At 38.6% G+C, this 72,089-nt stretch overlaps 2 protein-coding genes across 5 annotated transcripts; both read right to left on the bottom strand.

Moving 5' to 3' along the window:
• Positions 1 to 13,308: 13,308 nt before the first annotated feature.
• LOC103296596 (cysteine-rich secretory protein 2) lies at positions 13,309 to 26,157 on the bottom strand. Of its 3 annotated transcripts, XR_003613047.2 has the most exons (11): positions 26,056 to 26,157; positions 25,115 to 25,218; positions 22,650 to 22,686; positions 21,644 to 21,714; positions 20,362 to 20,478; positions 19,134 to 19,221; positions 18,303 to 18,448; positions 17,789 to 17,886; positions 15,698 to 15,786; positions 13,760 to 13,955; positions 13,309 to 13,667 (listed from the first exon to the last, which is right to left on the bottom strand). XR_003613047.2 is itself a non-coding variant. In XM_028127904.2 (10 exons), exons 4-10 carry the CDS (start codon positions 21,710 to 21,712, stop codon positions 13,828 to 13,830), a joined length of 711 nt encoding a protein of 236 aa, XP_027983705.1. In that variant the 5' UTR covers positions 21,713 to 21,714; positions 22,650 to 22,686; positions 25,115 to 25,218; positions 26,056 to 26,157; the 3' UTR covers positions 13,309 to 13,827. The 3 variants fall into 3 exon arrangements, 2 of the variants coding, with proteins under 2 accessions (XP_027983705.1, XP_027983703.1); XM_028127904.2 differs by having other exon boundaries at positions 13,309 to 13,955; positions 19,158 to 19,221; XM_028127902.2 differs by having other exon boundaries at positions 13,309 to 13,955.
• Positions 26,158 to 34,816: 8,659 nt separating this feature from the next.
• On the bottom strand, positions 34,817 to 55,257 carry LOC103296595 (cysteine-rich secretory protein 3-like). 2 transcript variants are annotated; one of them, XM_028127901.2, is made up of 8 exons: positions 55,199 to 55,257; positions 45,438 to 45,508; positions 42,189 to 42,305; positions 40,303 to 40,390; positions 38,468 to 38,616; positions 37,945 to 38,042; positions 36,928 to 37,016; positions 34,817 to 34,978 (listed from the first exon to the last, which is right to left on the bottom strand). In XM_028127901.2, exons 2-8 carry the CDS (start codon positions 45,504 to 45,506, stop codon positions 34,851 to 34,853), a joined length of 738 nt encoding a protein of 245 aa, XP_027983702.1. In that variant the 5' UTR covers positions 45,507 to 45,508; positions 55,199 to 55,257; the 3' UTR covers positions 34,817 to 34,850. The 2 variants fall into 2 exon arrangements, with proteins under 2 accessions (XP_027983702.1, XP_054577894.1); XM_054721919.1 differs by having other exon boundaries at positions 55,173 to 55,239.
• Positions 55,258 to 72,089: the final 16,832 nt, after the last annotated feature.

Below are 72,089 nucleotides of genomic sequence, written 5' to 3' on the forward strand. Positions count from 1 at the left end.
CTCTGCCAGGAGTCCTTCCATGCCCCTTGATCCCTGGCTGGGCCCACCCACGTCTTGGGGGCACTGCAGAACCTCTGTCTCTCTGCAGATGAAGCAGATCCCTGCCCTAGGTCTCTGCAAAGCTATGAATCTGTGGCCAGAGGCCTGGTCTGGGTCTCAGCAACCACATGCCTGCAATGTTCCCAGGGACCCTAGGAGAAGCTGGGCAAGTCCGGCCACGCCCCCGCCCCGGGTGGTGATCTCAGCCTGGATCACCCCGGGAGCGCCTGGCTGGGCCCGGCCATGCCCCCCCGGGTGGCGATCGCCGCCTGGGTCACCCCGGGAGCACCTGGCTAGGCCCTGGCCACGCCCCCCGGGTGGCCATCAGCGCCTGGGACCCCCGGAACTAAGAGGATTGGGCACCGCCATCTTGGTCTTCTCAACGGCCGGATAGGCCACCCAGAGTCCCGCCCCCAGCCTCTCGCAGGCCCAATCATGGGCATAGCGGAGGTGCGGTCAATTTTCATGTTTCTCTATTATAAGGTAGGACTAGAGGCCTGGCTGGGCCCCCTCCATGGGGACCCATCTGGCAGGGCCAGTGGGGGGAGGGGCCATGGGAGGCTGGCAGGCCAGCCCTGCCCCTGATCAGGGTGAGAGGGCCAATCGATCCAGAGGAGGGCTGATCAGGAGTGTGTCCGGCCTGCCAACCACCTGGGCCCCCTCTTCCCGGGCAGCCCCACCCCCAATCGGCCCCCCACCCTGATTAGGGGTGGGGCCAGCCTTTCAACCACCCACAGCCCCTCCCCCTGGCTGGCCCCACCCCAGATAGCCCCACCCCCAATAGGGGGCGGGGCTGGCCGGCCAACTGTCCTCAGCCTCTCCCTCCAGCCAGCCCACCCCAATTGTCCCAATCGGGATGGGCCAGCTGGAACCCACCCATGCACAAATCTGTGCACCAGGCCTCTAGTTTTTAGTAAGATTATAGCATAACCTACAGATAAAGCCTATACATGGAGGAGGACAAATTCAGAGGGCTGCAGAGAAATGAATCTGGTAATTTGAGAACACTGAAAACCTTGGGCTCCAGTGGTCTGCTTACTTTGTCTTTTTAGTCTTATAACTTAAAAAAAGCCCTTGTGTTATTTAAGTCATTTTAGATTGATTTAAAACATTTTTTTTTTTACAATAAGAGTACTAAGTGATATAGTTCTATAGTTAATTAAGGATATACGTAAAAGCAGATACTTTGAAATTGTACACTCTGATGAATAATATAAAGAATCAAAATGTATAGGCTTTTTACTATATTTCATGCGTTCTTATTAAATGCAAGTTATGTTCTACATACTGGTGACATTGGTGCCATAAAGAAGAAAGTAAAACATCACATTCTTCCTTTCAAAGATGAAGCAGAATGGCTTGGGGTACTACAGTAAAAGGAAATGCTACTTAATCTTACAATGCTGTCTTCTGGGGACCCCCTGAGCTATGGGAAGGGAAAAAGGTTGGGTTTAGAGTTTATAGCCAATTATGAAGGGTCAAAATATTTCAAATTAAATGCTTTCATTTATTAAAAAAAAAAAAGAATCTGTCAGAAGGCTTTTAAGCAGAAGGGAAACACATAGTATGTTCTAGGAAGTACACATTGGTAGCAGTGTATATGATGATCTGATGAGATAAGTAAGGATATTCATAATTAATAGTTCAAGGAATGGAGTTTAATGATGTTCACGGATGGCTCTCAAAACCTGACAACTTGAATTTTTTTCTTTGTTGTTTCAAGAATTTATAATAATCTATAGTTTTCAGGTACTTTTCCTTTAATCATTCTTTATTGAAGTTTCCTATACAGAACAATACATGAGAAAATAATACTCATGTAATCTGAGAATAGTAACAATACCTATATGTGTATAATGTTTTACTGTCATGAAATGTTCAGCAATATCATGCTGTGATATCACAAGACTGAAATAACTGGGCAAGAATTTTTATTTTGAAGCTTAGAAAAACAGCACAGAAAGTTAAGTAATTCTATCCTGTGTGAGTTCAGAGAATGGGAGCAGGTGAAGACCATTATTCTCTAGAGATTCGTGGCTTTTCATTTCTCCACATGGCTTAAAAGTAGGCACACTGGGCTAGCACCTATTTTATTCCACTAAGGGAGATGGAAATTAATTTAATTTCCCAGCTACTTCCATATCACCTAGACTCAATGACCCGGAAGTCTGCCAGAATCAAAGCCCTTTTGTCTGCTTTTTCTTTTTTCTTTCTTCCTTTCTTTTCTGTTTTTTTTTTTTTCCCAAATGAGTTGGCTTTACCCCTTTAGTCACTTTCTTCTTGACTTTGAGTTTATTTGTTCATGTTGTCAGCTATAGTTCAACCTAACTCTCAACTCCAAGCACCCAAACTCATAACTAACTTCAAGTTGCAAGTAAAAAATTGGACTGAATTTGGTTACCTGGTAATAATAGTGATCTCTAGTAATTTAGAAAATAATATAATACCTGCTTACAGTCAGGATTTTCCAATGCAACTAATAAGCACATGTGGGAAATAGTAGATCCTTATTAGACATTCAATATATTTGATTGAATGAAAGACTATCTTTTGCTTACCAGAGATATGCATAATGGTGCTGGATACCCAGTGGATATCCCATTAGAAATAGGACTTGATATATATCAGTGCCCTAAGTTGCCTTTTAATTTTTATGTTCTTATTCTATCAAATATATTGTGGTATGCTTCTTTACACTAAATTTTTAAAAAAATATATATTTTATTGATTTCTTACAGAGAGGAAGGGAGAGGGATAGAGAGTTAGGAACATCGATGAGAGAAAAACATCGATCAGCTGCCTCCTGCACACCTCCTACTGGGGATGTGCCCACAACCAAGGTACATGCCCTTGACCGGAATCGAACCCGGGACCCTTCAGACCGCAGGCCAATGCTCTATCCACTGAGCAACACCGGTTAGGGCAATTTTTTAGATATTTTCTCTTTCAATTTTACATGCTCAAAACCACCAATACATAAACTTATTTTGCAATAATAAACATCGTACTAAAAAGAGAGAGTGAGAACTTTGGAGTCAACTCTCATGATTCCTTTAGCTACGTTTCTTCCTTGTATTTATTATGTTTCAAAGGGAAGTTGGCTCTTATTTCTTCCTCCCACGGAAATAGAGGTGATGTTCCATGTCTACCAAAGACATGGAGATGACAACGATTCTCTTCTTTAGTTTTAATAAGTTAAAGAGCAGGTGTGTTCTTTCACATACAATTGCAGCAGGAAATACCTTAAGAATTTCTTTGACAATGTCTTTCTTTGCCAAAGGATTCTTTGTTATAGACATACTCTTTGGAATAAATTGGCTTTTTGAAGTGTCTATGTCAGCTCATAAAATATAGTCCTATGCAATTATTCAGTTATTCTTCCATTTAATTACTTTTTTTCTCATGTGTCCATTCATTAAATTACTACTCAGTAGCTAATGTCCAGCAGAGCACTGGGTTGTGGGATACTGAACAGAGTTCTAGCTAAACACACACCAAATTTAATAATGAATAAAGATATACTTTAGGAAATGACACACACAAAAAAAAGCCAGCAGACAATCATTTAATAAGGAAATAGGCAAGGATTGTTATGGCAGATAGATAAGAAATGATGATATTCAAGAATGAGTATAGTTTTAGTGGAACAAGTACAAAAACTGAAGTCTGGGAGCTTGGGTTTAGAATCAGTTACACTTGTAACTTCCATTAATTATGTCAGTAACCTCCCCTTTTGAGGTTCCAGTGTTCTTGTCTCTAAGAAGAGTGCAGGCTATATGACCTTTCAAGGTCTTTTTAAGCTTTCTTTTTTCATACTTGAAGGATGAGTATATAACAAAAATCCATCCAGAATTTTAAAACAAAAACAATAACATCCGAAATAAGGACACTAGATGAGGTGATTCAAAACAATTCAACACAACAAATATGTCCTGAAGATCAAATATTGATCTACAGGGCGTTAAGTGCCTTAGGGGACACAAGCAAAATGTCATCCACAACTCCAAAGCGTTTATCTAGCCAGTTGGGTTGACAAGGCACACACAACCTGCATGAGCAGTGCTGTCCCAGGTTCAGCAGAGGCCACATTACAAGAAACGTCCATTTAAGGATAGACTTTGCTTTTCTAGAGGGATACACCTCATCTGAACCTCTAGGGAATAAAAATTTCCTCCTGGTTCCATCTTTTCCAGAAAAAAATATCCTGATAGCTCTATTGCTCATTTTTTTAAAAACTGAGAAGTAGAAGAAAAACAAAGTTGCTTGTTTTGGCTTACTGTATCATATTATAACTAGTTCCCTCTACCCCCCTCCCAGCCCCTTCTCTTTCTTTGTATGACTGGGACATTTGTAATTGAGAAGGGGCAAACATGATAGCATCAAGATTTAAAGTGAAGGAGGTAAGGCCCAGCTGGCATGGCTCAGTGGTTGAGTGTTGACTTATGAACCAGGAGGTCATGGTTCGATTCCAATCAGGGTATATGCCCAGGTTGCGGCCTCGATCCTTAGTAGGGGGTATGCAGGAGGCAGCCAATCAATGATTCTCTCTCATCATTGATGTTTCTATCTCTCTCTCCCTCTCCTTTTCTCTCTGAAATCAGTAAAAACATATTTTAAAAAGTGAGACTCTCCAGCCTGACTCTCCAGACTCTCCCTGTCATGTGTTTCACCATTAGAGCCAGCCCTTTCCCACATGCTCTGATCACCACAATTTTAACAGCAAGTGTCACCACCTTTCCCACTGAATCCCTTCTACCAAGGGGTGTTACTTATAAAGAGAGACAAGTGGCCACTCGATATTTCATAGTGCCCAAACCATAAGAAGGTCTCTGACTCCCAGAAGAGATCATTGGGTGAGAGGCAGCCATGCTCATGGATGTGGGTTGCTACAGACTTGGTGTGGGATGTCCTGATAGATGATATGGTTTTAATACACCTCACCTCTTTATTACCGTCCTTTGGACACCAGTTCAAATACCCTGTCAAAGTTTGACATCAGAAAAGAATAGAATGTTCTGGTTGTCTTCTCCACAATGCACAGTAGCATGAACATTTTCCTATAAATGCCCCCTAGGCTTGTGTCAACACCTTGGTAGTGCTGTCATACGGCTGTCATGCGACATTTGTAATTAATGAAAAGCTCTAGGTCTTTTTCAAACAAGATACTCATGTGCCAAGTATTGCTCAACCTCTTCTTCCACAGTTGAATTTTGAACCTAAAGTCTCTCTTAGTTACTGTGACTAAGTAACTAAGAGAGACTTCAGTTACTCTTAATCCAGCTTTCCAATGCTTGCTACACTTGATTCTGTCACTTAAAATCTTAGCCATCTGTCCAAGTTTAGCATGATTATGTTCCCCTTTAAGGGCTCCTCCTTTGCAAGGACAGGGTAATTCGAAGGCCAAGCATGCAGTAAAAATGTTGGTTTTTTGCACAAAAAAGGAGAGCAAAGGGAAAAAATTTTGAGAGCCATTTCATTCCAGTCATGATGGGGCTAATGAAAGAGCCTTGCCTTATGGGAAATACTGTCCTATAATGACCACACTGGAGTCTGCCAAAGGCAATGTCTTCCCTCCCTAGTCCACACCATGGGACAGTCGGCCTGGACTTGAGAGCATAGCGGGGAGACCTGTTAAAACACACATTTCTGGGTCTCCACCCAGTTTCTGATTCTATGTTGATGCTACTACCAGTTGAGAGATGACTCTTTAAGGGCCACTGCCTTATACTGACCTACCCTGTGTAATTACACAGTCTTTCCTTCAGTTTCCACTTCATAAATTGCTGTTACATTCTAATCTTATCTCTAGCAGGAGTAGATCTAGGTTACCCTGCCTGGAATTTTGAGGTTCCCAAACATTTCACTTGTAGTTGATGATATCACTTGGTTTAACTAAGAACTGAAATTTTAATTACAAATTCCTGAGAGGTTGCTCATTGCTGACCCAATGGACTGCTTAATTGCCTGCTTCCACAGAAGTCACTGGAAGCACTGATTAATAACATCAAGGTCAGAATCTTGTGTGGAACAAATCCAGTACAGAGGACAGTAGATTGGTATTTTGTCTTGTTTTTCACCTGTTTCAAGTACCCCTTATATTTGAAAATAGTCCCCATGGTTTAATATGAATTTAATAAAATTCTGCTGAATGTTTAGATGAACTATGGGCACATACACACGTAGTTTTATAAAATGGGATTAATTTTCATTTATATTAATACACTAGCAAAAAGAGAAACAAATTTAGCTTAGCACAATTTTTAAAAAAGTGCCCGTCTACATATTACTCTGTTTTACATATGAGTCATGGTTCAAGAATGATAAAAAGTAAAAGAAACATATTTTAAATTACACATATATCCCAAAGATTAATATCAAACTTTCACGGTATTTTTGGCTCTTCCATTTGCCACGTGTCAGTCACCGCACATTGCTCTCCTTCCTCATCATTTTTCAGGTGAACTGATACTTATTCCATGATGACTTGAAAAGGTTTTCAATATTTCCCAAGCATGTCGATGATTTGTGACTGTTTCCTCACAGAGTAATTATTCTTTTCCTCTTTCAGCTAATTGTGCCAGACTGTAGAATTTAAAGATTTATCTCCTTGCCGAAACCGGTTTGGCTCAGTGGATAGAGCGTCGGCCTGCGGACTGAAAGGTTCCAGGTTCGATTCCGGTCAAGGGCATGTACCTTGGTTGCAGGCACATCCCCAGTAGGGGGTGTGCAAGAGGCAGCTGATCGATGTTTCTCTATCATCGATGTTTCTAACTCTCTATCCCTCTCTCTTCCTCTCTGTAAAAAATCAATAAAAATAAAAAAAAAGATTTATCTCCTTGACAGAAAAAAATTAAAATAGGAGACAGTAGCTTTTGCCATTTTTGGAGGATCTTGCATTCACAAGCTTCAGCAAACTCTTGAGATTTAGCGAAATGCTCCACTCACTCTGAGAATCTAATGTAGTGTCAGGATTTTAAGAGTCATCTGCATAGTGAAACTCAACTGCCACTCCATACTTTCACTTATAATATGCCCCCAACTGAACCCTGATTTTCTTACCGAACCTGTGCCTCCATACCATATCATGGCAATCTATTTTGACTTTTGTCTTTTCTTAACTTGTTCTTTTTTCCCTCCTTCTCATCCTCCTTTTATGCATCTGTTATTGTTTTTAAATTAAGGCATAACTTGCATACAATATAGTGCATAACATCAAGGGTCTATAGACAAATTAATTTCCCAATATGTATGTAGCTCTGCATCCATCACTCTGGAAGGCTTTCTCATGCCCTCACACAACCAGTGCTCTTTAGGATTCAATCTATTTCTTGTCACCATTTTTTTTATAATTACAGACCAAATTTTTATGATAGTAGCAATGGAAGTCAACAGAATTGAGTCACTATCTTATTTTATGAAGTTAAAAGGAAGCATTTTATGCCTGACTACCATGAACTACAAGTCTAAAAGTCACAAAGTCAAAAATATACACATTTTCATAAATACAGAACAAGTAATCTACCTCAGAACTTAATGTAAAGAACACTTTTCTTTTCCAATGAAATAGTGTGAATACATTTTCAGTCCAAACTATCAAATAAGTTCAGTCTAGATAAAAAAAAAAATCCAACATTGTGCAGGCTTAAAAATATTAGGCTTTTGCCAGGCTCTGTCTGGGTTGAGTCCATGCTCTGACATTTGCTGGCTGTTTATATCTGGACAAGGAGCTTAACTCTCCTATCCCCGCTTACTCACCTGTAAGATGCCAGACAAAGAACTATTGTGAAGGCAAAGGGCAAAAATGAATATAAAAAATTCAGCATACCATCTGGAATGTAATATGTTTCTTCCCCCCCCCCCATTTTTTTTATTAAGGTATTATATGTGTACATATCTTACCATTGCCCCCCCACCCCACTCCCATACATGCCCTCACCCCCCAGTGTTTTGCGTCCATTGGTTATGCTTATATGCATGCATACAAGTCCTTCGGTTGATCTCTTATCTCCCCCATCTCTCTCTAACTTTCCCACTGTAATTTGACAGTCTGATGCTTTACTGCCTCTGTATCTATCTTTTTATTCATCAGTTTATAATGTTCTTTATTATCCACAAATGAGTGAGATCATGTGGTATTTTTCTTTCATTGACTGGCTTATTTCACTTAGCATAATGTTCTCCAATTCCATCCAGGTTGCTGCAAATGGTAAGAATTCCTTCTTTTTTATGGCAGCATAGTATTCCATTGTGTAGATGTACCATAGTTTTCTGATCCAGTCATCTGCTGATGGGCACCTAGGCTGTTTCCAAATCTTAGCTATTGTAAATTGTGCTGCTATGAACATAGGGGTGCATATATCCTTTCTGATGGGTGTTTCTAGTTTCTTAGGATATATTCCTAGGAGTGGGATTACTGGGTCAAATGGGAGTTTCATTTTTAGTTTTTTGAGGAAACTCCATACGGTTCTCCACAGTGGCTGCACCAGTCTGCATTCCTACCAGCAGTGCACAAGGGTTCCTTTTTCTCCGCATCCTCGCCAATACTTGTCGTTTTTTGATTTGTTGATGATAGCCATTCTGACAGGTGTGAGATGGCACCTCATTGTTGTTTTGATTTGCATCTCTTGGATAATAAGTGACTTTGAGCCTGTTTTCATGTGTCTCTTGGCTTTCCTTCTGTCTTCTTTCAAAAAGATTCTATTTAGGTCCGTTGTCCATTTTTTTATTGGATCATTTATCTTCCTTTTATTAATTTGTATAAGTTGCCTGTAGATGTTGGAGATTAAACCTTTATCAGTGATAATATTTGCAAATATGTTCTCCCATACAGTGGGGTTTCTTGTTGTTTTGTTGATGGTTTCTTTTGCTGTGAAAAAAGCTTTTTATTTTGATGTAGTCACATTTATTTATTTTCTCTTTAGCTTCCATTGCCCTAGGAGCAGTATCAGTGAAGAAGCTCTTTTGGCATATGTCTGAGATTTCGCTGCCTGTGGATTTCTCTAGTATTTTTATGGTTTCCCATCTTATGTTTAAGTCCTGTATCCATTTGTAATATGTTTCTAATTAACTTTGGTAGCAATAAGTGGAGACAGGCAAGTGCATTAAAAGGTATTGAGCATCATTAGAATCTATTACTCTTAAATATATTACAAGCATTATTTCACATAATCAAAAAAGAGAAAAATCATCTCAATTTGAAATAGATATCTGATGACATTTTAAAATTCTATATACAAATCAAGAGTGTCTTTTATAATTATACTAGAGTTCTGGTGCATGAAATTCATGCATGGGGGGAGGGGTGTCCCTCAGCCCAGCCTGTACCCTCTCCAATCTGGGACCCCTTGAGGGATGTCTGACTGCCCATTTAGACCTGATCCTATGGGCAGTCGGATATCCTTCTCACAATCCAGGACTGCTGGATCCCAACTGCCCTCCCCTGCAGGCCTGGTCCCTCCCAACTGCTCTCCCCTGCAGGCCTGGTCCCTTCCAACTGCCCTCCTCTGCTGGCCATCTTGTGGAGACCATCTTGTGTCCACATGGGGCAGTCATCTTTGACCACATAGGGGCAGCCATCTTGTGTATTGGAGTGATGGTCAATTTGCATATTACTCTTTTATTAGATAAGATAGAGGCCTGGTGCATGGGTGGGGGCTGGATGGTTTGCACTGAAGGGTGTCCCAGATCAGGGTGGGGGTGTCCCTTGGGGCATGGGGCAGCCTGGGCGAGGGGCCTGTGGTGGTTTGCAGGCTGGCCATGGCCCCCGGCAACCTAAGTGGAGGCCAGGGTCAGCTGGAAGCAGGTATCTGCAATTTATTTATCTTCTATATTTGAAACTTTGTAGCCTTGAGGGAGGCCAGGGATGGCCAAGGCAGGTGGGAAGGTTGGCTTCCTCCATCGCTGGGGGCAACCCAAGCCTCTTGCTTGCTCCAGCTCCGTGGCTGCCGCCATCTTAGTTGGGTTAATTTGCATACTCACTCTGATTGGCTGGTGGGCATAGCGGAGTGATGGTCAATTTGCATGGTTCTCTTTTATTAGATAGGATTTCTCAACATTAGGAGTTTTGGTTTTATAATAGTTCCCATAAAATGTTTGTGTGTGTGTGTATGTGCATGTGCATGCGCTCATGCATGTGTATGACAGGTAAAGGTAGTGCTCCCCTCTATTTGCTCTTGAAAGAGCCATAAACTGTAAAGTTTTCACCCAATCATTGCTGGGTACTCATAGGGCCCTAGAAATTTTCTCATGTTTAGTAACAAATATTGTCACCTTCCCCATAACATCTGCTCTTTTCCTACCCTTCTACTCAGCCTCTTTGATGGATCTGGGCTGCTAAGGACTCATACCTGGCAATATTCAGTGAGCGTGTTGCCAGTAACTCCAGACCTCAAAACTGAGTTTGTTTGCTGGATGCCATGGAAGCCTCCAGTGGCCACTCATCAATTATCACCATCTTTGCTGCTGGCTGCCAGTGCTAGAGGGATAAGGATGAAGGCTTCATTAAGCCAGCATGAACTTGTCCTTTCTGGAACTTCCTTTCATTTTAAGCCATGATGTGTTCCATTTAAAAGTGGTGAGCCAGCATTTCTCTCTTTGGTGTTACATTTTATATCAATTTATGAATAATTTTTACCATCCTGAAGAATGGTGCATGTCCCTCATGGCTGGGAAACCTTATGTTCTTATCTCCTTTGTTAAAAAAGTATTCATTCTTGAGGGCAGGGATTCCTTCTGCTTAGTTCCCTAATAGCCGCATCTATTTCTATATGTTGAAAACCATAGATTCATAGCAATATATCCAATTCTAATACAACAACACAGGGTTTATTTCCACCTTCCTCTCTTCCATATGCGTAAACTCTTTCTCCAACAGTGAGAAACCTGGTTTCCATTATTTATATGTATTTGTTCAATCATAGCATACATAGTAGTTTCAGAACTACTAACCCATGTGTCTAAGGTTAAAAACAAACAAACAAGAAAGTCTTTTTCATTAGAGTTGAACACTTGTTTACATAAATATAGAAGACATACAGTTCAAAATGGCATTTGAACATTATTTGAATTGGTTCTGTGGTGTTTTTTCCCCATCCTTTATGGTGATTATTTTATGTATTTAAAGTATAGTTTAATTTGTTTTTGTGTTTATTCCATTTTTGGATTTTTCTTCCCACCTTTGTTGGTTATATTTTATTTTAAGGCGTATGTAAGCATTAACATAATTTATAAGTTAACTCTATACAAAAAGTAAGTCAGAGAAGAGTCACTCCCTCCAACCAATTTTTCCTACCCCTTTGACACCCTCCACTCTGCCCACCCCATTCTCACCCACCCACTGTATACAACCAATTTCCTTAGTTTCTAGTGCACTCTTCCTATATTGCAAAAATGTGAAAGTACAAGTGTATTTTTGCATTTACCCTTTTTTAACACAAAAAGTAGAATACTATCAAAAACATTTTTGCACTTTGCTATTTTTTATTTAACAACTAGAGGTCCGGTGCACGAAATTTGTGCATGGGTAGGGTCCCTAGGCCTGGCCAGCGATCAGGGACAATCTGTGGGGCAACCAGCAGGGCGATCGGGGTCCCCTGCTGGCACTGAGCTTGGCTGGCCTGGTGCTGCCCACTCGCCAGCCTGGCCCCCTGCCACCACTGCTGGCCACCTCCCTCGGTGCCACCCCTGACTGCCCCACCACTGCTACCAGTCACCTCCCTCTGCGGGGAGACCAGCAGAGCAATCGGAGGACCCCCGCATTGGCTGGCCTGGGGCCTGTGGGCTGGGAGCAGCTCCTGCATTGTCTGCCCCCTGGTGGTCATTGTGCATCATAGCAACCCATTGTTCCACTGGTCATTCTGCTGTTCAGTCAATATGCATATTAGGTTTTTTTTATGTAGGCTATATCGTGGAAATCACTCCAGATAAGTTCATAAAGATTCTTGTTCTTCATAAAAGATGTATAGCACTACAATATGTTGAATAAACCATAGTTTATTCAACCAACTTTTTGTGTGTAGGCTATAGACTTTTTCAATATTTTGCAATTACAAATACTATTTCAATAAATAATGTTGAAATATGAATCGCCATATGGTTGAAGAACAATATAAAATTTCTAGAAGTGGTTTGAAGATGAACCCTAGAAAGATGGCTGAGTTAAAGAGTAAATGCACATGTAGTTTTGGTACACATTGCCAAATACTCCTCCATAAAAACTGTAGCAGAATGTGTATTTTTTTTTTTTTTTTTTTTTTTACAATTTAAGAGGTGAAGTGCTATGTCAGTGAGGTTTAAATTTCCATTTCTTTTTATGAATGGAATAAAAAATTATTTTATGTTTAGTGACCATTTTAATTTATTTTTGATAATTATTTGTTCATGTTCTTTGCCCATTTATCATATTTCTTACACACACACATACTTTTTTTTGGGAGAGGTGATAGCTTCTTAATAGCTTTTTCTATATAGATAATGGGTGGTTTAAACTTTCTATCTCTAATAGAGTCAATTTTTGTACTTTTATTTTCCTAGCAAATTATTTATCTAGGTTTCCAAATATATTTGTATAGAGGTTTTAATAGTTACCTCCCTGCCACATCTCTTTCTCTTTATTTCTTACATTTTAATAGCTCTTTTTCCCTTGTCATCTTAATTTTTTTGTTTTATCTTTCTTTCTGTATTAAGCCACCTAGTCATTTGTCTATTTTATTAATTCTAAAACACATAATTTTGATTTATTAATTATATATTTTGATTTTCTATTATCGATTTCATTAATTTCCAGTTATGACTATCATTTTCTTCTTCACTTTAGATTTATTCTACTGTTCTTTTTCTAGATTTTTAAATTGAGGACTTATTTTAATTTTTTTAGGAAAAATGTTTGAGGCAATCATTTTTCTTTTTATCACTACCTGTAAAAGATAGAGTGACTTGACTGTTGTTTTATCAATCTTAAATTACAATGTAGGCAAAGACTTATCAATGATAAATCTCTCTAAAATACCTATTACTATTGTTTTTCTTCTGGGGAAGAGGATATATTTGTATATATTGTCAGATGGTACCCTCTTTTTACAAATGTATCAACTAAATAAATAGGATTATCAAAATGTCAAAAAGTAAAAAGAAAGAACAACAGATTTTTTGTTGTTAAAGTTTAATTTCATAGGCAAATATTTTGGAAATTTTGTTCGATATAATCATTTAACTGGGCTGAGTCTAGTTGGAGTAATTATGAATCTTATAAAATATTGCACAAGAATCATGTCTATGTGGTTGCTTAGATATGTTCTTTATTCTAAAAGCTGACTACTTATTTTTTTAAAGGACACCATAAGACAAAGGTAGATCCAATCTTTGAATTCATTCTTTATACATGTAAAAAATCATGTGCTAGGAATTACAATGATGGTACAGGTGTTTTTTTCTCCAAGTTGTTTCATGAAACATGTGATTCTTCATTTTAGTCCAAAATTCTAGTGACCTAAATCCTGTGGTTACAACTTTAAACATCCTCAACTTGATTTAATTCGTTCACTTTAAAGTACCAAATGTATCTCAAAGTCCAAAGTTGGCATCATTTTGCTTTTGTAAATCGATGCATGAGAGAGAATTCTGTGAAGATCCTAGAGAAAAAGATGCATTACTGTTTGGAATCAAATTTGTAACTAACAGGCTTACAATTTTCCCTCTGGGATGTGTCAATTAAATGATGCACCTTTCTCCACCAGGTCTAAGTAATGCAGCCCTTTTCTACTTAATCTTGTGCATTGCACGTTGAGCATTTCAGAAAATTTTGTCTTGACATAGACAAGTAGCCTTGCACTTTTCCTTGAGCAATTCATGCGCACAGCCTGCTGTTGTCTTCAAGGAACCACAGTTACTAAGGAGATCTTCATACTCACAACTATTGGCTGTAACAAAAACAGATTAGTTACATGTTATCATTTTCCTTAGTAGCAGCAAAACAATTCATACTTTCATAATGCATAGGTGTAGAGGGAGCCTGGCTGGGCAGTTCAGTTGGTTAGAGAGACATCCCAATACACAAAGGTTGCAGGTTTGATCCCGGAATCAACCAATGAATGCATAAATAAGTGGAACAACAAAGCAAAGTCTCTCTCTCTATCTCTACCTCTCAGTTGAATGCTTATGCTAATAGGATAATTCCAAGCTCTTTAGCAAATAGCATTCAGCAGTGGTATAAATATTCAACTTTTTTCTTCTGTAGTTGATTTATAGCTTTGATATCATCAATATTCTGAATTAAAGCTTTATAAAAAGAAGGCTAACTGAAGGTGAATGAATTTGAAAGGTAAAAATATCAGTGAATGGGTCAATTCTATTGTTCATAATTTTAATGAAAGTATCCCAACTATGAAAGGCCAACAGCTTTTTTTACTTCTATTTATGAGAACTTTGAAATGATATATATGAAATTTATTTTATTCTCTCCTTTTGCAACAGCATGAACCAATTTTGTATACAGATTGAATTTTTGTCATTAAAAAATACACAAAACTACTATCAAATTATAGGCTAAGTGATCATTTGTCAAGTCAAACATTATGATTCCAATTATACTATAAAAATATGATAATCAGCATAATGAACATATTATCACAAAAGAAATTTAATATTTGGTTTGCCTGTCTAGATTGAGCCATAATGTTCATCTCACATCTGTAGATTTATCATTTTCATATTTTCAAAACACCACCTTTTGTGTAATGATACTCTGATGAAATGAACTAGTTACCAGAAACTTGTATAGTTAATATTAATGAGCTTTGCATAGTCACAAAGCCATTGATGGTAGATGTTTCATTATGTTAGAAATCATAATACTCTTTTCATTACAAAACATATCTTCCTATCTAATAAAAGGATAATATGCAAATTGACCATCACTCCAACACACAAGATGGCCGCCCCCATGTGGACACGAGATGGCCACCACAAGAAGGCCAGCAGGGGAGGGAAGTTGTGGGCGATCAGGCCAGCAGGAGAGGGCAGTTGGGAGGGACCAGGCCTGCAGGGGAGGGTAGTTGGGGGTGACCCAGGCCTGCAGAGGAGGGCTGTTGGGGGGGACTCAGGCCTGCAGGGGGGGGGCAGTTGTGAGCAATCAGGCCAGCAGGGGAGGGCAGTTGGGGGCAACCAGGATGGCAGGGGAGGGCAATTATGGGTGACCATGCTGGCAAGGGAGGGCAGTTAGGGGTGACCAGGCCGACAGGGGAGCAGTTAGGTGTTGATCAGGTTGGCAGGGGAGTGGTTACGGGGTGATCAGGCTGGCAGGCAGAAGCTGTTAGGGGCAATCAGGCAGGTGAGCAGTTGGGAGCCAGCAGTCTTGGATTGTGAGACAGATGTCCAACTGCAGTTGGACATCCCTCGAGGGGTCCCAGATTGGAGAGGGTGCACACTGGGCTGAGGGACATATACACACCTGCCCCCGTGCATGAATTTCATACACCAGGCCTCTAGTGTAAGTTATAAAAGTGTATAAAATGTTTCCTTAAACACATTCTGTTGAGGAATCTTTCTGTATTTTGCATCAAGATAGTATTTAAATTGGTAACTTTAGGAGAGTTCTTAATCCATAAAAAGAAAAAAAAGATATCAACTATTATAACAGCAGGTAAAATCACTTCAAACTTACTGCATAGTCCATTGTTACAGTCACTGGGGCAACTGGCACAGGGTGTTCCTTGTTGGTAAGGGGTATTCTTTTTACTCACATTATTGCCACTGAAATTTAAAAAACATAATGTCAAATAGTTTTCACTTTGCTATTTCGTTTCTACTCCAGGGATAACATTAGTCACCAAATATACATAGTTATTAAATATATTTAGATATGTTACCAAGAGTGAAAAATTACAATTCCCAGTGTGTAATTCAGATGGCCTCCAAATTAATACCTCAAACATTGACCCATCTCCTTCACTGTAATTCTGTAGGTTGAACAACTAAATTGGGATAACTACAGTCTAAATTTTTCAGAGTATATTTCAACACTCTCTTCATCTCCCACAAGACGTTGGTTAGATTGGTAAGGCAGTGCACCCCAATGTGCTGGCTAGGGTTAGAACATACCTCCCAGACAGACAGGAGAAACTCTTGGGGCTAGGGAGTTGTAGTATGAAAGAAAATACTCAATGCTACCAATATCATTTATATTTGGAAGATGATAAAATACCACAATTTCTCTGATATGTACTAGGGACAGATACTTCTAGGCAGGAACAATGATATATATATTTTAAAATATATTTTATTGATTTTTCACAGAGAGGAAGAGAGAGGGACAGAGAGCTAGAAACATCGATGAGAGAGAAACATCGACCAGCTGCCTCCTGCACACCCCCTGCTGGGGATGTGCCCGCAACCAAGGTACATGCCCCTGACCGGAATCGAACCTGGGACCCTTGAGTCCGCAGGCCGACGCTCTATCCACTGAGCCAAACCGGTCTAGGCAGGAACAATGATATTTAAATAGTTAGTGGTGTGTGTGTGTGTGGGTGTGTGTGTGTGTGTGTGTGTGTGTGAAGGGTATTGGGGGGATTCTCTCATCTCTGCTCCCCTCCATTATTCACTCCACCCCTCACTTCAGATGCCTGGCTCCAGATGCCTCCCCTCTCACAGCCGGGCAGTGAGTTTGAGTGCATTCTGCTAGGACTTTTCACTTCTTTCTAGTGGCAAATGACTATGCAGACCACACTTCTCAAATGGGAGATCAATAGCCCCAGGTTATCTACAATCTCAAAATAAATCCTGTGGGAGATTTAGTTTGGGAGGGGGGGGTCCCCCCTGTCTCTAGTCATAAGGAATTTAAGCTAAGAGATATGTTGAGATTAGATCTTTGATATGTCCATAGTATTTATTGTGGATGACTTCGAACATATTGTTGGATGAAACAACAAGTTTCCAGCTATAAATCAAGACAGTATGGGGTGGTTCATTATTGAGTTGTTTTTGTGTGTGAAAACTGCTGAGGCCAGGCTGGTGTGGCTCAGGGGTTGAATATCAACCTATGAAGTAGGAGGTCACAGTTTGTTTTCCAGTCAGGGCACATGCCAGAAGAGGGTGTGCAGGAGGCAGCCGATCAATGATTTTCTCTCATCATTGATTTTTCCATCTCTCTCTCCCTCTCCCTTGCTCTCTGAAATCATAAAAAAATATATTTGAAAAAAAAAAAACTGCTGAGAAACAAAGACTTAAGATGTTAACTTTTTCTGGACTCCGAAATATATTAAAGATCTCTTGAAAAACCTCTGAAACACAAGAGAAGGAATCATTTTTAATGGTAAAAATGTAAGTGGTTTGTAGATAAACAGGAGCAGAAACATTTTTGCAGAAAAGGCAGAAATCACAATCTTGGATCCCAAATTTGCCACTGCACTACCACCCCTTGCTTAATTATCAAGCATCATTAGGGCATGAAAGTAGAACTGATGACAGCTAATCAAGAGACATGCACACTCCACAAGCTCAGGGAATAATCTTGAGCACTTGGGAAAGGCAATTGAGAAAGAAGACATTGTTTTACAGTTGAGAAAAGAGAGCTTCACATTTATACTTGGTCTGAGAACTTGGTCTCTTATCTCACCTTAAAAAGCATTTCCAAAGATTTATTACTTTCCTTTACTGAAACACATGTTTTTATTCTGATTTGTCTAATATATGCAAATTTAAAAATATCAAATTGCAGATGGAAGTATTGACATTAATCTCTAAAGTGTATACTCACGCAGGACAATAGTGGCAAACATAGTAGTATTTTAGACTATCTTGATTGGGACAATAAGCAACTCCACATCCAACACGGTAAGATGAGTACCAAACAAGCTACAAATACATAAGGGAATATATAAAGAATATGTGAGAAAGGGAAAATATTAAAGGACAAATACCAAATAAAAACTTGGAAAAATGTTACTACTATAGCTTGCAGCCATGTATTTTATGGAAATATTTACATTATTGAAACAAAATCACACACTTTTAAAATATTAATTTTTTTATGTACATTCACTACACTATTCATTTGTAATGCTGGAAAAATACAGAGTGCACTTTCCAACCAAGAGTTTTGCAAGCCATCAAAATAAAATGACAGCTGCCGGTGAAGTACCAGTCCAATGGTACTGTATTGTACCTATTCGGGCTCTTTCCCCAAATTAAACACTCGAATGGGTCATAATTTGAAGAAGCTTTCTGTATTAGAGCATTTGTGGTAGAAGTATTTTCATTGTTCCCTTTACCTGGGTATAATGTCCAACCACTGCATTGGGAGACTTTGGTCCTACACCATAAACAAAATCGTGACTCTCATCATACCAATTTTGGACTGCATTTGACCACTCAGTAGGGTCACTTGACATATAAAGATTCTCACCACATTTCGTACCTATAAAGGAACAGAATATGAGGAAAGCAATAAAGCTGCAATGGTAAAAGAAATCAACTATTTGAACACCAGGATCCTTGATATGTCTTCTGTGTTTTTTGAATCGACTATATGGTTCCATGCATTATAGTTACACAGTCCATACAAAATACTTGACTATTATAAAATTTTTTTTAATGAATCAACATAATCAAAATATCATTCTAATTTAAAAAGGTTTCATATTTGTAAAGAAAAAAATTAGGTAAAATTCCACATAATTCAATATATTTTGTGAACACAAAATAAATAATTTCAGAATACCAAATGGCTATACAATATCACAAAAGGTCAGTGGATTAGAAATCAGAAAGCCTGGTTAGCTTTCCGATATATGTCACTACATCAGGTTGTGTTCTTGGGTAAGTCATTCCTTCCACGTCCTACTTTACTCATGAGTAGGGTGGGAGGAACAAATTAGATACTGCTTGAGAAATTATTTGCATAACAAACAATCAATAAACACAAAATGGCATTTATCATAACTATCTCTCCATATACAGATACTGTGATTCCAAAAAGCCAAGTGTAAGTAACATTTATTCATAGTCTTAATGTACTACACCAGAAGGATCCATTCTATTTTATTTGTCCACTGTTATTTTATTTCTTCTTTTATTCAACAAATATTTACTAATTTACATACTGGTTTGTCGTTCCTCTGGCTTACTGTGTTCTAAAGTGCACTTGTTTGCCCACTTCTGGGCATTTGCTGTTGCTTCTCTGTTCCATTCCTAATTATTATAAGGAAAAAATATATACACTTAAAAGTTCAACTCAAACAAAACGTTCGCATTGTAATCTGATTGATAAAATTAATTTGCACTACTTCAAAACTTCTGTAGATGTATTACCTATTTGTCATTGTTCTTAAAATATCTCTGGTGTGTCTTTATCTGCCACAATGCCATTTCCCACAAAAACAGTCCATAGGTGATGTATCTAACAAGAGAAATGACTATTTATGATCGCACAGCAGCCACACCTGGGATTTTTAGTGATGATTCTATTCTAAATACTGATCCCATGTGAAGTATTATAATTATACTAGAGGCCTGGTGCACGAAATTCATGCATGGGGTGAGGGAAGGGGCAACCCTCAACCCGGCCTGCACCCTCTTGCAATCTGAGACTCTTTGGGGGATATCTGACTGCCAGTTTAGTCCTAATCCCATAGCAGGATGGGGTCTAAACTGGCAGTCAGACATCCCTCTCGCAATCCAGGACCACTGGTTCCTAACCACTCTGCCTGCCTGCCTCATTGCCCCTAACCACTTTCCTGCCTGCCTGATTGCCCCTAACCCCTCTGCCTGATTGCCTGCCTGATCGCCCTAACCACCTCTGCCTCGGCCCCCACTGCCGCGGCTGCATCTGGAAGGACATCTGGAATAACGTTCAGAAGGTCGTTTGGCTGTCCGGTCGAATTAGCATATTGCGCTTTTATTATTATAGATTTCGATAGTAATAAGCTGGTCTAGATTATTCCCAATTCAATTTGTAGCACACTGTTTTAATATAGGAGATATTTAGCTTTCAGGGACTGCACCCTGGAAAGGATGCTATTTACCCTCAATGGCACTGATTCTGAAAGAAAGGGGTTTATTTTAGACTAAAAAAGAGAGTGAAGAAAAAAATGTAACAGCTTCACATTTGATGCCTGATGGTCTGGTTTCTAATTCTGTCTTCCCAAATTTATAGCCCTGTAAACTTGATGAGTTGTTTAACCATTATAAAGTAAAACTAAGGATTTCTTCATATAACATAACTCAAATGAAATAGCAAAACAGAGGCAGAATGTTGTAAGCCACAAAGTTCTTCAAAGATGCCAACTATCAGCTTGTTCCCACCACTTTCCTTATATTACTGCTTCTTACCATCTTTAGCATGTTGCTGGCAGGTGGAGAGACTGATTTCCTTAATTCATTGTGTTTATTTACAATCTCTTTTTGAATATTCATTTGAGTGGTTAACAAAGCAGAAAAGGCTGGATCCTAAAGGGAAATGAAATCAGGGTTTTTAAAACATTTTTGAAAAATCTTTAACATATAAGAGTAAATAAGTTAATTCAAGGAAGCAAGGACCACTTTAAAAATTGTCCAGTTAAGCCAATATTAGTTGCCAAGCATTGCCAATGAATCTCAGCCAAAACTTTGACAGATAGAAGTAACTTGAAGAAGTAACTTGAAGATTTGAGGATGGAAGTGTAATTCATAACATGACAAAATTTTAAAAACTGTTTAAGGCCACAAATGCCCATTTCTAGTTCTAGGAAATTCTTAATATGACATATGAGTGATAATATTTTATAACCACAAAAGTGCACAATAGGAACCCTAAGATATATTCATTTACATTTGATCGGGCTGCAGCAAAGGGATAAAGGGGAGGTCAAGGTTCATCCTAGACTTTGAGGGAACTTTGACCTGGTATGGTATCTGTATTTAGAGACAGAATGTATTTAGAATGTATTAGGGAAAGAATATTTAGGCTCAGTTGAAATGCATTCAAAATTCTATGTAACTCATTCTACCTATTGTGGTTAGATTTTATGGAATCACTCAAAAGACAATTTTGCAATATTAAACAAATCTCCAAGGTAATTTGGAGGAAGCAAAGTCATCCAGTTAACGGACTATTGCTGATTCTTTTCCTTTATTAACAGAAATATAATTAAGGTATTAAATCAGTCACCAATACTTATTGGTTTATCTTTGTGTGTGGGTGTGTGGGGGTCTAAGTCTGAAGGGAGAGTAGGGTGTGTGAATTGTTCCATAAAGTTTACGTGATTTAATGACCTAAATTTATGATTATCTAAAATACTATTTCAATGTGTATTCAATATAAAAACTATTGATGCAATATTTTCCTCTGCTTTTATACTAAATCTTTTAAATCTGGAATGTGTTTTACACTTACAGTACAGCTTATTTTAGACAAGCCATATTTCAAGTGTTCAGTAGCCACATGTGACTAGCAGTTACTGTACTGCACAGTGCAGCCTTGGACTTCATCTAGGTAATTGTGCTAAGTGCTCTGAGCAACCAGTGAATATTTTGTGATGGGCCAGACACCCCCGCCCTTCCCACTCTCAAAGTGCCTTGCCATCCCACAAAGTTGTCTAGATAGGGCTGGAAGGATTTTTCATTGTAATATTACCTTACTTTCTGCAGGAAAAGATGGAAGCAGGACAGCAGCCAGAAACACCACCACTGAGAGTAAAGCCATTGCTGGGAAGTAAGTCAAAATAAAACAAAGTAGTTCTGCATTGAAACTAGTAGTACATGAACAAGAGGGGAAAATCAATGTAGTGAACATGGTTATCTCATAACCACTGTGACTCCCAAATTCGTAATATAACAAGAGAAGACTGCCATATGGTGCCAGTAGAATAATAGTGGAACTAACATTGTCTCTGCTAGGGACAATCTATGTATATAAAAGCCTAAGCGACTGTTATGACCAAACCACAGGAATGACCGGTTGACCAGTTTCTATGATGTACTCTGACCACCAGGGGGCAGATGCTCAACGCAGGAGCTGTCCACTGGTGGTCAGTGTGTTCCCACAGCCAACCTCCTGCAGCCTCTCCCCCAGCTGGCCAACTTCCTTCAGCCCCTCCCTCTGGCCAGACACCCTCCCGCCACCCCTCCCCCTGGACCGCCAGCCCTCACCCCCCTAATTGGTCCCTATTGGGGGTGCCTGGCAGACCAACCTCCCTGGGTACTTCTCCCCAGATACTCCTCCTCATAGGCCTCAATCGCCAGCCAGGCTGAGGGACCCCACCCATGCACAAATTTGTGCACCAAGCCTCTAGTAAAATGTAAATTGATGAACATGACTGATGCTCTTAAAGTATATATAACATATATATAAATTGTCACATTTTTACCTTTTTCTATTAAAGATAGTTCTAGTTCAATTGTTTCAAAGTCATAAACATGGGAATTATTTATAGCTTCTATTTTAGAATGAAATATAAAGAATTCATTTAAGTTTCAATTTGATATAGTGAGTAAATTTTACTTGATTCTGTCAATAATAAAAATTTAAACATAAAGTTTTAAAAACCATGGATTGATTAAATATATAATTTTATCATAGGCAAAATAAAAACGATTAACAAATAACACGTTCACATTACAATTCATGAATCATCACTTACTGTTGGTCCTCAGAGCAGGATGCAGTATCTGCTTTACCTGGTGGAAGAAGGGAGGTGAAGAGAAGGTCAGAGCACCATATATATTTCACCTACTTCTGTTTCAGCAAATTCTGGTTGTTCCAGTAAATCTAAGTCAATAAATTTTTGAAACAGAATGTTTTATACCAATAGCTTAAAATTTCGTTGCCAGTTGTCTGACATTGTTTTTTGACAATGATGCTCATGTAGCTTTTATCTGAGTAAAGCATGCCCTTCTTCCCTAACCAGCCTTCTCTTGGGCACCCTAAAATTTGGATGCTGCCATTTTGGCCTAGTATCATTATAATAACCACTCAAGACAAGTTAACTCTTTGCACTTGCTTGCTTTTTTCTTGATTCCTTTATTCTAATGCTAACCGTGTCGAGTTATACTCGACATCCGAGTGCAAAAGGTTAATCACTTCAAAGGTAACTTGAATCCTACTTTGTGGCTGAACTGGTGTGGCTCAGCTTTCTGTGACATTGACTTCCTAGTTAACTTTCTATACCTTATTGGTTGCGAACGTAGTTTTTAAAAACACCAGTGCTGGGAAACCCTCTTGGAAATTCAGTTTTCTCTTCTGTAAAATGTGGATTATCTTATCATCTGTTTTCTTTGAAAACTAAAAGGCATAAAATACCTAATATAATGCCTGGCATAGAATACTCAACAAATGGAAATTATTAATATTTTCATTATTATCCTTTATACTGTGTGGTAGTTTTCTGAGCTCCTAAGAACTTCCGTAAATGCATGTTGATTGATTAAACTGCTAATTTTAAAAGTCTTTCTAATACCTGTATTTATATTTTTTGCATGTATGGGGAATTTTATAGTTTGCATAAATAAAAATATAAAAATGTAAGGCACAGTGTATAACTATAAATATTACAACTGGCCACTGTTGGACAAGTAAAGAAAGTAAAATTCAAGAAACATAAAACCTTCATAAGTCATTATCTTCTTTCTACTACAATCAGAAAAGTTTCTAGTTTTCTAGGGAGAAGATTCAGATCACCTTTAGATATGTATGCCTTCACTGGGTAGCCAAATACCTGAATTGAAGGTACTATCTCAAATGAAGTTAAACACAAATTAGAGGGGAAGAGTCAGATTAGAATGTTTTAGAGCTACTGGCAAACTATAACTTACTGTGACATTAATTACATAATCTGCTGATTAATCCTTTAAGCACTAAATTAATGTAGATTATACATCCATGACTAAAAAGATTACCATCACATGCCATACCTGAGCCACCACACCATGAATCCATTAACCAAAGATTCCTAATGAAGAAGTATCTTTCATAAGTTCTTCAAATTTCAGTGAAAATACTGCACTTAGTGGCTAGATGTTCACATTCATTGGTTACAGAGTTCCATAATAGGTCCACTGTGTCTATGTTGTAAGTTTCTTTGTATTTTATATAGATACATTTAAGATTGAAAGGTTAAGGCTATTTACATGGTTATTCACAATCATTCATTTCTAAAAGCTCTTTAAGTTTGTGAATAGGCTTTTAAGAGCAGCATTATCTGAAATAGGCCACGCATTCTTCCTTACCCACATTTGGTTATTAATCGAAGTCATACAGATCTCTCTTAAGGTTCTGAACACATATTTAGGGATATTTTCAAAATGAGTTTCATACTCTACTTTTGTAAGTTGGCTAATAACACAGTGGGTAGAGAGATGGCCAGCACAGGCCAGGTAGACTGTCCACTCTACTCTTGTTACTTTGAAGTGGTGAGTGACAAGTACTTTGATTGTGCCGCCATTGCACCTTGTACAATATTTAACAGTGAGCCCCCGAAGGGTTAAGTCTTCTGTCCCCCAATCCCACCCTCCTCCCTGCAACTACGTGGTCCATAGGAGGCACTCAGGGCTGAATGAGTGACATAACCAGGATGCCAGGTGGGTAATCACTGGGTATTACCACTTGAAAACACATACATTAATAAATTCATTCAGTAACTAGTTTTTTTTAACATTATGTTCAAAGTTAGGTATTTAATTTGAATAATTACTAAAAAGAGAATACAAGATTAAGTAACCTGCCCTAAAAAAGTGGAAACCCATGTTAATATTTGGTATTAAAAACTCAATCACCTTTCCATAAAATAGTTATTTGCAAAGGAAGAAAATTCAAAGTGCTTTTATCTTGCTCCTTCTATTACATACTCAGTGAACTATCCTTAGTATAAAATCATGGCTAGCCTGTACTTAGCTCCCCTCTCTCCTCCCCTGGCCTCGATTCAGCATTTCGTGTACAATCAATAATTTATCCTTTACATCAGCCTGATATTATACTTACAGAAAGAAAAATGATTATTTTTTTATTCCTTTAAACCCACATGCATACATAGTTGAAAGTTTGGCTGCCATTCCCTCCGTCCCCCACCTCCCCCCACCCCCCCCCCCCCTCTCTCCCGCAACTACTTACTAATAGAAAAGTACTGTGCCCTCTGTTGCAGATGTTTTAAGACCAGGATGTCAGGGTTCTGCTGGAGTGTCTACAGGAAGAGCATGGTGTATGGTTCCATAATCCTGAAACAGGTCAAAAGAGGACATTTAACATAAAGATGTGAAGACTAGGTAGAATCATTCATCTCTAAACTTAAAACTCGATACAACTGTTTAGTCTTGTTCTCTAATACTTCACTGTATTAATTCGGTCTCACCATTAGGACCATAATCGCCTTCTGAGATCAGACTGTTTTGATGTCCTTGTATTTTATTCAAATACTAATAAATAATTGGGTTAATTGACATCCTTGGAATATCACAACATATTTTCAAGATTCACAACTCATCTAGGCCTCTAACCCATATACTCTTTAGAAGATAAACTCTGTAAGTGGACACCCACATAATGGGCATTTACAACATAGATTTTGGTCACACCTATATTTCTTTTCAAGTCATTTCCTGGAAGCCACTAGAGGACATAAAGCCCAGAAGATTCAACAACCACAATTCTACTTGTTTGTAATAATACATAGTTTCTAATAACTGCACTCAAAACATAAGAAGCAAAACTTCTCAAGTTGACTTCATGGAAGGCCAGATTTAGAAATGACTTAAGGCTTCGGCTATGACTCAGAGCGCACCGTGTGAATTAGAAAGATTTATCGTTAAGATAGGCAAAGAGTTTCAAGAGGACTCACATAGACACGCACATTGAAAGCCTCTGGCGAATGGGCACTAAGCAACACAGAGAAACACCCTACCCGTGCACTGATTCAGCCAACGATGGGTACCAGAGGGCCAAAGAGTACTAAGGATCACAAGACCCCTCACATCACAGACGGTCCTCTCCCCTGTCTTCACCCCAGCTCCCCCGCCCTGGTCATTTCCAATTTCCCAGCCTGTTCTACTTCTTACCCTGGCTCCTGGGCCCAGATCTTCCTGCTTCAGGGCCGGAGCCAGGGCCGGAGCCAGGGTCGGGCTGCAACTGGCCCCTCCTCCAGCTGCAGTGGCTGTGAAACGGCCAGTCAGCCACGTGGGCGCCACGTCACAGGGCTTTGTGCTTCGGCGCAGTCAGGCGAACCCAGTTCTTCCCCCAACTCCCCCCGGCTCCCTCCAGGGCTGCCCTGGAGAAAAATCCTACCCATTCTCCCTGGTAAAAAGCAGGGATCTGCTTTTCTCTCATTACCATGATGAGGAAGGAAAATGTCTGCTCACACACCCAACAGTACAAAGAGGATGGAGATGTATCAGGATTTAAAATGCCCAGGGTGCGGCTGAAAAGGAGGTGTCCCTATACAGACAAGATCCCCTGAGTCAGCACGGGTCAGAATTTAAAGAACAGATTGGAAAAGTCTATTGATATCTAAATGTTCAGTGCTATACCCGTGTGGTGGGAACAGTGAGCTCAGGGTCACATAAAGTTGGCATTTGGCAGGTCTGCTCATAAACACTCTATGCCCGTGTCCTGCTTTATTCTTTCCACGCCCGTTTTGTTGTCAGGAAATTCAAAAGAGAGTCACAGGAACACAGGACCGAGTCTTAGGGAAATGCCCAGAATTCCTGATCGAAGGATGCTGGCTTCCAAGTTCAGCAGGGATATGGGGTGTGGTTTGAAGATGTGTTCCTCTCTTCACAGAGGGCAGATGATTAATAGATACATTTTCTGCTATGCTTAGTTGTTTTCAAGATTTAAGGGAATGAGTTAATATGTTAATTAGAGGATATGTTGGGTCTAAAGATGTCAAACCAAGGATTATCATCCATCACCTGCTAGTTCTCTGTGCCCATGAAGAGAGGATTAAAATTTCTCCCCAAACCTTTGAAACTCACATAGGCACAACTAGAACAAGACTGCCTGCTTCATGGTGCTGAGTGCCACTTTCCCTTTGCAATGTTAAAATTCCAAGTGACAGTTGCACAGACATTATTTTAATTCTCCTCTACTATTTCAGTTCAGTTACAACTGGCTTAAAAGTCATTTTATATTGCTTTACTCTTATGGTTACATTAAATCAAAGTTAACTCCTGACAGATTTTCTAAGTGTTTATAAATCCACTAGGGGCCCAGTGCACGAAATTCGTGCATGGGAGTGGGGGTCCCCTCAGCCCAGCCTGCACCCTCTCTAATCCGGGACATCCCTCTCACAATCCTGGACTGCTGGCTTCTAATCGCTCACCTGCCTGCCTGCCTAGTTGCCCCTAACTGCCCCCCCTGCCGGTCTGATCACCCCTCACTGCCTCTGCGTACTGGCATGATCGCCCCCAACTGCCCCCCTGCCGGCCTGGTTGCCCCTCACTGCCTCTGCATGTTGGCATGATCACCCCCAACTGCCCTCCCTGCTGGCCTGGTCGCCCCTCATGGCCCCCCTGCTGGCCTGGTCGCCCCATGCAGCCTGCTTGTTCTGTTGTTCGGTTGTCCCTCACTAACCCCCCTGCCGGCCTGGTTGTAGGCAGCTATCTTCAGAATGCTAAGGGTTAATTTGCAAATTACCTCTTTATTATACAGGATGCCCAGATCTTTCTCACATCTATATTTAGTTTTGGACAAATCTTGCTTAGATTATTAATTTAACATTTCAGATACTTAGGTTACAGGCACCTCTCACAGATACCAGAGAGGTTTTATTGGATAGCCCCCTGAGTCAGCCCACTTGATTCTTGTCATGCTTGTAGGAATCAATTCAAATTAGTGTGGTGGGAGAGGGTGGGGAGGGTGTGCCTTATATTTTTTTCTGACTATAGGTTCTAAATTTTATCTGCTAGGTATCTTGGTACAGGTTGACTCTGAAGGTCTCTCTCTTTTACTTTCCCAGAATTTATGAGAAACACCTGGCAAATTTATCTTTACAAACCCAGAGACTTTGCTGGCTTCACTTTCATGGAGTGAAATAAACTGCCCCCTTTTATTCTTCCTTTTCCAAAAAGGCTGACTTCTTTCTTTAGTGAGACCGGATTTTAGTACTCCCTCTTCTTTCCTTCCTTAGCAGTTCCAGGTTGATTAACTCCATGTTTACTCTGGAGAAGAGGCATTAAAAATCCCTTTCTCTCCCCCTTCCCTTTCTTTCCTCCTCTCTTCTGGATTCTTTCAGTTAGGGGGGAGGGGTATTTGCTCTCAAGTGTCCTTTGTTGGGGAAGATAATGGCTTGGTATTTACAAGCTAGCTTCAAGCACCCAAATTGTTTGGCCTTGTTCAATCTTCTTGTCTTAGTTTCCTATTCCACTTGCTTAAAAAGTTTTCTAGCTTCTCATTATCCTGTAACACATAGCCACAAAATTGCTGCTCACTTTTTAGAAATAGAATTATTTGGTACATTTGTTCTTTTTATAGTACAAAACAATTCATTATTATCCTCTAATCCTACCTAATAAAATAGTAATATGCAAATTGACCACTCCTTCGCTATATCCAAGCCACGCCCACCAGCCAAAGCCACGCCCACCATCCAATCAGGCGAGTATGCAAATTACCCAACAAAGATGACGGTTAATTTGCATACGCTGAGGGAGGGAGGAGTGAAGACTGAAGACAACTTAGAAGGAAGAGGGAGGAAAAGCGGAAAGCAAGGTGGCTGCCAGAAGGAAAGCCCGGGCAGGGCGGAGTGGGGTGGAGCAGGGCGGAGTGGGGCGGGGCGGGGCAGGGCAGAGCTGGGCGGGTGGCAGCGGCGCGTGGGTGCAGGCTCGGCGGCAGCAGCAGCGGCAGCGCACACGGCCACAGTGGCCGCTTGCAGGATTCTTCCTGCAAATGGGCTACCAGTATGCTATAATTTATTGTGAATGTCCTTTTTTTTTTTATTATTCTTGGAGGCACCATACTTCCATGATTACTATTTGTCATAATGAGAGCAATTTGAGTATTGTAATGATAGATATTTTCAGGGAACATATACAGGGGTGGGCAAAAGTAGGTTTACAGTTGTTCATACAGAAAATAATGAAATAATTAATAAATAATAATACAAGAACCAACTTTCATGTACTCATAACTATAAACCTACTTTTGCCCATCCCCTGTATTGGGGAAATTGACTATGTCTCTCTTGATTATTGGTATAACTCCAAAGCTTAGCACAATACTGGTTTGATAGGTGGCAGTTTGTAAATATTAGTTCAGTGACTTAATATTAGCCTGGCTTAGATTCTTAGAGAATTCATAGAAAAGAACATGTCATCTCTTTTCTTTAAGGTGTATAGTGCTGTGGGAAAGATAAATACGTATGAACATTACCAGGTTGAAACAGGGATATATGCAGCAATTAGGAGTTGTGTGAGTTGGTATTATCTGGGTAAAAACTAGATGGTAGAGTTTCATTTGAACCTCTCTGAAAAATGTATCTGATTTGATCAGAAAGGAAAACAAGTTTTGTATATCTGGTATGAAGAACAGAAGCAAACAAATCAGTGTATCATAAAGGCATATGTAGGTCAGAATGTTAGGCTGTAGAAAATGTTGGGGAAGCTTTGTAGAGAAGTCTAAGGAGATTTGCCTCCTTGTATAACATGGGGAAGTAATTTTACTGATGTTTAGAGAGAAGGGAAATTACATGATCAAATATTATTTCATGAAAGCTACCTGATCGCACTATGCAGGGTGATTTGCAGAGCTGAGAGATTGGTGATGGAAAATATATGAATGTGGTGACAGTAGAAATAGAACAAAAGGTGGGGATGTGAAGAGTTTAAAAAAATAAAAAAAGCAGTGTTGATGAGTTTGATATGGAGGGCAAATCTAGAATAAAGAAACCTTTTAGGGTGAGAGTCTACACGTGTTGGTGAGCACATGGAAAGTACATCTTCATTATTGAGGGGAGCAGTGCAGGTACCTCTAAATACTCAAGCAAAATCAGACGCTGGCAGTGTGCTGAGCTGAAAGGAGCAGTGTCCTAGATGCCTGAAAGTTGGGAGAACTGGGTTCTTGCATGGATTCTGATGAGAAGCCTGCTGTATTTCTTACCCTGTTGCTTTACTTGTAAGATGCTCCCTGTTCCACCTTGTAATCTTTTCTTTATTTTATTGAATTGGCTGTAAGCTTAAAATGTGAGCAAAGTGGTGCAAACTGACATCCTCACCTTATTCCTGATAGTGGATTCTAGACTACAATGTTGTACTCACCCACAGAGTCATATAGAGAGCAAGCACTCAGTCAATCACTAAGTGTAATGTCAGCTGGAGGATTTTGTTACATGTTCCTTATTAAGATGAGAAAGTTACTTCTATTTCTAGTTTTCTGAAAGTTATTTTTATGAAAGGCGCTGCATTTTTTTTACATCATTTGTGATGATGGTGTCTTTATTTTATTAATATGGTAAATCACATTAATTGATTTTGAATGTCAAAACAACCTTTTATAATTGGACAACCTTACTTTGCCATGGTGTATGATCCTTTTTATAGGTTACATGTATGCCCATGAGGGATAATAGACTGTAGTTTTCTTGTGATGTCTTTGGCTTTGGCTAATGGTAATACTAGCTTGAGTTGAGAAATACCTTGTTTTCCAGTTTTTGCTTCATTTTGTCCTCTTACAATTTATATCTCATTGTTTACTTATAATAATATCAGTTCTTAGGGCAGGTAAGTTTGTGACTAAGTTTGTGCCTAACTCTTTGACCCCTTTTTATTTATTTGTTTGTTAATTTGTTTACTCCTTTATTTTAAACTAGAGGCCTGGTGCACAAAATTTGTGCACGAAGGGGGTGGTGTCCCTCAGCCCAGCCTGCATGCTCTCCAATCTGGGATCCCTCTCACAATCCAGGACTGCTGGCTCCCAACTGCTCATCTGCCTACCTTCCTGATTGTCCCTAACCACTCCCCTGCCAGCCTGATTGATGTCTAACTGCTCCCCTGCCAGGCTGTTTGCCCCTAACTGCCCTCCCCTGCAGGCCTGGTCACCCCAACTGCCCTCCCTTGCAGGCTTGATCGCCGCCTCCAACTGCCCTCCCTTGCAGGCCTGGTCCCCCCCAACTGCTCTCCCTGCAGGCCTGGGTCCCCCAAAACTGCCCTTCCCTGCAAGCCCGGTCACCCCCAACTTCCCTCCTCTGCAGGCCTGGTCACCCCTAACTGCCCTCCCCTGCAGGCTTGATCGCCACCTCCAATTGCCCTCCCTTGCAGGCCTGGTTTCTCCCAACTGCCCTCCCCTGCTGGCCATCTTGTGGTAGCCATCTTGTGTCCACATGGGGGCAGGATCTTTGACCACATGGGGGCAGCCATCTTGTGTGTTGGAGTGATGGTCAGTCTGCATATTACTCTTTTATTAGATAGGATAGAGGCCTGGTGCATGGGTGGGAGCCAGCTGGTTTGCCCTGAAGGGTGTCCCAGATCAGGGAGGGGGTTCCCTTAGGGTGTGGGGCGGCCTGGGCGAGGGGTCTGGGGTGATTTGCAGGCTGGCCACGCCCCCTGGTGACCCAAGTGGAGGCCCTGGTATCTGGGATGTATTTATCTTCAACAATTGAAACTTTGTAGCCTGGAGTGGAGCCAAGACTCCTGCTTGCTCCGAGGTGGCAGCCATTTCTGTTGGGGTTTATGTATCTTCTATAATTGAAACTTTGTAGCTGGAGTGGAGGCCAAGGCAGGCCAGAGCTTCAGAAGCTTGGCTTCCTCCACTGCCAGGGGCAACCCTAGGCCCCTGCTCTTCCAGCTCCATGGCTGCCGCCATTTCTGTTTGGATTTATTTACCTTCTATAATTGAAACTTTGTAGTATTGAGTGGAGGCCTAGGCCGGCAAGGGCAGGCAGAAAGCTTGGCTTCCTCCATCGCTGGGAAAACCCAAGCCTCCCTCCTGCTCTCTGTGGTCACAGCCATCTCGGTTGGGTTTATTTGCATATTCACTCCTGATTGGCTGGTGGGCGTGGTTTGTGGGCATGGCTTGTGGGTGTGCATGTTACCCTTTTATTAGATAGGATATATTTTTATTGATTTCAGAGAAGAAGTGAGAGAGATGGAGAGGTAGAAACATCAATGATGAGAGAATCATTGATTGGCTGCCTCTTGCATGCCCCCTACTGGGGATCAAGCCCACAACCCAGGCATGTGCCCTTGACCGGAATTGAACCTGGGACCCTTCAGTCCACAGGCTGATGGTCTATCCATTTAGCAAAACCAGCTTGGGCTCTTTAAAATTATCTTTACCTTGCTCACTGTGCTTCAGCCATTCTGGCCTTCTTGCCTTTCCTTAAATATACCAAGTTTATCACTATCTAAACAACTTTGTGCTCACTATTCTCTTTGCCTGAGAGTTTCTTGATTATTCATTGTTATTGGTTGTTTTCTCACTTCTATTGTGGCTGTAATCCATTGTCATTACCTCAGAGAGTATTTACCTATCTTATTTAAATTAACATTTTCCCCTCCCAGCCTGTCCTCATTATTCTTCATTCTTTTGCTCATTTTAGTTTGTAACACTTATCACTTCCTATATTATATTAGGATTTATTTGCAAATACGTTGTTTTCTTTCTGCCCTATTGTAGTGTGAACTCCATGAAGTTCTGAACTTGGTCTGTTCTGTTAATCACTATTTTCAAAGGACGTAAATAAATAGTTGAGTCATAATTGTTTCCAATAAATATTTGTTGAATGCAGGAATGAATTATTATGCATTGTAATGATTATTATGAAAGGAAGTATAGGGAGCTATGAGGGAACATTCTTCAGATTATTTAGTCAAAGGAATGCCTTGGATGCAATGACATTCAATATGAAGGAACTAGTCTAGCAAATAATTGAGGGATGAATCTTCCATAAGTGCTAATAGCAAACACAAATGCCCTGAGCTAAGAAAAATCTTGAGAAACTTGAGAGAATTTGATAAGATCACTCAATTTGGAGCATTAAAAATAAAGGAGAATGAAATAAAGTGAAAATAGATAGCAAAGTAGAGAAAAATGATTTACCTTCTTGCTAATCAATTTGAGCATAAATATTATCTTCAGTACTTGAGAGCTCTATGGGGAGGTTTTGAAAGTAGACATATTAGGAAGTCTATCACTGTTGAGATTAGGAAATGTGTTGCAGAAACACCATCTGGGAGCTACATTGGTGGCCTTGGACCTATCCCTGTTTTGCCTTTGCCTCAAGACTAATATCCTTGAAATGATTAGTGATCCTAGACACTGGATAAGCAGCTGAGTTTGATTTGACAGTCCAATCATTGGTAGTATCTGAAAGTTCTTGAAAAAGACAAAATGAAACATTTAGCAGTGGAAGTGAGGACTTCAAATTGGGTGGTAGTGGGGGGAAGGGGAGTCTGAGAAAGAATAACCAGATAATCTAGAGAACAAGTATGGAGCCAAGAAAAATATATTTTCTTTTTTCTTTTACAATGCATTTTTTTATTTTGAAGTCTTTGAATTTTATTTTATTATTATTTTTTTGTTAATCGTCATCCAAGGATATATTTTCCTATTGATTTTTAGAGTGAGTGGAAGGGAGGGAGGGTAGGAAGAAAGAAGAGAGAGAGAGAGAGAGAGAGAGAGAGAGAGAGAGAGAGAGAGAGAGATTGGTTGTTTCCCACACAGGCTAGGGATCAAATCTGCAACCCATGTAAATGCCCTTAATCAGAATAGAACCTGAAATCCTTTGGTGTGCAGGCCAACACTCTATCCCTGAGCAACACAATCCAGGGCTATTTTGGAGTCTTTTTAGATTTACAGAAATTTTGCTAAAATATTACAGAGAATTTCCACATACTCTGAATCCAGTTTCAATTCCCAGTAATGTTATCATTTTACATTATCCTGGTACATTTGGAAACACTAAGAAATCATTATTACTATTAAAAACACTACAAAGTCTATTCAGATTTCACCAATTTTCTCCTTAATGATCTTTTTCTGTTCCAGGATCCAATCCAAAATATCACGTTGTATTTAGTTCTTGTGTTTGTTTAGTCAATCTGGTCTGTAATGGTTTCTCTGAACTTCCTTATTGCTCATGATTTTAACAGTTTGGAGACGTCAAGATCAGTGGTGTTTTATAGAATGTCCCTCCATTTAAATTTGCCTCATGTGTGATCTCATGGTGAGATTTGGGTTACAAGTTTTTAGAAACAATGCCGCAGAAGTGAAATACCTTTCTAATCACATCAGATGAAGGGTACATGAGTCCACTTATTACAGATGATGCTAACTTTGATTACTTAGTTAAGGTGGCATTTGCCAGATTTCTCTACTGTGAAATTATTATTGTTCCCTTCCCATACTTGACTCTTTGGAAATGAGTCACTAAGTTCAGCCCAGACTCAAAAGAGAGGAAACTAACTTCTACTTCCTGGAGGAAAGAGTATTTCTGTATATTATATTAAGTTCTTCTTTAAGGAAGATATGTCTAAGAGAAGAGAGGTTTAAGAAAGAAGGTGTGGTCATATTCTATTGTACAATTTATGCAGATGAAGAATCAGAAGTCTTCATTGCTTTTGGCAAAGTGAAGGTTGGGGTCTCCTTAGGAAGAAAAAAAATTAATTTAATTATAAGGATGGAAGCTAGATGAGTGAGAAGAAGGGTGAATGGCAGAGGAGGGATTAAAGACCACACATGTGAACCCTTCTTTGGATGAGAGACATTTCTGTAAAGTAAAAAGAAGACCCAGGAGAAAAAGATATTACTATTTGGAATCAAATTTATAGTTAACATGTATATGATTTTTTTGCTAATAAATGTCAAGTGTAAGTAGATGTGGCTCCCTTCCACTTAGCCATGATCAGTCTGTATTGGGCATTTAATAAATTTTTTTTGAACAATTGCAGGCAGCCTGGCAATTCTTCTTGACAAAATCATTTTCACAGCCCATTTGGCTCTTCAGATCTTTACAGTTAGAATAAGCATCGTTATACTCGCAGGTATTGGCTGGAACAAAAACAAAAACAATTAGTCACTTCATTATCATTTTCTTCCACAGCAGTAACGCAAACAATAAATTCCATGTGAGTGAGGAGGAGGGACTAGTACGAACAAGTTGGCATCATGCATTATGCCTTATCTCGAGGGACTTAAGACCCCTTAGTTAAATTCACTGAGTAAGGCATCATTTTGTGTGTTTGTTTGTTTTTTTAATTTGAGCTTTTCCAAATATTTCTAAAATAAATGACTGGCTTTCCTCCCTCAGAAAACCGGGTGAAATGAATTTAAATAAATCTTTATGAAACTGCACTATCCAAAAGTATAGCCACTAGCCAAGTGGTTGTTTAAATTTTAATTTTAATTAAATAACTTTGAAATTTCAGGTTCTCGGTGATACTAGTTATAGTTTAAGTGCTCAATAGCCAATGTGTCTAGGGACTACTTCACAGGACAGTGCAAATATTGAACATTTCCATCATGGCAGAAAATTATATTAGACACTGATGCCACTAAACTTAATGCCACCAGCCTTTCTTTCGGGAGTAAGAAGTTACTATGAGATGTGAAAGTAAAAAATATGAAAATAGAATTTTACTATTATTATTAGACATTTCCACTTGGATGTCCCTCAGTGGCCACAAATCTCAAACTAAATTCATCATCCTACCTACAAGTTTGGCATTTCTTTGGTATCTTTCCCCAACTCCCAAATCATTTCACCCAATCTCAGAGGAATGGCGGTCCTACTACTAAATAATTCAAACCAGGAACTAGGAATCTACCTGCCCTCATCCCCTTCTACTTGTTATCAACGCTTAACCAGCGCAGGTAATAAACACTGGCTATTCTACTTCTCCCTGTCTCTCATAAACTGTTCATTTCTCTTCATTCATTTTTCCTGAATACAGTAGTCTGTCAGATGGCTTCTACTCAATTGTTTCTTCATACAACTGCCAGGAGCTCTTTATGAAACACAGTTCTGTTCTCATCACTCTTCTGACTAAAGTCTTTCAGTTGGTTATTCAATACTAACAGGATAAGTTCCAAACTCCTTAACCAATAGTATATAGCAGAGGTATAAGTATTTTCTTCTTTAGTTTTTATAGCTTTTATATCATAAGTATTCTGAATTATGGCTATATCATTCACTCAGAAAGAATGCTACAATTTAGTCAGTTGAATGCATTTGAGAGGTAAAAATGAGTCAACTGTATTGCTCATAATAATTCTAATAATACATCCAACTAAAAAACCTCTTTGTATCTCCATTCATAACAACACTGGAAATGAAATATTATATGACATCAATTTTGATCCTTTTTGCTAAAATAGTTTTGAGGCTTCTGTTAGCAAATAATACCATATGCCAATTTGATAGACATTTTTAAAATACATAAAAGTTACTAGCAAAACAAAAGTGCAAATGATTATTAAATTAAACTTGATGATCCCAACTATGCTATGAGGAAAATGAGAAATTTAGTATGATTAATACTTTGGTATATACGGGACTATATTTGGTGTGCCTGTCTAGACTGAGCTATATTCTGTGGTCTCACACCTTTATATTTGTATATATTTTCTATTTAAAATGCCACCTTTTCTATAATAGCATGAACTTGACGAAAAGAAAATTCGTATTTAATTACAATAAATTATTTTCACAGAAACATTTCATACACGCCAATATGTAATTGGTTCAACATAGTCACAAATATACACCATTGGTAGATGTTTGTTTAGATTACATAGGATAACAGGCTTTCATTGAAAAAAGTACATATATACTGAATGGTTTAAGATGTTCACTTAAACACACTCTGTTGAGTAATTTTATTGTTCTCTCCTGCATGAAGGGATTGCTTAAGTTGGCTCCATTCAGAAGATTTCTGAATTTTTAAAAATACGTATCAGGTTATTTAATTATACTGATAAATTAATGACTTCAGACTTACTGCATAATCCTTTGTCACAGTGATTAGGACAGCTGGCACAAGGTGTTCCTTTTAGGTAGGGAGTAAGACTTCTGCCAACAATATTACCACTGAAATTTGAAAGACAACATTTTTCAGTTTAGTTTATACTCCAAGGGTAGCAGCGATCACCTTATATATCTGAGTATTTACTCAACGTTTTTCATCGTATCATCTGAAAAACGAATATTGCTGATTTATACTCAGATAACAATGCAAAGTAAGATAATAATTCACACATACACTCAATTCCTTGACCATAATCTCACAGACCGAACAAATAAAATGGAATAAATAGGTCTAAAGTTTTGAGAGTATATTTTAATGTGTGTTCAGACATTCTAATCACTCAGCACACGGACCAGAGCTATTAAAAAAATATTTTAATGGATGGTTCTTTCAGAGATTTTTGTGTTAAATTCTAAGAAGTGAATACTTAAGATATTACTGTTTCTTGACAATTTGAAAGATATCAGGAATTTTCTGAAAAACCTTTGAGGCCCAAGATTTAATCTGTTCTTAATGGTATACTACAGGTATTTTTAGATGAGCAAGAGTAGGAATATTTGAGTACAAAGGGCTGGAATCACTAGAAAGTCATTATCATTTGCTATTTCACTTTCACCCCTGGCCTTACCATCCAGCTTTCACTTTCCAGATGTGAATTTAATACAAAACTGACAGTACCAAGTCTAGAGAACTACACACAACATATACCCATGGAGTAACGCTGAGCCTCGGGAAAAGCAGTTGAGAGGGAAGACAAATCATTTTAATCATGATGGAAGACAGCTTCAGAATATTAGACTCAAATATGAGAAATTGGTCTTCTTTCTGAGAAGTTGATTGTGTCTCAAATTTAGAACATATTTCTAAAGATTTATCTCTCCCCTTCACTGAAATATGCTTTTTTAGTCTAAGTTGTCTATTACATGATAATTTTTAAATATTAAATTGCCGATGGCATCATTGACAGGAAATTTGAAAGCATATACTTACCTGGGACAATATTGGCAAACATAATAGTATTTTAGAGATCGTTCTTTGGGACAATAGGCAACTCCACATCCAACAAGGTAAGATGAGTACCAAACAACCTACATGCCCATAAGTGCAAATACGAGAGTACATCAGAGAAGGAAATATAAAAATCACACAAATAATAGGAAATAAAAAACTGAAAAGAATGTTACTGACATACAATTTCATATACCTTATGGAAATATTTTAATTATTGAATTAAAATAAAAAACTTTAAAACTATTACATTTACATGCATATTTACTGCTTTATTCATTTAGACTAATCAGAAAATACAGAGTAAGTTTTCCTATTAAGAGCCTGAGTGCTTTTGACAAATGATTGCTCACAGCTGAAATGCCCACAAAATGTGAAGACTATTCTTTACCTACTGGAGATCTTCCCCCAGATTCAACATTGGAATCAGTCAAAATTTGGAGAAACTTTCTCTTTATGGCATTTATGGCAAAGTTTTATGTGTTTTTTTCATTTTTTTCCTTACCTGGGTATAATGTCCAACCACTATATCCTTTTGTTTTGGTCCCATACCATAGATAAAATCATTTCCCTCATTGAACCAGTTTTGGATTGCTTGTGACCAAGAAGTTGGCTTGCTTGACATAAAGAGATTCTCGCCACAGTTCCTTTTACCTAAGAAAAAAATAGATCATTCATGGGGAAAGCAATAAAGCATGCAATGGTTGATATCGAGAGAGAGAGAGAGAGAGAGAGAGAGAGAGAGAGAGAGAGAGAGAGAGATCTATCATCTCTCTATTATCTATCTATCTATCTATCTATCTATCTATCTATCTATCTCTATCAATCGAGTCCCTAACCTTCAAACAAGTGCCCATAGTTGCTGACTGTTCATTAATACATAGAGAGTTCCTTATCAGCTATAAGCCTAAATGAAACCAAATATGCCAAACACATTGAGGCTGGTCTCAACATGCAAAATTTTGAGTAGATGGGGGAGTCTTCCTTCTTTAATATCTACTCCCCCTGGAGTCATTCATTTACAGATTTAATTCTTCATGAGTGTATGCCTCATGTGCTCTCAACTGTGTATTGTTAGCTTGCTGAAAGCAGAAAGCAACTCATGGTATTTCTCTTATTCTCACCCACACTTACCAGAAATTTTTCATATATAGCAACTTTAATAAATGTTTAGGGTAGTTATTTTGTGTAAACTTTGAAAACAATCCTACTCTCAGTCTTTAAGAGTTCCAAGCATAAAGCAAATGACATTAGGAGGGACACTTTTCAAAGTTTATGGGTCTCCCGTTAATCAGTAAATCATAATGTCACAGGCCAACTTCTCCTCAAAGAATTAGGATAAAAGTGCTTTGCAGCCACAAACATTTCAATGTACTTTTCAAACCTTGAAATTAAGATTTACATTTGGATGGCTTGAAATGTGATATCTACATACTACTTAAAGGGAGTGTAACCTACTCTTGAATAGCTCCTTATTAAGGGAAGAAAGAAACCGAAATTTTAACAGTAGATTGGGATCTTCAAAACCAGTTATTTCAATCTTTTTCTGAATATAAGTCATCCCTTGCAATAATTTCATTAAATTATAGATTCAAAAATAACAATGACAGTCCTACTTTCAAAACAGGTGAGTCATTTACTATTTTCAAATTGGGCTTGCCTATATCTGTCAGTTGCTACTTCAAGTAAATATTTTGTTTAATTGTCAATACATATGATATTTCATTGTTTTTAGGTTCCTTAATGTAGAGGTCATGTCTTTGAGACTATTTTCAAGTCTAATATAGTATTGCATGCTTTGTAAGAGCATCCAGAACACACAAAAGATTTGACTTACTGCCATAAAAAATGAAAAAGATGCTAATATTTTTGAGTAAAAATCAGAACGGTTTGACAAAATTCAACATACTTTATAAATTCAAAAATAAATAGTTTTCAAAACACAAACAGGCTCGATACTATGAAAAAGGCAATGGGTTAGAAGTCAGAAATTCTAATTTTGAATTTCCCATATGTAACACTTGCTAGCAATTATTTTCCTGCTGACAGTGAGTCCCTTACTCTTTAAAACAGAGAAAGAAATGACATATGACCTGCTTTACTCATGAGATGGTTAAGAGGTACAAATATGACATTGTGTGAGACAATTTTTATAAAAGATAGAACAGTAAGCACAAGGTGGGGCTTCTCTGAGCTTTCTCTCACACAGGGATACTTTAACTTGAAAAAGGCAGCATTAGAAGCAATATTTATCCACAAAGGTTTCTTAATGCAACATCAAAAAATGGCCCCTTATTATCTTACTTAATCACTTACTCAACAAATATTTGATTTACATACCAACTTTCCGATCCTGTGAGGGACTGTGTTTGAGAACACACTTGTTTGCCCACCTTTGGGCATTTGCTGCTGCCTTGCTGTCCCATTGCTAAAACAAAGGGGGAGAAGAAGATAGGCACTTAATGACTTAAAATACCAAGGTGCTTAAGGTTTATAATGAGATTGGTAGCTTGATTTACATCATTATCATCATTATAACTTTTTCTGTACATGCATATTCTGATTATTCTTATAATCAAAGATCATTTTTAATGTGTCCTTTTCTACTCCAAAAGAAATAGAGATAGTATGGCTACCCCAAGTAACTGTGAAGTCTAAGATAGTTAATAGTCTATGGATGATAGCACAGCAGGAATACCTAAAGACTTTTAGCAGTGGTCCTATCCTAAATATTGATAAACATGTAGATGTATTGACATGATTTTCCTATAATAATGAGCTGGCACACTTCATTCCTGGTTCCTTTTGTTTGTGTGTGTGTTTTGTTTTGTTTTGTTTTGTTTTGTTTTGTTTTCAGCACTTAATATGTTTCTGAGACATTTGGCTTCTGCCACTAGGCCCAGAATGGTCTGTTATTTACCCTAAATGGCATTGATCCTAAAGGGAAAATGCCTTTCTGATTAGGAGGAGGTAATGATCAGAAAAATATAATGGCCCCTTACTGGATGGCCAAAGATTTGGTTTTAATTCTGCCTCCATAACTTAAATAACCCTGTAAAATGGACAAGTTGTTTAACCATTATAAAGTACAATTAAGAATTTGTGCTGCCCAGCCGCCGCAGTGGCTCAGTGGTTGAGCATTGACCCAGGAGGTCACAGGTTTGATTCCTGGTCAGAGCATATGCCCAGGTTGCAGGTTTGATCCCCAGTGTGGGGCATGCAGGAGGCAGCAGATCAATGATTCTCTCTCATCATTCATGTTTCTATCTCTATCCCTCTCCCTTCCTCTCTGAAATCAATAAAAATATATATTAAGAAAAAAAAGAATTTGTGCCAACTTAAATAGCCCCATAAAATGAACAAGTTATTAAACCTTTATAAAGTACAATTAAGAATTTCTGCCTGGTCCCATGGAGTTAGTGAAGGTCAAGTTTTGGACCCCTCACTTGCATAGGCCCTGCCTATGTACTAGGGGACCTCCGAATATGCATAGTAATTAAAAACATTTTTTTCAGTGGTAAGATAGTTGTGGACTCTCTTCCTGAAAGAGGGTTCCTTTAAGCTTCAAGTCAGCAACACTTGAATTTTCCTGTCTAACAACATGTCTCTGAGGAAAGGTCTAGGGTTCAAGGTGAAACCTACGTGGGTGGAGTGGACATTAATAACAAGGATGATGTCGATGATGATTGTAGGTTGTCTGACTGTATGGAGAGGAGCTTCTCAGAAGAGCTGCCTATAACCAGAGAACTTACTGGGTCAAAACAAACAGAAAAGGCCAGTTGAAGTGTCTAAATGGCAATTTATCAAGGTCAGATGGCACACACTAACCTCAGGGCCAGGGTTCCTAGAATGGGTTTCAGGGGTTCCCCGGGCCCCCTGAAATTGTATACAATTTATATATGCATACAATATATAATTTCTCTGGGAAGAGAAATTTCACTCACAAAGACGGAGAACTCTGAAATGCACATGATTGTGAATCAATTATGACAAATCACATTATTCTAGTGAATAGAACATACAATGGTAGGATGATACACAATTTTTAAGCAAAAATAGTATGGGGAATGAAGAAAAGTATTTCTGCCCTGTCTATAACAAAAGCTCTAATGAAATATCAGAGACAGAACTTCCTAAGTCACAAAGTTCTTGAAGGTTCTTTTTTAGTAGGAGACTGTCATTATCACAACTGGCTGAAGCCACTTTCCTATGTGGCCACCTCTTACCATCTTCAGCATGTTTCTGGCCGGTGGAGAGACTGATCTTCTTACGTCATTGTGTTTCTTTACAATCTCTTTTTGCACTTCTTTTCGAGTGGTTGACATAGCAGCAAAACCTGGCTTCTAAAGGAAAGCCAAATCAGAATTAGTTTTTAAAAGTTTGAAAAATTGCATATGATAAAATTATTTCAAGAGCACAAAGATTACTGCAAAAATATTCAGTTCAAACTGATATTAATTGTTAAGCATTGCCAATGAATCTGAACCAAAGCTATTAATTTTTAAATAGAAAAGAAAGTGTTAAATTTTGAGAGTGCAGATGTTATTCATGTCATGACAATTCAAAACACCTCTGAGGCCACAAATACCACTTTCTAGTATGAAGAGACGTCTCAATGTGATTGGTCTAGACATCTGAGTGATAGCATAATGACAAAGTTATAAGATGGGAACCATTAAGACATTCTCATTCACAGTCAGGCTGCAGCAAGGGAGTGATGAGGATGATCAGGTGACTCTACACTTCAAGGGGGAACTTTGACCTGACATGTTACCTGTATTCAAAGAAAGAATGTTTAGGCCTAGTCCAAGTTCATTCAATACTCTAGTCAATGATTTACCTGTTATGTAGAAGCTTTTATGGAATTAATCAAAAGATAGTTTTATAGTATTAAACAAGTCTCCAAGGCAATTTGGAGGGAGCAAAGCCATGCAATTAATGGGTTATTGCTGGTTTTGTTCATTTTAGTAACAAAATATAATTAAGATATTAACCAGATGCTTATATTTTTGGTATAATTTTGTGTGTGGGTGGGGGGATGGGGTCTAAGCATAGAGGCAAGTAGGGTGTGTAATTATTCCATAAAGTTTACACAATTTGATGGCCTAAATTTGCACAAGAGTGTGATGTTATATGAGCATATGCAATATTTTGAAGTATAATTCTAAACAAACAAAACCCTTTATTGATTTTTCCTGACATGCTGGAATAAGTTATTCTCTTTCCACAAGTACTGAGATTTTGCAAAGTTCTCCAAATATTGGAAGCATAGGTCTGACCATATTTATATTGCCACTATCTTCTTATGCATCCATTTCTCCCACCTGCATGTATATTCCTAAGGACAGGGACCAACACTGAATGTCAGCATACCCACAAATCCGGCACATTCCCAGCCACTGATTCCTAAGTTGCAAAGGATGCACATGAATATTAGCAGTGACCAATCAAAGCGTAAAAAAACATCCCTGCATATATCCTATTAACCCTCAAAAACCTATTTAAAATTGTTTTATTTCAAAGCATATCAGAATGTGGTGCCTGAGAAAGAAGAAGTAATTATTTCCTACTTCTTACCCCATCTTGTTTTGTAGATAACAATTCTACTGAAAAGTACATGCCTTTGTTTCTTTTTTAATAAATATTAATAAAAGTTTTATTAGGTGATGAGAAATATAAAAGTGTTGAAAATAAAATGGATAAAATATTGTTTCTATCTATCATTAAAGAATTTATATTGAATAGGCAATATGACATAAGTAATTATAATACCACATGATAAATAAAATGATAGGCGGGATCTACTAGATATAGAGGAAGGCGGGATCAGTTTTTCCTGATTGGGATTAGGAAAGGCTTCACGAATGATGGCCTGGATTGGGGTTTTGAGAGGTGGATAATGTTTTCTAGGCACCTTGAGAAGGCACAGAAAGCCCTGGGCAGAGGGAATTTAGAGCATCAGACCAGCAAACATTTAGTGATGCAAACGATCTAACGATAGTGCCCTTTTTAATGATTTTATAAATGAAAACTAGGATGTGGATGAGAGAGGTCATAGGGAATCAGAAAGGGCTATGACAGAAAATCTTTAGGAAAGAAATTGAGAAGACAGTAAATGACTTGAATGAAGCCCTGAATGATGAATATATTGTCTTCATATTGAAAAGTTGATTAATAATGATTGCATTTCTGAATGCCAAATGAGGTCTGACCCAGTGTCAGAATTCTCTTTCTTGGGGGTCCTAGCTAATCTTGTCTGCCCAATGCTAAAGCAGGGTGTGTGAACAGACAGCCAGAACCAAAGGTCCTCACATTCAGAGGTTCTCTGATCAGAAAATAGATTTCTTATATGGGCACTACACATAAATTAAAGAGGGTAATTGATACTTCTCTTGGGATTATTAAAGTGAAACAACATATTAGAAATAATTAGAGCATCTTATCTTTCACAAATTAATTGTAAAAGTTATGAAAAATCCAAATGCTTAATATTTCCAGTAAATTTTCTTTTTCTTAAATTAAAACAAAAGGTAGACTTATTCTCATGCAGTAATTATGCAAATTAAATGTGGTGATGTATGAGAAGAAGTTTTGCTAGTTTGAGATTATACAAATATATTGTTAATTTTCTGTGGGGATCACATTGAACTAGATTAAATAAAAGTAAATCAGAAAATGATCTTGAGATAAGAGGAGTTTCATTAGCTTTTAAATATATAGACCAGTGCTGTCAACAGAAAAATAATTAAAGCATCCAAGGTCATTTTAATTTTTTGGAGGCTACTTTACAAAAGAAAAAAATAGTTTAAATTGATATTTATAATACTAGAAGCCTGTTGCAATAGGCCTTCCTTCTCCTGGCTGCTGGCAAGTTTTCCTCTGGCACCCAGGACCCAGGCCTTTGCTCCAGCCAGAGCCTTCAGTCTTTGCTCTAGCTGGAGTACCGCTCCTGTAGCTCCCTCTGCCCCCCCACGCTCCCCCTTATAGCAGGTGTCCTGTTCCACCCAGCTGCTCCGAGCCTGCATGCGGCTGCCCAGAGGACCAGAGCAGCTGGGGGCAGGAGGGGGGGCTGCTGCCATCTTTGTTGGGTTAATTTGCATACTCACTCCTGATTGGCTGGTGGGCATTGCGAAGTGACAGTCAATCTGCATGTTTCTCTTTTATTAGTGTAGATATTTTTGAAACATATTCAAAATATATGCTTCCGTCATGCAATCCATATTCAAATTATTAATGAGATATTATTTTACCACCCTTTTTTAACTAAGTCTTTGAAGTCTGCTATGCATTATATTTATGCAGGTCTCAGTTCTGACTACCCATATGTCCTGTGTTCAATACCTTCGTGTGTTTAGGGGCTACCATATCTTGTGATGTCCCAGACACTTTCTCCCTTTTTACTTTGGAAAATTAATCTAATCGCTTGCAATCCTTCAGGGTTGCCTGATCTGAAAATATTTCAACCTCGACCATACCTGTCCATTTGCAGGAAAGAATGGAAGCAACACAGCAGCCAGAAACAGCAACGTCGGGAACAACGCCATTGCTGGTAAAACAAAACAAAGGCAACAGGTACCTGAGTTGGAATTTTAGTGCATGAACTTCTGAGGAACACGGTGATGGGAGTGGGAAGGGAGATGAAACAAGGTAATGATATAATTTATCCTAAATTCATTAGTAATGTAACAAGAGAGGATCTGTTGCAGGAAACCAGTAGAATGATAATGGATTCAGTGCCTGAAGCAAGCTTCTAATGGAGACAACAAAGAACAAACAGATGCCCTTTACTGAAGTAGTGCACCTGTAAATATTAAAGTTCCACCACCCAGTTCCACCCGAATTCCATGGTGTTGTTTATGTAGCAATTCTTTTCAAGGATTAGGAATGGCTTCTTCACATTGCCCATTTAGGGGTCATAATAGCTCCCAACTGTTACTATTATGGGGATACTACTGCACTATCCTTGCTAGTTTTCTTGGCCCTCCTTATCTTTATACTAAATATCCCCTTATTAACATCTCTTCAATTTACCCCTTGGCATGTGCCATTTCTTTCTTCTGATTCATATATTTACCATTTGTAGAACCCTATGTAAATCCACTAAGAAATAGTGATTTTTTTAAAAAATACTTTCTACCACTCTCCTCAGTCCTTTCCATGTGTTGTCATCCATTCCCATTCAAACCTTCCTTTTTATTACAATGCCTTAAATTCCAAAAAAAAGGTAATACTCTCCTTTGAACTAAAAACAGAAAAATCACTTTTAAGGGATTATTGACCCTGTACTAGTATTAATACCCTTCATGTGTTCACATCTTTTGCCTCACTAATTCAAATTCCTGAAGACATAATATATACTAGAAAAAACTTTAGTATACATTTTTATCACATTAATATTTATAAGGGTAAAACAATTAATTACATGCTCAGTAACAGGGAGATAAAATGTCTAAATAAATTAAAATACATCCTTTTATTAGAGAACTAGTGGTCCGGTGCACGAAATTTGTACATATTAAAAGGGAATTAGTCCTAACTGGTTTGGCTCAGTGGATAGAGCATTGGCCTGCGGACTGAAGGGTCCCAGGTTCGATTCTGGTCAAGGGCATGTACCTTGGTTGTGGGCACATCCCCAATAGGGGGTGTGCAGGAGGCAGCTGATCGATGTTTCTCTCTCATCAATGTTTCTAACTCTCTATCCCTCTCCCTTCCTCTCTGTAAAAAAATCAATAAAATATAAAAAAGGGAATTAATTAGATGAAATATTTTAATATTTCTATTTGCCCTTTCTCTATAATAGAAGTGTCAGAGATGAAAGAAAATTAGTAAAATTTATATGAAAATCTTCCTCCTGTCAGAGTCTGGGGCATGCCACGGGACCCAGAGTCAAGTTCCTGCCCACCCACGTGTGCCTTGAAATTATGAGAGACTCAAACCCTGCCAGCGCCACCCCTGTCAAGCCCCACAGGGCAGGGGGTGCAGCCTCAGGTTCCTAGTCAAGCCCCACTGGGCAGGGGCATAGTCTCAGGTCCCCCATCAAGCCCCACCAGGCAGGGGGTGCAGTCTCAGGTCCCTCATCAAGCTTCGCCGGGCGCGGGGAGAGGCCTCAGGTACCCCAGCTTTGGTGCCGGAGTGGGGGGCACAGCCTCAGGAGCCCTGTCAAGCCCTGCCGGGCAGGGGGCGTAGCCTCCGGTCCCCCGTCAAGCCCACCAGGTGGGGGATGCAGTCTCAGGTCCCTCGTCAAGCCCCACCAGGGCAGGGATGGGGCCTCAGGTTCCACGGCCGGGCCCGGCCTTAGGTCTCCCAGCCCTGGCACGAGGGCGCGAGGGTGTGAGGGCACAAGGGCGTGAGGGCGTGACAACCATTTTCATATTAGCTCTTTATTATGTAGGATATGAGACAAAATTATGTTTATGATGGTTTTATAACAAGGAAAATGTGTAAGCTTCAAAATTAAGTTAAAAAATAACACCAAGGTACATTGGGTGATTCCTAGCCTTCTATAATGGATAAAAGTCTGTGCCCTCCCAAAATTCGTATGTCCAAGTACTAACCTCCTGTGAGGCTGTATTTGTGTTTGGGTCTTTAAAAAAGTAATTAAGGAAAAATAAGGACATAAAGATGGGACCTGATCCAATAAGATTAGTGTTTATATAAGGAGACACCACAGAGTGCATTTGCTCTGTGCATGTTCTCTCTCTCTCTCTCTCTCTCTCTCTCTCTCTCTCTCTCTCTGTTTCTCTCTCCCCTCTGCACACACAGAGAAAAGGCCATGTGAGAAAACAGTGAGAAGGGGGCTGTCTGCAAGCCTGGAAGAGAAAAATCACCAGAAACTGGCCATACTGGTACCTTGGTCTCAGATTCTAACCTCTAGGTCTGTGAAAAAAGGCATATCTGTGATGTTCAAGTCACCCACTCTATGGTCATTTGTTATGGCAGCCCAGGCAGACTCATGTACATTCTCTTATTTAATACTAGAGGCCTGGTGCATAAAATTTATGCATTTGGGTTGCAGGGGGGCTCAGCCCAGCCTGCACCCTCTTGCAGTCCGGTAGTCCTCAGGGGATGTCCAACTGATAGCTTAGGCCCGCTCCACATGCTTGCCAGCCATGAGCCCACCTTATGGCTGAGCAGCACTCCCCCTATGGGAGCACACTGACCACCAGCAGGCAGCTCCTGTTTTGAGCATCTGCCCCTTGATGGTCAGTGCGCGATATAGCAACGGGTCATTCTGCTGTTTGGTCAATTTGCATATTAGTCTTTTATTATATAAGATTTGAGGACTACCTTATTTTTAAGAATGTTCCAAGGTCCATAGCATATAGTAATTTGAAATCTTCTGGAGCTACAGATGTGTGAGCAAGACACTGAGGTAGCAGGGTATCTGCAACCACCACCAAGCATTCATATCTCGAGGCAGCTTTGCTTCTCTCATGGGTATATAAAAAAAAACTGTGACATAAGTATTTGGGGCCAATTTTAAGATAAAGTAACAGAAAAGAAATTAATGCATAGTGGCACTGTAGGGATATCTGGAAATGAGTACATTATGATTCTCCTGGAGGACAGTAACAGCAACAGGACCTCATCTCCTTCTCTCCCAGAACTCATGCTCAGACACAAAGCTAGGCAAAGAAAAAATGAGATTAAACAGAAATACAAGAGAATGAGTTTATCTTCATGGGATAAGACATTCTTTTCTTCATTTCCTATAATGAGTCTATATTCCCACAATTATAGTAACTAGAAAAAGAAAACATCTTTGTGCCAAAGAGACTATTAACTCTTGGAAAATTCCTCTGTCTTTGTCTTGGTTACTTATTTTGCAACCTGGTGTAGCTAATGGGTCAGGCCTTATGATGTCCAAGTAAGAGACGTCCAGAGGCATAAAGGTATTAAGTGAACTCCTGACAGTCTCATTGCTAATGTGTAGCTGAGGCAGAACCCAAGATTTCTTTTAACCTCAATATCTATATCCCACTGAACTGTACTATACATTTTGGGGGCTGAGGTTTCAAAATAAATAAATATTTTGCCTTGGCAAAAAAAGTCATGCATTACTATAAATATTTTGGCAGCTGATAAATATTAATTACTCAACATGTTTGAGAAAAATTTTTGAAATTAACAATATCAACAATTAAGTACAATCTTGACCTTCAAATATAAAATAAAACTCCTAAGACTTTGAGAGCTCAAATAATATTTTCTTAGGATGTCATTATAAGTTAAAAACATAACCAATTATGATAACTTTTATTTATGTTATTTTGTTGAACTAATGAAGGACTTTGTTGGCATTTTAATAAAGTCCTTTGCCCTTTAAATAACTAGAATGGAAAGGGGGGGGTGTTGAAATGGAAATCACAAATTGATAAATTATTCCTATAAGGGTTCTGTAACACATAAAAATTATATAGGTGTTGCCGAAGCTGGTTTGGCTCAGTGGATAGAGCGTCGGCCTGCGGACTGAAGGGTCCCAGGTTCGATTCCGGTCAAGGGCATGTACCTTGGTTGCGGGCACATCCCCAGTAGGGGGTGTGCAGGAGGCAGCTGATCAATGTTTCTAACTATCTCTCTCCCTTCCTCTCTGTGAAAAATCAATAAAATGTATTTTTAAAAAAATTATATAGGTGTTTCTATAATGTTTTTTTTTCAATTTAAGCTCTCCTATACAATTAAAATTTTACTCATAACAATAAGAAAAGGTTTATGTTGCTTGTATTGTAGTTTTGAGGTAGAACAGAGGAAGGAGTGAATAACAGAATGAAAATTTGAAGACAAAAAAAGAAAAACCTGGAAAGAAAAATGAACTTATTTCTGTACAAAGCAAACACATAAACTGAATGTCAAAAATAGCCATTTTTATTTCTCAGAGATACCTGGTCCCCCATTGAGCAAAACTGAACAATGGCACCTGTATTGTGATAAAGGAACAAGAGCAATGCGAGTGTTAGGAAGCCAGGGTTTTTGTTATTGTTGTCATCTGGCGTTCTCTTACCGGCTCCTCTTTAACTAGATGAAATTTACAATCTTCATTTGTCAAATAAAAACATGGTGACATAGGGGCTTAAAGTTATAAATAACGTTAAAGAATTTGAGAGCATTAAATATCACCATATACATACAGTACAAGTCCTAGCATTAACATTACTACTTGTATTATCATTTGTGATGCTTGCTCCCTTACGTGGGAGTGTTGCCAGCAAAAATCTCAGGGATGGAGTTTGCTGGAGACAGCCACCTGGTCCAAGATCATGCTTCCTTCCCAGGGTGCCCTCATCCTATGTCTTTCAGGTATGGGGTGTAAAGGCCTGACCTCCCCAGTCCAACTAGAGACAAGTCTGAAACATTATCCTGGCTTCAGAACCACTCCGAAGTAGTTGATTGGCTGAATCCTCCAATGAGACGACATTCCAGCTTGATTTCTTACCTCTGTCCAATCTTACTTCCTTCCCTTCCCTTCCTGGGGAATTAATCCCAAGTACATCTCTTAATAAACTTATGTCTCAGATTTTCTTCACATTGCCTGGGAAACCCAACCTGGGGCATCATTCATTAGATAATCTTTATTCCATTACACTAGTCAGCGTAGTCTCCCTATTTCCACTTTCATTATCTCTTCCTTTGATCGTATGCCCTTTATGCCTTTGATCTTGTTAATCTTCAAACCTGGATTCTAACCACATTTTTTGAGAACATTTCAAAGTCTCTCTCTTTCCAAAGAAACTCACAGGCTAACACGAAAAACACTGATCTTGCCCCTGAATAGGAGCATTTAAAGTTCAACCAGTAAACTTTTTCTTATATTCCATTTTTTTCTGATTATGTGCAGGATCTACTTTATCTCAATTTCGTCATGTACATTGGCCCTTTTTTCCATAATTAGATTATGTGTTTGGAAAAGGCAGAACACTCATTATTCTAAATTCCTTGTGGCTAAACTGTGCTTGCTCAGTGGTGGAGCTGCAGAAGCTTTTGGAGTCTCCAGAGGACTCTCTCTTAGGCCTTAGGCAGGCCCCTTCCTCTGGCCCTGGCCTCCAGTGAGCCTCTTGCAAAATTTGAGCAACAGAGAAGAACTGATTCTCCTTTTTACTTTTTTACAAGTTAATGATAATCAGATATTGTTCTTTCTTTTAACACACACTCATCAAGTTTTACTCACTTTTTCTAGAGTAGCATGCTCGATATTGCTGACCATGATCAAGTGAACAAGATATGATTCCTGCCAGCCCTCAGGGTCCTAGCTCACAATTAGGGGAGTCCATCGTTCACATACCCAGAGTGTGGGCTATTTGGACTGTCCCATATGTGCAAAAGTGGAGGCTAAAGTTTTATTTTCTTTTGCCCTGACAAATTGTGATGCTTTTGCAAAAGGATGGGGGAGAAACTAGACTAACGCAGGACTCTGGAAGTAAGTATTCAGGATGAGGTAAATGTGATTAAGATTTAGCATCAGCTGGAAGACTGAAGCATTTAGCTCCACTACCCTCCTCTTCCCCTGGTGCTGATAGAGTACGGTGTGGTTTGTTTTCATGGAGGAGAGTCCCACAGAAAAACATTAGAAAGAATTAGGTAAATAACTGCCTCTTCCTGTCATGGACTTGCATGTAGACAATTTCTAAATGTGTGTAGTTACACATTTCCTCTGCTAATTACTGAGGGACATACATTTTAATTCTTTTAAAATCATTTCCCTAAAAAGAATTGTTTTGCTAAGTGTAAGCTCCCAAGTTTCTCTCCATTCGGCTGTTTGTAATTCTCCTTTTTTAAAGAGATTAGTAATTTCTCTTAAGTGTGATTAGAGAAAAGCCAAATTGAGACATTTCAAAGATGTGTAGTTACAAATGTTGAGGGCTTACTACTATGTAATTACAGACTTCAGACAGCAAGCTGTATCTTTCTGAAGCATAAATGTAAATGATACAATTAAACTAATATACTGCTCCTTCCTCACATTGATGTTAGGGCCACCACTATGTTTCAAAGGCTCACTTGAAAATAAATCCTTTTCTCAAATGACATATCAATATTTATTAACTTAATAAAAACATATATTTATAAAAATTATACCAAAATTAGAAAATGCATAGACTAAAAAAAGTATGTAGCAAAAATATCTTACTAAATTTAATCCCTAGTTATAGCTAAAAAAAAAAAAAAAAAAGAAGAGCAGAAGAGATCATTAATTTGTAATGACATTATATTAAACTAGAGGCCCGATGCATGAAATTCGTGCAAGAGTAGGCCTTCCTTTCCAGGCTGCTGGCACCGGCTTCCCTCTGGCACCCAGGACCTGGGCTTCCCTCACAGCCTTGGCTTCATCTGGAAGGTAATTGGCATATTATGCTTTTATTATTATAGATATCTACAGCAAATATTCTAGTTATGGGAGAGACGAGGAGCATTCCATTTAATATTGGGAACAAGAAAAAAATGACTAATGTCACTGTTATTGTTCAACATTGAAGTGGAGAGTTTCTGATCAAAACCATAACAAAAGGAAAATATATATATTCATTAGTCTTGCAAGGGAAGAGATAAATATTATTATGCTCAAATGGTATGGTCACCTATCTAGAAATTATACCATTACAAAAACACTATTTTCATATACCAACAACATTCAACTAGAAAATAAAATTTTAAAAAAAGATGCTACCCATAACTGTAACAAAAACAATAAAGTATATGACATAATCAAGAAAAAAATCCTTTTGGGGGAAAGCTTTAAAACCCTAAAAAAGAGTCCTGGCTGTTTTGGCTCAGTGGATAGAGTGTCAGCCTGTGGCCTGAAGGGTCCCCAGTTTGATTCCTGTCAAGGGCACATGCCTGGCTTCAGGCTCGATCCCACTGGGGAGCGGGGGGGGGGGCAGGAGGCTGCTGATCAATGATTCTCCCTCATCATTGATGTTTCTATCTCTCCCTCTCCCTTCCTATCTGAAATAAAATAAGTAAATAAATAAATAAAAACCCTAGTAAAAGACATAAAATATCTGCATAAATTGAAGTTTTCCATGCTTCTAATTTGTAGGTGTTGATATAATAAAGATAACAATTTGAATTAAACTAATATGAAAATTCTTTATAATTCCAATAAAAATTCTGATCAGCATATGAATAATGAAGCAAACCTTTTATAAGAAGAATTAACGTGGGTATCTTTCCACATTTAATTTTTAAGATAGACTTCAAACTTATGTTGACAAAAATGTGATATTATTGTAGGAGCAGACACGTGGACCTAGAGAGGTGAATAGAAATTTGAAGAGACAAACCAAACAAGGTAGCATAAAAATCTATTTAGGAGGAAGAGCAGGTTACCTAGCATATAGTGTTATAAAAACTAGCTCACTATATGGAGAAAAATAAAACCAGATCCTTTTAAAGCATCATCTATAAAGGTGAATATAGAGGGATTAAACTTATTAATAGATAAAAAGAAAAGTAAGTTTACCTGCAACTTTTCAGGGCTATCCCTTTGCCCTAGGTGAGTCACACGTAACAGTGCCGTTATAGGGAGCTGGTGTGTATGTGTGAAGCACTGTACCCTCTTTTGGGCTCACTTAAAACTCCTAAGAATCTAGGTATTAGATGATGTTACTCAGTAGCCCAGTTTACAGCTAGTAGTCCCAGGATCTGAGATTTCATCATAAAATGCCAAGAACTTGCATGAAGAACTGGGAGATAAACCCACACACTTTGAACTCAAAGCCCTCACCCCTGAGGGGAGGGAAGAGAAATGTTTTAAACAATACAGACCATAAAAGAGGCATCAAAAGCATTAATGCACATGGGTGTAATGTGTGCAAAATAGGTATAGACACACACACACACTAATCACAGCACAGAAAAGTATCTGATGCAACATTTTCAAACTCTCAATGTGATATGTGGTCTTCATTCTGACCACTTTCATCTCACCACTTACTTCTGTGAGATAGAAAGCAGCTTAGACACTATACAACGTTTGCAAACTTCCTAGACTTTGTCATGTGGGAAATCTGTAAAAATTTCTAGATGATAATAACTGCTTTGACAGTTCTGAAAAGCAATTTTTTTTCTTTTTTCAAGGATGATTCACTCCTCCCTTTGCTTGAATTTATTAAACATCTCTGTAATTCTGAGCAGTATCTGATTTACATACTCTTTGAGAGTTCTGCAGCTCTTCCCCCAATTTACTTCTTCCTCAAACCCATGCCCAATGCAGTAGTCCCAACTGACTGCACACACATCAGAGAGTAGCTCCAGGCTGAAAACATGTCATCAGTTTAATTTCCTTTGATTCTCCTCCAGCGAGTTAGTCATCCAGGCAGACACTGGTGTTGGCTTTAACCAGCGGAAGAGGCAACTTCAGATCTTCTCTGGCAATAGTACACTAGTAAGTCCTCCCTAAGCTCCCTGCCTCACATTCAGCCACAGAGGAGAAAAGCAATAAAATATTTTGAAAGTAAAATCTCTCCTCTCTGAGGTAAATAAGTTCTTACATGTCATTCTTAGGTGGCTCTGTGGTTTTTTTAGTTTCTGTTTCTCCAGAGTCACTTCTTATTAGGAATATAAAATTCTATGTGGAAATTGCTTCCTTGTATAAAACATATAAATCAGATATTCTACTTAAATGACTTATGCAAATTAGCTGCCTAAGTAAATTCACTTTTAACTGGAAAATTTCAGAAAGTCTTAACAAAATTTTGTATTAGTTGAGGGCATTTTATGGGAGAAATTGTATCTTCTACTGATAATCTTTAATAGAATATTTGTTAACTCAAGTAAGTACTTTAATTTGGCTTTGATGGATTTAAAACTATGAACAATAGCTTCCCATCCTTATTTTAATAATGTCTGTATTAACACAGATCCATATATGTGAATATTAGTAAATTATTAATATATGGACATATGCACACACATATGGACATACTTTTTTATTTTTCTAATAAAGGGAGTTTTAGTATAAATTGTTTCCAAAAGTCATAGACATGGGAATGAGTTATGTTGCTTATTTTATAAGAAAAAGCAAAAAATTCATACATATGTTAAATTTGATAAAAGTACTTTTGCGATATTAGAGCTATTAAGAAGAGTATACTAACTTAAGGTTATTATTGTCTATAACAGTTGTCAATAGAGTTTTGAAAATTATAGATTCATTTACTGGTATCATTTGCCACTGCCAAGGCATAAACACATTGACATCATAAAATGTTCACCTCAAAATAGAGTAGCTGTCACTTACAGTTGGTGCTCGGAGCAAGGTAAAGTGTCTGCTTTATCTCTAGGAAGAAGGAGAATGGAAGGAGAGAAGGTTCGAGAGGTATATATGCATTACACCTATTTCCTGTCTTTGGCAAACACTGTTTGTGTAAGTAAATCTAAATCAACAAAGTCTGAAACAGGATTTGTCATACCAACGTCTCAAATTTCATTGTTGGTTGTCTAACTGAAGTTTTGGAATTCTCCTCACGGCGTTTTTAAGTAAATGGCTATTTCAAATTTAGCTCTTGTACACTTACTCTTTGGAGCTCATTCACTATAATAATTTATCCTCACTTTTGCCAATTAATATTTTGGCAATTCTGAACCAAATTATGCTCATTGCAACATTAGAGTTTTCAAGATTACTTCTGCATGAGTAAAGCTAAGCTTGTCATTTTCATGAATTATGGAGAATACAGTATTTTCTTATAATGATCTAAAATATTCATTAGTATTCTGTTGGACCTTATTGTTTTGGAGAACAATTAATATCTTATATTTATATAAGGTCACAATGCCTTTCAAATGGCAAAAGACCCAATAACGGTTGATATTTCTAGGTTTTAAATTCTCTTGATATTAAAATTATTTTTTTCTGGTTGTATGGAGTCCAAGATACCATTGATCTAAATTACATAGTAAGTTATCAGCATTTGATTCTGCTCATCCATAAAAGGCTTTAATTATTGCAGGTTTGTTTCCATATCTCACAAATGAAGGAGGGTGGGCTAATAATTTCAGGTTCTCTCTAACTCTAAAGTGTAATGATTTTAAATATTGCTTTTTTATAAATGAAAGCGTATAAATAAATCACAGGTAGTGCATACATAGCACTGTCACATGTTTCTGGGTGCTCATGTTAGCATATAGTTCGCACAATGTGGAGTGAAATTCAATCATCTCTGTTCATTTCAAGTTTTACTAGCTTGATTGAGTTACATGGCAAACAGTACTAGAGCAGACCAGTGCCTGTGATATGATATCAACACAATTTAATTATAGCTACTTATAAGTTAAACTAGAGACCCGGTGCATGAAATTCATGCATGGGGTTGGGTCCCTCAGCCCAACCTGCACCCTCCCCAATCTGGGAGCCCTCAGGGGAGCTCTCTCTAATCCAGCAGCCATGATGGCTTAGGCCTACTCCCCATGGTTCTCTGCTCTCTGTGGGGCTTGGCCACTCTGTGCCCACTTCCCAGAGGCTCTCGGTGGCCCAGAGGCCCTCCATGGCTAGGACGTGATGATTGCCTTGGTGCTGTGGTGACAAAGCAAGCATTCCACCAGGTCGCTCACGCTGCCTGCTCTCAGCAGCCACCCCCCACCCCAGGACTGGGAACTCTGGCGGGGCTGAGGGGACTGGGCACTGCCATCTTGTGGCTATGGGCGCCTCCATCTTTGTGATGGAGTGATGGTTAATTTGCATGTTACCCTTTTATTAGATAGGATAATTGAATATTGCTCTAAATGTTATCTATAAGAGAGTTTAGAACTCCGGATAGATTTTGCCATAAAATAAAAATAAAGCTTCAACCCCTCAGCTGCCAAGTCTCCAGTTAATTCCTAAGATATATATTACGCCATTTTATGTGATGTTGGAGCTCTCAATAAGCTGAATCACCACTAGAATCAAGTCACCTTGGAGTCACTGTGTATGCAACGATTTTTCTATGGGAGGATGTGTTTTGTAGGCAAGACCAGATCCAGAAGCACCCAGGCACCCAGAGCCCAATCCTACTCTCTACTTAATGGTGTGGAATATTGTTAACAGAGATGGTATGTATGACTAAGTAGTTCTATGAGAAAAGTTGATGAAAAAGTGCACAAAAATGAGAAATATATATATATATATATTAGCGTTCCAGTTGCAGGAAGAATCCTGCAATAGGGTTTCCTGCTGCACTCTACCCGCCCCACCTGCTCTCCTCCCTTCTCCCCCACCCTGCCTTCTCCACCAGCCCTCCTGCTTTTCTCCCTTCTCCCCCGGCCCCGCCTGGGCTCCTCCCTTCTCCCCCGCCCCGCCTTTCCCACCAGCCCGCCTGCTTTTCTCCCTTCTCCACCAGCCCGCCCACTCTCCTTCCTTCTCCCCTGACCCCGCCTCTGCTCCTCCCTTCTCCTCCCCCCGGCTTGCTTGCTTCTCCGCAGCTTTGCTCCCTTCTGCAGCTCTTTGCTTCTTTCTACACTGCCTTGATATGCAAATCAACTGCCATCTTGGTTGGGGTAATTTGCATGCTTGTCCTGATTGGTTGGTGGGCATGGCTTGGCTGGTGGGCATGGCTTGGGCATAGCGAAGGTGCGGTCAATTTGCATATTTGTCTATTATTAGGTAGGATATATGCCTAATATGCTAATTGTCCACCCATTCGACCATTCGAGCAGTCTCTATGATGCACACTGACCACCAGGGGGCAGATGCTCCAACAGGTAGGTTAGCTTGCTGTTGGGGTCTGTCGATAGGGACTGGGCAAAACGGGCCAGACATGCCCTGGAGCCCTCCTGCAGCGGTCTCTCCCCAGCCGGCCAACCTCTGGTGGTCCCTCCCCAGCCAGGCCAAGGAACCCCACTGGTGCACGAATCCATGTACTGGGCCTCTAGTATATATATATTATTTACTAGATATTCTCTAATTTTATATCTGTAGTTATAATTAAGTGATCACTACATTCACTATGCTATATGGGTATTTTGCTTGTCAAATATTAGCACTCTTATTATTAAGTTAAACAAATATTTAAAAAATGTGGCCCTTTAAGGTTATAAAATGCCACACACATACTGGATTGACAGATTGACCTTAAGCTTTCAAAATTGTTTGAAAACACCTTTGTTCCTTCACCTCCCAGGATTAATATGTCATTTTCTGTATGAACATCAAACATGGTCATTGTTGGTCCTTCATGACCCAGCCCTCCCAATTTTATCAATGAGTATATGCCAGCTTATTTGTATTTGTATACCCAGAGTTTATGTTTAAAGAGCCAATCATTTGCTCCTGTGTATATAGTTAATTCCAACTGTTCTAATGGAATTTGTAATTGAATGTTGATCTCAGTAACCATTGCTACTAATCAATACATTCTGTTTAGGGAATGTTGTTTTTCTTTCTTCTTAAAATTAATTCTCTATTCTTGGGTTTTGACCAGTACACTCTGACCAGATTGGCTACATAAAATACAGGTTCTCTCCTTCCCTAACTAGCTGCTGCACTTCTGTGCTGACCACCCCAAACTAACTAGTTATTGCAAAGGTACATAGCATCCCTGCCTTATAGCTGACCCTCCATGGCCCAGATTTCTATGACTTTTCCTTCCCAGGTAACAACTATCTACTAGTTAAGAGCATAGTCTTTGGAAACTGTCAGGTCTGGGTAACCTCCAAGTTCCAATTTTCTCTTCTGTAAAATGTTGATTTTCATATCATAGGTTTGCTTTGATGATTAAAAGCATAGTATATATAAAATCCTTAAAACAATGCCTGGCATATGATGCTCAATAAGTGGCACTAACATTTTTATTGTTATTTTCAGCAAAACCTTGTATTTGTAGAACATCTAAAATCATATATAATAAAAGTCTAGGTGGCGTCACATGCAACCTCATCACAAGATGGCTGCCACAAGATGGCCACCACAAGATGGCCAGCAGGAGAGGGAAGTTGTGGGTGATCAGGACGGCAGGAGAGGGGAATCAGGGGTGAAGAGGCCAGCAGGGGAGGGCAGTTGGGGGCGATTGGGCTGGCAGGGAAGGGCAGTTAGGTGCAACCAGGCCTGCAGGGGAGGGCAATTGGGTGCAACCAGGTTGGCAGGGGAGGGCAGTTAGGGGTGACCAGGCTGACAGGGGAGTGGTTAGGGGACGATCAGGCTGGCAGGCAGAAGCAGTTAGGGGCAATCAGGCTGGCAGGCAGGTGAGCAATTAGGAGCCAGCAGTCTTGGATTGTGAGGGGTCCCAGATTGGAGAGGGTGTAGGCCTGGCTGAGGGACACTCCCCCGCTCCGTGCACGAATTTCATGCACCAGGTCTCTAGTGTTTCTATAAATGCCTTTTGTTTGATACAATTGCTAAAACAGACGTTTTTATAAGAACTTTTCTGTTTATAGTTATCATGGGGAAGAATCAGTATAATTTAAGCAGTGAGTATTCAAAGTCCAGTTCTATTAGAGACAATCAGGGTGATCTTAGTAAAAAAATAATTGATTATCTCTGGTCTTCTGTACCCTTGCTAAGAATTGAGGAGGATAGACCTAGGCTCATTTTAGAATTAACATTAATTTCACCATGCCCTCATAAATAAAGTTATTTATAAGTGAGGTGTCTTATTGAGTTGTTCTTTAATGTATTAATTTATTTAGTGACATTAATTTTCACAGAAAGGATCATTTATGTACCAATTTGTATTGTTCTCTCAGTTGTATTGTTCCCTCAATCCTTATGGTTAATTCCACAATGACATCTTTTTTTTTTTTAATTAAATATATTTAACATATAACTGGGCAATTTAAGGTATACAATATGTTAATTTTATACATTTATATACTGCAATATGATTGCCATTATAGTGATAGCCCATGTTACATAATTACCCTTTTTTTTTTTTCGTGGTTGAAATAACTAAACTCCAGTTTCTTAGCAAGTTTGATGATTATATTGTTGTCTCTATGCACTCTACTGAGCATTAGATCTCTAGGGATTATTTACTACTCCTTATAAATGTGTACACTCTTAAACCATATCTGTCCTGTCCCACTTCCCTATCCCCTGGAAATCATCATTTTACTGTTCATTTTTAAGAATTTGGATCTCTTGGATTCTACAGGTAAGTGATATCATATGTACTATTTTGATTTGTCTGACTTATCTCACTTTGCATAATGTGCTCAACATCTATGCTGTGGCAAATGGCAGGCTGTCCTTCTTTCTCATGGCTGAAGACTATTCATTGTACAAATATACCACAGCTTCCTCAATTCATTCTTATCATTCAAACACCTAATTATGTGAGCACAATAGTAAATTGTAAATTATTTATGTGTTATTTTCTTCAGTGTATGAGCAATTTATATCTATACATACATATGAACATATATATCTCTTAGATCAGGTTCCTTAGAAATAGAGAGGCACAAATTAGGTTGCTTGTGGTCTATTGAAGAAGTGCTCTTCAGGAAAGAGTGGAGTAGGCCTGGGAAGGGCAAAGAGCTAAGGAAAAGCGTGGTCTCAAGCAAAGTCTAGCCTTTACGTGATCAACAGGGGTAGAGGTCCAGATGGCCTTTTCTAAGATATGAGTCCATTGGTCATTAGCAGTGGTGGGAGGACGAGACTTCCTGAGCAAGGTGTCTCCCATTGACCACAAGCATTTCTCCTGAGAAGGGGAGCTCATGTGGGCACTTGGTGACCAGTGCCCATGGCAGCTGGGGTCAGAGGCATTGCCCTGGGACAGAATCTCTGTGAGCTATGTAAATAACACCCACCACTCAATGGGATAATATTTGCATTATTATAATTGGGCCATATTATAAAGGTGATATAAAGAATAGTGAAGGCATTTATCTTCTGCATGACTCAGCTATCTCATCTGAATAAACGACAGGGCAGATTAATTTAAAAACCTTTCCACTTCTAAATTCCTGTATCTGTTTTAGGAAAAGAGAAACAGGGTTCTATTTTTCTCTCTCTCATTACCTAGATGCATTTATTTGTTAAGTCATTGACTTTTATTAGTCTTGGTTTAATTACATATACAATAAGGATAAAGATAATACTTAGTGTTGTGAGGCCTTAATAAATTTAATGTATGAAAAACATTTTATAGCGGTATCTTGCACATAGTAAGTGTCCCATAAATACTAGCAATCATGAGTTTATGTAAAGTAAAATTACAATACAACCTGCTAAAAGATCTCTCTCAGAGGAAAGGCAAGGCAGGGGGTGGGGAGAGTGCGGGAGATTAACCAGATATTTCATATGCATATATGCATAACCCATGGACACAGATAATAGAGTGGTGAAGGCCTGGGGAAAAAGGAGGGTGCAGGATAGGGGTGGTGGTAGGGACAAGGGCAGGGTGGAAGGGATTAATGGTGGGGGGGCAGAGGGGGACATCTGTAATACTTTCAACAATAAAGATAAAAAAAGAAAAAAGAGAAAAATAAAAAACAATATTACTTAAAAAAAAAAAAAGAAAGAGGAATAGGAAGAGAAAGAGACAGAACAACGGAGACAGAGCTATATCAACTTTTGCATAGCTTTAAGGAAGCAGAAAAATCCTGATCACTCTACTGCTTAAAGCCCAAATAGCTCTTCAGAGCTAATTTTTTTGAAATTTTCTTTAAGTATAGTGAAATTGTTACTTATTAAAATACAGTTCATAAAAGTAGTAAATAACTTGTTAAGGATTACACAGTTAAGTGTCTTCCATGGATATCCTGGTACCTAGCTCAACTCAGAACTCTACAAAAGTGGAGTTATTATGGAAGTTTTGTTTTGTCAAGCAAATCTTACCTTTGCTGTTCTCAAATTTAGTATCAACAAACAAAATATATATACAGGACATATTTTTCACAAAGAAAAACAAATAATTTTTCACGGCAGGAGCTGAGCCTTATATGTCAATTCTTAAAATTGTAGGTACATAATAGGGACTTAATAAATATTTGCTGAAAATTGGCTAAGCATAAAGTAGGGCCATTGCCCTAGCCGGCTTGGCTCAGTGGATAGAGCATCAACCTGAGGACTGAAGGGTCCCGGGTTCGATTCCGGCCAAGGGCACATGCCTAGGTTGCGGGCTTGATCCCCAGTGGGGGGCGTGCAGGAGGCAGCCGATTGGTGATTCTCTCTCATCATTGATGTTTCTAGCTCTCTCTCCTTCTCCCTTTCTCTCTGAAATCAATAAAGAAATATATTAAAAAAAAAAAAAGTAGGGCCATAGAAGAGATGTAAACATATCATCCCAAGGCAAGTACTTTTAAAAATTGCTCAGGCTCCTCAGTTATAAAGCCAGAAGTTAGCTTCCTGGTTATAATTATAATCACAGTACACACTCTGAAAGAACACTAGTGTATTTGAAAGAACACTATCTTTTTAAAAAATCACTGAAGATCTAACCAATTATAAATAAAAATAGTAACATATTTTAGGGTAGTTTATTATAGTCTCATTTATATATTTGATTCTTTATTGCAACATATCGAATCACACTTTTTTCTCCAAAGTTAATAGTCAATATATATAACCTACTTGGAAGATGATAAAAAAAGACTGGCATTTTGAGAAGTACCTGCCAGTAAGTAGTTTTAAAAATGAGTTTCTTTTATTAAAAAAGGAATAGCTGCTCCAGTTGTTCAGACGAATTGTGAAGATATAGAAACTCGTGACTCATATTTTCTGGTAATAATAATGGTCACCATGTATTCTCATGGGACTGCTTTTGAGACACAGGAGGAGGAAAAAAGAGAAACTTATTAATTTTCCTGAAGTGTCCAAAATAGGAAACTGGCTTGGTATTTTTAGAGGTTTATAGTATAGATACCTGGTTCAAGAGACTCATACCCTGGCAAAGTAGAAGCAGAAGAAGAATAGCTAAGATAAGAATACGCAAAATTCAGATGCCATAATTGAATTCATAAATTTGGAATCCACAATGGCAAAGAGAACATCACAATTAGGAATATACTATTATTTCTGCATAATCAATTTCTTAATTGTATTGTTTTTTGGATAGCTTGGATACAGTACCAAAGAAGTTTTTAAAGGATGAATCTGAGTGGCATATGCATACCTAAAGCTGTTTTTGTGTGACTTCTGAACATTAAAAATACCACAACATGAAATAAGATTCTTAGGGCACAATACTTTTCCCCTAAATATTCTGTAGGCATTGGAATGTTTATGTGTCTTTAAAAATATAGTTAACCTAAATTGTCAGCTTGAACAAATACTGATGCCTGGGTCCTACCCATGGAGATTAGGATTTAAATGATTAGGGGTGTGTCTTGGATATAGTGATATTTAAAATCTCCCAGATTGTTATAATTGAAGTCAAGGTTGAAGACCACTGTTCTAAAAAATACAATCACTGGACAAACAAATTAGTTACTCAACAAGTATTTCTTTTCTTGAGAAATACAACACACCCAATATATAGTACCAAACGCTATAAGGAATGTGAAAGATTCTTCCCCGAGTTGCTGAAAAGACTGGCATGTGAAATAAGTATACAATGATCCATTAGTGCACATAATTGGGTGACAATATGTGCAGTGCCCACTGCAATGGTTGTAAAAATTTCATAAAAGACACTGTGGTGGCAGTTAAATGTATATACATACAGAAATTTGAAAGTGAGTTGGCATTTAAGAATGGATAAACTAATGAAGTTACCAAATCTAACTTGAATTTTTAAAATGCCTTTATTGAGGTATCCTATATAATAAAAGGATAATAAGCAAATAGACTGAATGACAGAACAACCTAACAACCAATCAAAATGTAATATGCTAATGACATGCTAAGGCTGCTCAACCGCTCACTATGACATGCACTGACCACCAGGGGGCAGATACTCTGACTGGTAGGTTATCTTGCTTCTGGGATCCAGCCAGCCTATTGGGACTGAGCGAGATGGGCCAGACACGCCCTGGAGCCCTCCCGCGGTCCCTCCCCAGTCAGATCATGCACTAGTGGGGTCCCTCAGCCTGGCCTGTGCCCTCTCGCAATCCGGAATCCCTCGGGGGATGTCAGAGAGCTGGTTTTAGCCTGAGCCCACAGGCCACTCCCCTTGGGAGGGTGCCAGATGCAGGGCTCATGGCTGGTGAGCACTGCTGTGGCAGTGCGAGCCTCTCCTGATCGAGACTTCATAGAGTGCGATCCTGTGGCAGGCACAGTGGGGCCAGGATGAGTGGGAGTGGCAGGTAGGAGCTGCAGGCGGCATTGGATTGTGGGTTTTGACCCAATTCCTGCAGGCAAGCCAGAGAGACCTCACCTGTGCACAAATTCATACACTGGGCCTCTAGTAAAAATATAATTTCAAATAAAAAATGTAGACAACTCTGAAAATCCTGTCAGTGAGCAGTACAGATAATTTTTCTTTAAAGGAGAAGGGAAACATCAGAGTAAACCCTACAGAGAGTAATATTTTGTCTAGAGGTGATTTCCTTATTTATTTCTATTAAAATAATATGAAATCCAGACATGAGAGCCTTTGCTCTTTCTGTTCATTCTGCCTGAAAGGTTCCCCATCTTTCCCCATCTTATCCTTCTTAGATGCTACGAAATCCTAGTCATTCTAATTGGAATCCTAGGTTTAGATTGCAATAAGTAAGAGTTCCCAGGGCCTCTCTGATGTTATTTTGTTATTTAAAACTCTGAGACTGACTCCCTAGCATTGAAGCCTCCTCCTTGATTTCAATCAAGGACACTCTACATTCCTCTTTGTAAAAAATAAATAAGCATTGATAGACATTTGAATGATGAGTATTTTATTTTTTATTGATTTGAGAGAGAGAGAGGAGAGAGAAAGAGGAGAGAGAGATTGAGAGAGAGAGAAATATCAATTTTCTATATGTGCCCTGACTGGGGATCCCAACTGAGCTACCCAGCCAGGGCTCTACATTCCTTTTTTCCCTGATCTTCCCAATGATTCCAATCCATGTAGTCATTGCACATAATGCTTATTCATCCAGAACAACGAACAATGATAGCCATGGGGATTTCTGTAACAATTACATAAAAATAATCTATATCTATATCTATATCTATATCTATATCTATATCTATATCTATATCTATATCTATATCTATATCTATATCTATATCTATATCTATATCTATATCTATATCTATATCTATATCTATATCTATATCTATATCTATATATCTATATCTATCTATCTATCTATCTATCTATCTATCTATCTATCTATCTATCTACCTATCTATAAAAGCCTAAGCGACTGTTATGACCGGAACAACTGGTTGACCAGTAGCTATGATGCACACTGACCACCAGGGGACAGACGCTCAATGCAGGAACTGTCTCCAGGTGGTCAGTGCACTCCCACAGCCAACCTCCCCCAGTCCCTACCCCTGGTTGGCAAACCTCCCGCGGTTCCTCCCCCCCGTCCCTTCCCCCATCCAGCAGGCCCGGTCTGGCAGCTGGCAGGCCCCAGTAGCAGCCAGTAGGCCCCATCCAGAAGCCAGCAGGCCCTGGCCATCCTGGCCCCAATAGGCCCTGATTGCTGGCCAGGCTTAGGGACCCCCATGCATGAATTTTGTGCATCAGGCCTCTAGTTTTTAATAATTCCTCCAGGGGAACTTTTTTTTAGCCAATTTCTTCAAGTCAACTAAAAAGAATGTGCTTGTGGAATTGCCTGCAATTCACATATTGTCCATTAAATCACTTTATCTTCTAGAATTTCCCTCATTCCATCATGTCACTCTTTCTATTTTCCGTTATTTATCTTCCCAAGCTATAAGAAGAGAATGACTACAATGTCTTCAAGGTTTTCTATGTAGACTTACATGGCTGTCAGGTCATAGCAGTTTCCCTAATGACACTCTAGGATAGTTGCTCAACTCTAAGTCATTTTTACACACACACACACACACACACACACACACACACACACACAGAAGCAATAAGAGCAATATATGATTTAGTGAGCACCTATTGTATGTATAATTTATTCTCTCTTTTATGAAGAAAAGAATAGATGGTAAACAATTCATTTGGATATGTTAATATAGAGCTTCTACTGATATAATCAAAATCAGCAAGGGTGCTTAATTTAATTTAAAAAAAACAAAAAACATGGGTTTTTGTATTGTTTTATGTTGTTTTGTGTTTTTCTTCTTCCTAAAAATACTGACTAGGAGTCCCTAGAAGTGCAGCTCAGATTTCAGCATTTTCAATAAGCTTTCCAAGTGAATCTTTCACTTTGAGAACTCTTTGAAAAGCCATACATGGATGGAGTCACTTGAAAAGTTTCTAAAGCTGGTTAGAATAACCATTAATTTGTGATACTTTACAAGTAAATGAGGACACTATCAAAAACTATTGCTATGAATAATTTACATATATCAGGGACCTTCAAGACAAACCAAGAAACACTGTTATTTTCATAAGAGCTGAAAACTAGGACACATATATTCAATATAAAATCCAGGACAAACTAAAAGTCTTGGATATATTCTAGACTGTTGTCTCCACATTGACATTATCCCTACTTGTATCCAATTAGAACTGCAGATTATCCCTCCAAGTTATTGTTAAAGCAGCTCCTCTTTTCCCTTCCCAGCACGACTGTCCCAGATCGAGCCCTCATCATTTATCTTCTGGATTATAGTGCTGGCCTTCTATCTGCTCCGGCTCTCTCCATTTTTGTCTTTCTCTCATCCTTTCTTCCCAACTGATGCCAGAGTAATGATACATAAATTTCTGTTCTCTTATCATGCTTGAAATTTGTAAGAGTTTCTGCATGATTTAAACTACAACAAAGAGCAGAGTAAACAATGGGATACATGCATGCCATCATACCTTTGGTGTGAATAATAAATTATATAATGGGAAAAGGACAATGCTCTTATTTAGCCAATAAGCACTGGTAGCTAAAAATAGCAGTTGGCAAATTGAATCTGCTCTTACCCTTTCAAATGCTCCTTGCCCACCGCAGAACCTCCCTGGCACCTGCCTTCAGAACATGCATGGACATTCCCACGATCTGGCAACAAATGAGGTTAAGCCTTGCATGGCTGTGTCCTCCTGGGAACGTTCAAAAAGGTCAGCGCCTGTGTTGTACTAGTTATGAAATATTTTTTTCTTATCTACCCTTGGAATAAATAATTCTTTTCATGGTATATGAGATTCCTCGTGATTTGGCTTTTTCATACATCCTCTGTTCCATGGTTCAACTCCTCCCACTGCATGCTTCACTGCTCTGAAATCTCCCATCTTCATGCTTTTGCGCCTGCTTCCTGAACCACTCTTTCCCTACCTTCCTTCCACCTAAACTTGTATTGTTTGTTATCTCAGCTTAATTAATATATATATTTTTTCATGATGGTCTTCCTTTGCCCCTGTAGGCAGATTTGATTACTTTTCCTATGCCCTCATTTCATTTTGGACATATCTCTAGCTCAGTACATTTTAAATGTAGCTTTCTTTTATGCACAACCATTTCCCTTCTAAATAGTTATATTCTGGAAGCCTGGATTTTTTTGTGTATATTTATCCCCTGTCCTTAACACTTTTCCTGCACGTAGTATATTTCAATATAAGACAAATAAAGAATAAAGAATGAATAAAGAATGCTTATTGGAAAGAGTACATGAATGAAAAAAACAAGATGGTTAAAATAGAGAGGAGTTTCATGAATGTGATACATCTTGAGTTGAACTTTGAAGGAATAGTAGACATGGTGGAATGGAGACACAGGAGATTTATGTTCCCAATGAGGACAATGACAAAAACCAAGCACAGGAAGAGAAATGAGGGCATCGGTGAGTAAGGAATGGCGATATTGGGTTAATAAGTGAATGACATAGGAGGAAGATAATTATTCTATCATATTCTATGCTAGTTGGAGGAGTTTAGAGCTACACTACAGAGCTGGTAAATCCAAAGCTCTAGCTCCTCACAATAGCCTTGGGTTTGTAACACTTGGTGGTTTATTCTTCCCTGGGGCTTGGTTCCAGCTCTACACAATGTTACCATCTGTGTTCCAGAGAGATGCAAATCTATGTTAAGCATTAACCAATGTCCCTGTGCTTGTACTTCCCCAGCTCATCCTGTTCTTCTCTCAAAGGTCAGCTGATAGCTGTTTTGGTCTGCTGGCTCATTGTCTCTTAGAATATGGCTCTTTGTCAAATGTTAATCCCCCTTAAATAAAGGCCCAAGGAATAAAGAAATCCATTATTTGGTGGTTTATATGGAAGTTGCTACACGTGGCTCTTGCATGTGACCTTTTTATGTTTGTTTAAGAATTCACTGGTGTTCAAAGGTCATCTATGACTCAATAGGAGCCCATCAGTGTGAATGTAAAACTATATTTCTTACTCCTCATTCAGGGAAATACCTCATCTGCTTTTAATATGAAGCTTATGGATTAACTGCAGTTGTCTGTTACTATTTTCCCCCTTCTAAGGTTAATAACTATCCCTAGAACACATAGCCACAGTGAACGTAGTCTGGCTTGCATCAGGTGAAGTACATTCTACCCTAAGATTTTGTTATTTCTTTCCAGTTACACAAAACTGAAAGTGACCTATGTTCATTTCATTGGAAACTTAAGCAAAAGCAAAGTTTATTTATTTTTAATTATTATTATTATTTTTTTACAAACATTGGGTCCCTGCCTGGGAACGGAAAACAAATTATAATTAAGTATTTGTGCATATGAATAACTAACTAGCTGATCCCTTTGTGTGGTGTCCGATCATGTTCTTTACTCAAGTGATATTGTCCTTGGCAAATTTCTTTCTTATGTGGGATTAAGAAACATTTCTTCTGCCTGCTAGAAAAATGTTTTAGGTAGAATTACCATATGCTGTCGTCCAGTTTTCAAATTTTTCCTTTGTCCTCAGTTGGGTCTTCAGGAAATGAAAGGATGCTGAAAAGTACTGGAAATGAATGGATGAGATGAGAGGGCCAGAAGTAGCTATTAACTATCCACATTTGTTTAGCATTTTACAGTTTATAAAGCAACTTCATATGTATTATTTGAAGTTTTGAACTCTGTTATGGAAAACTATTACTATCTCCATTTTACAAGAATGGAGGCTTAGAAAAGTTAAATAATATTTCAAGGTTATATAGCTAATAAATAGAAGAGGTTGGAAGTTAAACTACAGTCTCATCTATAAATTTCATGTTTTGTCACTCATAACAGTGGAGTCTCCTGATTTAAGATGTTTGAGAATAGAGAGCCTAGATCAAATATCAGCTAAGGACATTGACAGACTGCAGGTGAACAAAGGACTTGATGCAATTTATGGCACTTACCTGAATTTGTTTAATATATATGGTTTCCTGTAAATATTTATTTTTTCCAAGAGAATTCCAACCTTGTGAAATGTTCTTAACCCTAAGAGTGACAGTATAGATAAACCACCATTCTACTATTAATAATGTACTTGTTTACATATTCAGAACTTTCTGTCAAACAATGTGGCTGTGTCCTAAAGTTTTCACACACACACAACTAATATATCTTAATAGCATTTTCATTTTGTACACAAAAAAATAAGAATGTATTTGTCTTCTATCTGGCAAAATATGCAGAATATGTATTATCAATGTCTTGTGACTTTCAATAATGACTTCTCCTCTGTTATAGAGGAAATTCCACTATCTGTTTTTCTCTAATAACCGATTATCCTGCCTCCTGGCTGGCTGGTTTCTTATCTGTAGCATACTATGTTAAATGGAATATTCTTTTGCTTTGGCCAAGAAAAGAAACTTAACTGATTGTGAGAATGAAGTTCCTGTTTTGTAGCCTCATGGACATTATTACATTTCTGTCCTCAATGCGCAGCTAACAGGAAAGAAACTTCCTGATTGGGAGAACGCAGTTCCTGTTAAGTCATCCCAGGACATTGTTGCACTTCTGCTCTCAGTGTGCAGCTTCTATTTCACCATTTATCTTTGAATATCGTGGACCTTATACTTTTAATGTATAAAACCCAGCATTGTCTATAAAAACCTCCTGCGTGCTAAATAATGCGTTAGGCTCTGGAATAGAGGGTTGAAAAGAAGTACTCTTTGTCCTTCAAGAGCTGGGAGAGATGGATATATAAACAAATAAAATTTCCAATAATGTTAAAGAGTAAAGCAAGAGGCTTACACAAAGAGCAAAATGCCCCAAAGGTATTATCTGGATGTGTGGGTTGGGCAAGGGAAAGTTGAGGAAAGGCTTTTTGCAGGGATAATGCCTCGGCCTATCCAGTGAAGTCCATTTTCTTCTTAATTGTAGATAATTTTCCCTAATTGAAAAGACAATCGAAGCACCAAATTAACCCATACAAGAGAGTATACAATGAAAAGTAAACTTCTCTCTCCCTCTAATTTTTTGCTATCTGCACAAGCAAAGAAATCACAGCTTTAAAGAAACAACCAAAATCAAACAAGCAAACAAACTAAACACTTAAATGTACAGGTATTTTTCTGAACTACCATTTTTTTCCCTTTAGACATGAACTTTGGACTCACCTTTCTTTATAAAGTAACAAGTAATGGAATCTGTTTCACGATATTTTATACTATTTATTTTTTTAAGTTCTCAGAGACTATAGTTTAGGGAAATTTGCTTTCACATATGGGAATTAAGTCAAATTACAAAAAGAATTTATAGTTAGAGAGCCAAAGTTCTGGTATGTGTTTTTCTGTTGTTGTTTTGTTCGTTTGTTTTTAGTTTCTCTAAAATGTAGGCCTCTTTGTCATATGTCTAGTAGCTCCTGGGCCATTTTTTTCCTATTTTTCAAGAGTAGATGAAAAAGATAGCCAATAGTCTCAAGTATACCAAGCAGGGTTTCAGAGCCATATAAATCAGGAACAGAAAAGAACCTCAGAGAGCATATAGAGTATATATCACTTTCCAGATAAATGAGGCCAGAGTCTGAAATGATTTGCCTCAGTTAAAACAAGTAGATATTGGCATGACTGTTGTTAGAACTAATTCCTATTTTCTTTTAAAGTGGTCTTTATTCTATACCAGTGGCTATCAAATTTAGCTGAAATAAAAACCCTGAAGAGTTGGTTAAAACACAGATTCCTGGATGCACCCCCAGAGTTTGTGATTCAGTAGGTCTTGTGCCCTGCATTTCTAACAGGTTTCTGGGTGCTGCTGGCCTGGCAAGAGCACATTGAGAACCTTATTCTTCAGCATCACCTTGAGGACTCTAGTCTGTTAGATGTTAAGTATTCTTAACCCCAAGCTTCTGAGAATTTACTACCAGGCATTTCTCATTGGGCAAGTCTTTATTGTCTTTTTCCTCCTGGCAAGACATATCATCTCCTTTCAGTGCACCTAAAGGCTTTATTTGCTGATGGCTTGGTCTAAGACCCAAAGTTTTTTCTGAGAAATTAGTTATTTATCTAATTTAGATCTCTAGTTAATGTATGCATGCTTCTTAAAATAGTGAATAGTAAAATATTTTTATCCTACCACCCTTACTTTTTTTTAAAGAGTTGTTTTTTTTTTTTTTTTTAATTGATTTCTAGAGCAAAGAGCAAGAGGAAGGGAGAGGGAGAGAGAGAAACATTAATGTGAGAGGGAAAATATCGATTGGCTGTCTCCTGCACATCCCCCACCGGGGATCGAGCCCACAAAACCAGGAATTACATGGGTAATGCTTCAGTATGCAGGACAACACCCAACCAACTGAGCCATATCACCCTTACTTTATCAATCAAAAGTATTCCCCATCACCTTTCATGCTTGCTTATCCATCTCTATCTCTATGCAACTGGACACCAAGGTCTGTCACAACTTCTAATCTCCTAAACCTTTCCCTTTGCTCCCATCTTCCTTTCCTTCCCTCTTTCACTACCTGAGGTGGCACACCAGAAGTATTTCATTAACCTGCAATGATCATACTTTTTCTTTTTGCCTGTTTCACAGACACAAACTGACAAAAATCATCCGTCTTCTAAAGAAATAATAGTGTTTAAATAATCCCAAGGTTTTATGAAAATAATAAGTAAACAAAAATTAAATGCTTTGAGAAAATGTAAGTGCCTTGTTTCAAAAATATTTTTAACATCATTAGGTTATTTTGTTTTTCTAAAACTGTGACTCTCTGATCAATCACTATAAGTAACACATTAAGTTATGCCAATTGTTTTCTATTAAAATAATTATGTATACTTTCAGATTAAAAAAAAAAC

This window comes from Eptesicus fuscus, chromosome 10, assembly GCF_027574615.1.
Source record: "Eptesicus fuscus isolate TK198812 chromosome 10, DD_ASM_mEF_20220401, whole genome shotgun sequence".
Taxonomy (NCBI): domain Eukaryota; kingdom Metazoa; phylum Chordata; class Mammalia; order Chiroptera; family Vespertilionidae; genus Eptesicus; species Eptesicus fuscus.

Excerpts from the sequence above, each read along its gene's own strand:
- LOC103296596 (XM_028127902.2), bottom strand. The coding sequence starts at position 21,712 with ATGGCTTTACTCTCAGTGGTGGTGTTTCTGGCTGCTGTCCTGCTTCCA. Across the intron at positions 17,887-18,302 it reads TGGTTGGACATTATACCCAG|CTTGTTTGGTACTCATCTTA; the intron begins GTAAAGGGAACA and ends ATGTATTTGTAG. Across the intron at positions 15,787-17,788 it reads GTTTGCCACTATTGTCCTGC|TGGCAATAATGTGAGTAAAA; the intron begins GTGAGTATACAC and ends TTTAAATTTCAG.
- LOC103296595 (XM_028127901.2), bottom strand. The coding sequence starts at position 45,506 with ATGGCGTTGTTCCCGACGTTGCTGTTTCTGGCTGCTGTGTTGCTTCCA. Across the intron at positions 40,391-42,188 it reads CCAGAAACATGCTGAAGATG|CAATGGGACAGCAAGGCAGC; the intron begins GTAAGAGGTGGC and ends CCTTTGTTTTAG. Across the intron at positions 38,043-38,467 it reads TGGTTGGACATTATACCCAG|GTTGTTTGGTACTCATCTTA; the intron begins GTAAGGAAAAAA and ends ATGGGCATGTAG.